Consider the following 72,089-nt stretch of genomic DNA (forward strand, 5'->3'; position numbering starts at 1 on the left):
CGGACCCATTCTGCAGCAGCTTCCTAAAGACCTTTACGAGCGTCGTCTGAAGAGAAAGGGTCCCACTGAAAGTCTGAGCACAGATGCCTAATCAGAGCAATGCGATATCTATGGTACAGGGGATTGGTAAATAATCTGGGCCCGTATTCCCAAAAAGCTCTAACGCTAGAGTTATTTGCAAGCGAAAATTTCAGCCAATCCTAATGTGGGATATATCATTCGTGAAGGCAGCTGGCCAATGCAAAGAGCGCTTGCAAACAAAAAGCTTTGTGAATTCAGCTCCTGGTGGTTAAAGGGAGGCGAGATAAAACACAGAAAGTGAGGTAGGGCACGGTGGAAATTCTACAAAAAAAATTTGAATCTGGCTACTTTTAGACTGAATATTTTAAAAGAAAATGTATGATAACACAAAAAAGACAGCCAACTTGAAAGTATTAAACTAACTTCAAGTACGATCCGCATTTGTACAGGATGCTATTATTAATTCACGAAACTAACATTGTACTATCTTTGCATTGCAGAGGTACTCACAAATGGCCATGCGGATGTTCCTGTGGCTAGAGTTTACTGCAGCAGCCCCGAAGGAAAGCATATTTAGAGAATTTTCAGGAATACCTAACTGCCTAATTGAAAATGCCTAATTAGTATACCTAGTCAAATGATAAATAAGATTAAATGCCTAATTGACAGTTTGTTTCTCTGGTTTGCAAATTAGTGGTAGGCTAAGCAAAAATGGTCAAGCTTAAGGTTCCTTGCAGATATATGGCATAGAAGAGATGACACAGATAAAAACTTAATGGCAGAATACAATTTTGTGAAAGATTTCCAATTTAAGCATGGGTGACTCCATGTCAAAAAGCAAGTGTCAAAGAGCGTTAATGAAATTTTGGGAACTGCCAGTGTTTCTTATCTTCAAAAAAAATTTTTTTCTAAACCTGGCCACGTTGACACAGGTCAAAGTCAGCAGAACAGACAAAACTGATCCATCAAAGACGAGTGCTGGCCATTTCATTTAAAATAAACAAGTCACGGTAGCCTGGCACCCGCTGCAATCGAACCAGACTTATGTTCGAAGGCAGTAACGATCAAAATGTATTAAAATGGCAGCTGATTCAATTGAATGCACCCAAGTCGCATTGGGAGTAATAAAATTTGCAGTATCCTTGAAATTTATAAATCCACTTTGTTTTGAAGTAAACTTGTATACTTTAAGACATTGAGTAGAATGGCACACTCTACACTGTCATATTGCTTTAGCTAAACAAAAGGTCATCAAAGCCGCATACTGCTGCCTGTGTCAAGCAAACTTAATGCGCCCCTCCAGACAGACGCGAACATACCATATTGTGTATTCGAATCTTAAAAGGGTTTCAAGTGCCGAAGCTTTTAAAGAAGCTGTGATGGCCTGGTCCGAATACTAAGCTATATAGTATACAGTATATACATATATATATAAATATATATTATTGTTTTTCGTGTCTAAACAACGATATGATTATGAGGCACGCCGTAGTGGGGGACTCCAGAATCATTTGGACCACCTGGTTTTTTTTTAATGTGCACGTAAATTAAAGTACACAGGTACTTTTCTTGCGGCCAATTGTTTTTCTATTAATTTATCATTTCTTTAATTTAATTAGTAAGTACATGTAATTTCCGCTACGCTGTCTTAGCGTCTTTGCTGGCTTTTCAACATACAACTATATATATATATATACATCTCTTTTTAAGGTCACTGCAGCAGATGCTATGAGGTATGCCTGCAGCATGTCGTAGGTCGATATATGCCAATAACTTTCACTAGGCTGTATTTAACACTAAAGCCATAACTTTTTCACAAGTTGGTGTTCTTACTGGGGCAGGTAGGTAAATTATCGAACCCCCTTCCTATGTGTCCTGAAGTTGCATAATTTTTTTAGCCTTTTTGAGCAGCTCAAAAGTATGTTCAAGTCTGTAAAAAAAGAAAAATGTGCCAGTTTTTGTGTAATTACTCTTAGGTCATGCAAATGAACATGAACCAGTTTAAGCCAGCTATTTCCTAAGCTCCAAAGTTTGAATGGAGGCCAAACATTTCTGTTGAACAGCAACGAAAAAAAGTAATTTCAACACTTTGGTATGCAGACTGCAACAGACACAATCAAACAAGTACTGCACCACAAAACACACAAAATAATGCTTCACGGGAAGTATACTTTTCAAACTCCAAAGCTCTGGCCAAGACAAGCAGGTGCATCTTGAACGATAATGAGCATATGACCTCAAAAGTACAGGCACGGCAATAACTGCTAACAATAAATAACAAATTTATTAAACACTCCCAGAAGTCCGAAAGCAATATGACAGTACACATGCTGGTACACAGACGATGTGGTTGGTTCACTCATGTGAAAGCCTTTTATCACAAGAGAAAGTGGGCCATCACTGGGCTCATGAAGTGAATGCCTTATATCACAGGAGAAAGCAGACTTCGTAACTTTTTCACAAGATTCATAATCCTGTATACCCCCACCCATAAAAATGGCCCCCTCCCATTATTTGAGAATTTGTAATTCTCAATAACTACCAAACAAGTGACTAGAATAACTGAAGTGACTAGAATCCTTGCCCTTAAATCAAGGTTTTTATCCCCAACATTCTCCGAATTATCCCCAAACCTGAGAGAAGCAGAATATACCTTCACAGCAACTCTACTGCCTACCACTCAAATGAACATGGAATGCATGGAGCAGCAAGTGTATGATCGTGAGCTCAAGCATCCTCCGCACAGAGGGGTGCACCAGCGGCCACCCCAGTGCCGTTCTCCACCGGAGCAGCACCTGCACCGCCCTCGTCGCGCGCTTCCTCTGTGGCAGCACAAGCCCTGGCGGCAGCTCTCTCGGCAGCCAGCCGCTTGCGTTGCTTCCACTTCTCCTTTACCCACGGCTTTTTCATTTTATGCCGCCCGCGGCGGCACTTGGCGGGTATCTTGGGAGGCTCTACCGGAAGCTCCACTGTGTTGGAAACATCCATGGCGTCGATCAGCGCAGGCCAGAAGAAGTACGAAAGGAAGCGTGCCTGCAGCACCTCATAGTTCCTTCGGGTGGCTCGCAGCCCCTCGCACCGACTGCATGACTGCTGCGAAGCTTCCCGGCTGACTGACGATGAGGGGCCATCTTCCAGAACGCTCCTGGAAGAGCACTCAGTGCAGCGGATGTCCTCAATGCTTTCTGCATCGAAAGCGGCTGATAACTCGGCAAATGAGCTGCCATCCTTCAGAGTAGCAAAGGGATTGGCAAGGTCGCCATTGGCGAAACGATCCAATAGTCGCCCAAAGGTAGCCACCGTCGTCTGAAACACAGAAAAGTGGGAAAGGAGTTTTCTCGCCACTTTCTTACACGTGCAAGGTGGGGCTTACATACTGACACTGCCTGATGAGCTCATGCAGAAATGAAGCTTCGCAGTGCTTGCCAGGCTAGAAAAAACAGAATGAGCCTTGCCAACTGGCTTTCTATAACAGAAGAGTGCCCAGTCAAACCTCGACATAACAAAAGTATCTATAATAGAAGGAAGTAAACATGTCTCTTTTACCATTATCAATGCGTAAAAAATATATTAGTGCTCTGTGGGCGTACAGACTGCACCATAGGCTCAAGCAGAGAAATCTCATAGGCAACTTTAATGACGTAGTGCAAAATATGTTGTTGTACTGCCAACGATGGCGACATCATCTGGCAACCAAAGAAATGTTTGTGCGCGAAGAGTGGTGAGAAGAGACGTCGACTCAGGCACAAATAAAAAAAAAAATTCCAGAGCAATCCTGGTGGGCAGTATCTGGTCAGTAAGCACTTATAAAACAAATTGCAAGAAATTTGGGACATAACAGCGTGCTTATGAGCGCCAGCATGTGTGGTGCAGATCGCACTGAGAGCGATGCATCAACATGACTCATGGAATCTGAAATTTGCGTGCGCTGCAGTGCGCGGAGCCGTAAATCAGATGGCACCCTTACTGTGCAATTTGTTTCAACAGTGAAAAAAGTAGTGCAGGACAGCCCCTGTTGAGTCTGCAGATTAGATATGAACATGATCATAAGGACTCTAAAGGAAAATACTATTAAGTCGGGCTAGGTTGAAAGATCAGGCTTACATGCTAATAAGAAGTTCATCACTTGCATAGAAAACAGGGCTTTTGTGAGCTAGAAAATGATAATAAACAAATCTGAGTGGTGCCACCTGTTGTGAACTATGGTATCTCATGCGAGGTCAGCACCGTCTTATTTGCACAGAGTGGCAGATAGGGACGTCGCATAGAAATTAAATCAACTTAGTCCATTCTGGCGTGAGCAATTCAAAATAAGGAGCTGCTGCAGGACCTTCGGCGGCAATTTTTAACAATTAAAGTCATATACTGGGACAGAGAAAATGCTGGTAGACTTTTAGGTGAATATTCTATCAATCTAACTCGGCTTAGTATTTTTCTTTAGTGTGTGTCTAAAAGATAAAGTCCATCGTAAGCAGTGCAGCAACAGCTCGACCGAAAGACAAAAGCAAAACACAGGCACTGACACTGTGAGAGGTGAACATGCGAAATTTGGATGACGTATACCATCAAAAAAAAAAAAAGAAAGAAAGAAACCGTCTGTGAGCATCAGCGCACCATTCGTTTTTTTATTTGACAAAGAATTCATATCTCGACAACTATTTTATTTAGGTTTTGCGAATCATGTCCCATACCATCTGCTTTCTACCATTGTCACCTTAACTTTTGTTCTTGTCTATTGGTTGTTAGCTGGTTACAATGGTCTGTATTCCTTGTTAGTTTTTTTTTCTTGTATTTTGCTTACAAATAGTATCCAGTTCATCTGTCCAATAAATTTTACTTTGTTTCACCACTCTCACCTTGTTTTATTCCTCATTTCTTTTTTTTATTGACATGCAGATGCAACACTGCTTTTCTTTATTACCTTTTCTGCCATGTATGTGCATAGGTCCTTCCTAGAGTTGTCGACCAGCTGCCTGCTTTATCAGGGGAAAATATTCACGTTTCTATAGGATATAGTCGGGTGTGGAGCCTGGTTGTCCTGACTGTAGTGAAACCTTTTGCTCTATGGCTCATATGCTCTGGCGATGTTCACCGTTGGCTAACGACCCTCTCCAGCGAAGCCAAATATAGCTAGGAGGCCATCAGAAGCACGGTACTCCGAAAGGAAGCCCAGACTATCCAGAGGGCCCAGGAAAGGGCGGAACGTCACGCCGTTCTGTCCTCTACATGGACACGGCTAGCGGTTACAATGGCTTCCCGATAGGGGTTCTGACAGTAGCTCCTCAGGATCAAATAAAGTTTGTTGTCCATCTGTCTGTCTATTGTGTAACTGATATAAAAGCCCAATTGAAACTGCCCACACCCAAAAAGCGAAGACTTATTGTGCTATTCTCCCACTTCCATACGCTTCATCACAGCTGTTTCACTGTTTTTAGAATCTCATATCAAACCAACCCATCTGATTTTTCCACGTTTGGACCATGCACTCAAATTACAGCTCATGCTCGCACGCACTAACTTGCTTTATAATTCAGCATTGTTTCTTGGATGTGCACAGCGCGACAGCAGACAAAGGACGGAAAGGTACGACGGAGACAAGTGCTTGTAACCATTGCACCTCTCCGTCCTTTGTTTGCTGTTGCCCTGGGCACATCATGGCTTACCAATTAGCCCAGTCTCACATCTTGTTTCTTAGAACTTACCATTGAAACCAATTGCCGAGAGTTGTAACTGTGCATGGTCACAATTAATTTGTTTTTATATTGAAGTGCCCGTCCAAAGCAGAGTTGTAAATATTTACCTTTGTCACACTTGTGCTCACTACTGTACTTTGTTTTTTATTGTACTTTATTCCATTTTATTTTATTTTTCATGCTCACGCCACAAGTAAAGATTTTTGTACTTTTCTTATTTCTCATAATTAGGTTGTGAATGTAACCCCTCTGTATGGTCGTTCCGCCCTATAAAATTGCCGTAAGTGCCCTTAGGGCATATAAATAAAGAAATAGTCAAAGACCTGTATTATTTCTTTCAGTGGTCCTGTTGCTGTGCTGTATTTCTAGACTGTTGCTAAACTAACTGGCCCAACTTTGCACTCTTGTAAAGAAGAGTACTAAATGTTTTTATTTCAAACTAAGAAATTCTTAGTGTAACATATGTTGGGTTTACTTGGTACAGGTATACTTAGAGTGATACCCGGATATTTATGTAGGCTGATGTAACTTTGTGAAATGAGACATCCAAACTAAAAGAAGCAGAGCGTTGGTAGCTTTTAGGGTGCAGTGCAGCTTAATCATAAAATAACTGATCTCTATCAACTATACAGGAAACTACAAAATGATGCAAAAGCCTGTAATGTGACAGGCACATTAATTCAAACGCACAAAACACATGTGGTAGCGTCCAAGCCTTTAACCTTAGAAACAACGAAACTTGCACAGGTGTGTCATTAGAATTCAGTTGCAGGCTATACAGCGGCAATACCTGTCGCACTGGCCTGTGTCATCGCCAACTCTTAATATATTACGTAGTCGTTCACTGTTCCTTCAACCACAATGAGCAAAGTGCACGCAGCTCTAGGGCGGCATATAGATGCAAGTGCAGTTTTACCGACTCAATATAATGAAGTCGGTGAAACCGGAAGTTTGCTTCATTACACTTAAATTTTGCTCTATGAAAGGCTACTTTCTATGCAAGTAAGTACAGTTGCCAAAGAATTCATCTTACATGGGAATGGGCTGCAAAGTTTTCCGAATTACTGGGCAATCGGAAAAAGCAAATTTGAAATAGAAAAAAAAAATCATTGTGTTGAATTTGAGAGTCGGTGGCAAAAGATACGGTTTCATGCCACATCAACGACATCTTCAAATTCGCGGTACAAAGCAAAGCCATCCACGCTATCACGTCTACTCCGACCTCACAGCTGATAGTGTTGCCTGCAGTGGGACGACGCTATCATGAAAAGCTCTGGGAGCAGGAATCGCATGCTTTATCTGCCTCTCGCTTCGACGTGCCTTCAAAAATTGGGATTGCGCAACCTCCAGTACTTGAAGCGCGGAAAGACAGCACAAGATGCTATGCCATCTCGGCGGAGCCCACATTTGCACATGCAGCAGATTGCCTCTAAACAGGGCACGAGGGCTGTGTGCTGACAGCCACGCAATGCCGCACTAGAAAAGGAGAGACGCACCAACCTGCTCCCCTTTTCCCCCTCTTGCATTACCGTGGGCTTGCTCCCTCTCCCCTTTCCCCTTGCTCGCAAAAGCGCGATTTGAGAGGTGCATCCGCAAGCAGTCACTAGCAATTTAACCATTTAACCATCTGCATCCACAGAAGTTTCCGTTAATTTTTCGGCATTCCTTCAAAGCGGCAGCAAAATTTTGTTATATTGAAATCAAGTATAAACACACACTGCTATATCGAGTTTCTAGGCAGGTCGTGCTCTAAAGACAAGAAGTTAAAAAAATTTAAATACAGTAAAAGCTCGTTAATTCGAACCACAAGGGGAAGCCGCTTCAGTTCGAATTAACGAAAGTTCGAACTAACGAAAGTGAAGGAGGGCAACAGTACACTGCGATTTAGAAGCAGTAGGGCATGTCAGAAATTTGGCGTGTCAGAAAGTGATGGCGTGTGCCGCGGGCACACGCCATCTTCAAGTCGAAGCTCTGGGTACGACTGTGCCACACCACCGATGTCCACCGAAACGAACGTTAGCCGAGGCTTAACACCATCACAATGAATCGCGACGGCCGATACCTCCTAAGCTGAAAACAGAGGTGCACAACCGATGAAGACTGCCGAGACGAAGACGCTGAACATGTGAAGGTGGCGAAGGTCCTGATTCGTTGGTTCTTGATTGCAAGCGCAGCTGCGACGTACTTGATTCGCCGTGTTTTGGAGCTTGCGTGCCATCTCCGCACAACATTAGCAGCTGTACAAGATTTGCAAAGCCTCCGAGATTCGCAACGGGCAAGAAGTCTTGGAGGTTACGTAGAACGGAGAGGCGGCAGCCCCGGCTGCCTTTTGGCTGACCCCGCGTCGGTTAACTTTTATTCCGATTTTGCCTTCTCTCGCCGTTCTCTCCGTTTCGGAGGCAATACAGCCTTGTGTGTAGGCAGTAGGCGCGTTTCTCTGGCCGTGTGCCAGGCGAGCGTAGTTCGAATTATCCGTGAGGGAACCTTCTCGAGTTCGAATTAACGGACTTTTTTATACATAGACTTCTGTGGAGCTTGGCCGGACCAAATCGTACAGTTCGAATTATCCATAAATTCGAATTATTGAAGTTCGAATTAACGAGCTTTCACTGTACTTCATTATAGCATGAATTTCATTATAACATACTTGCTCAAATCTAATGCACACTTTTTTTCCCAATAAAATGGGTCCAAGAATTGTGTGCATTAGAATAGAGTACGAGCTTAAATCTGCATTACCATATCGCCATTGGCATTTCAAAATGGCCACCTCGTATACGCTTCGAGCAGAGCAGCCATACCTTCCACCATGTGCTGTAGTACATGTGTCCACTGTCATTCTTCCCATTTTCTGCATTTGCTCTATCAATATGGAAATGCCAACTGCAAAGACACGCCGGGTTCATCATGATGCCGCGATTAAAAGAAAAGTGATCTCATGTGCGGAGATGGACAAAAATCGGGCCGCATCACGGACGTTCGCATTTCCTGAAACTTGCGTGCGGGCTGGTGCGAACAGGAGAAGTGTTCAACTCCGGTGGCAGCTGCTGTGTACCGCGCGGTCGCGCAGCCCTTATCTTGAAAGCGATCTGCGATGGAGACAGTCTACACATCTAGGTGCACCATGCTGTGTTGTCGTTGCTTAGGACGCGTTGAAGCGAGAGGCCGCACCAATGTCAATTCACTCGCTCCTGCTACCGCACTTCCTCACTCCAGTGTTTTGATAGAGAGTTTCCACGGTCATTGAGTGAAACGTGTTCATGTTTGCTTGTGCGCCAGTGACACCATGCTCATTCATTTAGTTAGTAAGCGAATGTTTAAAAGTTCATATGTTTGATAAAACTACTATCCTTACCTTTCGTATAGCTGTCTACTAATTTGCTATCGCAATCGATGCTTTGCCTTTGGGGCAAAAGTACTACGTCCTTTATTTATTGCAACTTCAGTGCATTGGGAGTAAATTTTTGTTTTTCCAAATGAAAGAAAGGTGTATTTCTGTATGAAAGGATGAGGTGCGCAATATTTTAAAGGACTTTTTTCATTTAGGTCATGGCAAAAGGGTGCGCGTTACAATCGAGGGTACGTTAGAATCGAGTAAATATGGTATTCAAGTTCGTTATATTGAGGGTTAAATGTATAGCAATATGTTTGCTATACAGTTACAGTTGAAGACCGCATATTGAACACAACCATCAAAATTTTGCTTTCAGGATGGCGCTTTCCATGCAGAGTGAGCTTGACTTTAGCGTTGCTAAGTTCTCCTTAACAAACGATATGGTGATGGGGTGAAAGTTTTAAGAATTAAATTATGGGTTTTACGTGCCAAAACCACGACCTGATTATTGAGGCACGTCCTAGTGGGGGACTCTGGAATAATTTGGACGACCTGTCAGGCAACCTAAGTACACGGTCGTTTTTGCATTTCGTCCCCGTTGAAATGCGGCCGCCGTCGGTGGGATTCAATCCCGCAACCTTGTGCTCAGCAGCCAGCAACATAGCCACCAAGCAACCACGGCGGGTTAGCAGATATAGGTTTGCCTAAGCGAATTCATGGCTGCTGCCATACCACGCAGCTGCCATACTACGTGCCGATTGTCAAAGACACACAGAGCATTGTGAGTTGGCGACGAAATAACATCAGTTGCTTTCCATCTCTTTGTCATGCATTTCCCATGATCATGCTCCATACTCGCCCTGACAAGAGAGAAAAAATAAACGAGAAGTGAAAAGCAAAGTGGTGTGGGGGCGCTCGTCCTTTCTAATCTCTCTGAGCAAGTATAGAAGCAGCCCTGAAGCAGCGGACAGCCCAGTATATAGAACATGGCAGAGAGAAAGTGTAAAGCTTTTTCGCTTTAGATGAAGCTGCAGATTTTGCAAGAATCTTGACGTGGTCTTAGGCGAGCACTCCCGTAAAAAAGTATGAGCTGGTGCAGTCAACGACATCGACGATTCTGAAAACTTGGAGTGCTGTGAGCATGAACGCTGAAACAAGTAGCCGTGTCAATCAATGGCAAAGGCGATCTTCATGCGCCCGGGTGAAATCCCCGATGATAGTGAAACCAACACAGTGGAAGCCGCTGACATTATCCAGCTCTGGGAACACTTTACTAGAGCAATGTAACAGGTGCTGCTTCAATGGAGGAGTTTCTGAGTGCAGATAGTGCTGCCTCATTTTGTGAAGAGATCTCTGAAGAGGCGATCAGCGAGAATGTGTTATCGTGACAGAGGAAGGCATTGTACGACAGTGGTGGTGACAGCAGCAGTGGCAGTTACGACAACGTTGACAATCGCCCATCCTTGACCTCAACCATAATGTCCATGCAAAATTCACTGTCGTAGATCGAGTTGCTTGCTGATTTTGTGCACGCTAAAGGATTGCCACCAGTGTTCGTGCAGCAGCTGAACGCAATGCATACCGCAGTTGTGAGTCTGAAATTGCCGTGCAAGCCGAGTGCAGATTTCTTAGTATATTAGCGCGCCTAACACTTGACATGCTGTTAAGAGGTATGAATAAATGTTTTATTTTTCACAGCACACTTTTTATAACACTTGTTCTTTAGCGCAAGTGCAAATTTAGATTTGGAGCTACAGCGATATGTTTGGCAGCTTTTTTCTACGGCAGTCAAGATATAATGATGATTGGCTATTAATGATAGAATTCCCCTTTATTTTTGATATTGTCATAAGTGGACTGCACTGTACATTGGTTTTACAAGTTGCACTGCTGGGTGGACGAGTCTGCATAATGTGATCGAAACGTAGGGAAAATTTGGCCATAAGAAATCACTCAGTGAATATATTTGTCTGACTAAGTGTAAACGTGACCGACTGTACTTGTTTTTTGTTTTTTTTAATTGGTTTTGCGCTAAACTATATGGAAATGAATTAACAGAAAACATGTGTCAATACGATAAAACACTAAAAATCGGCTATGTTGGCTCCACGTTCACTTTCATCCTTCACTATTCTTATTTGCTCAGTTACGAGAGACGACGCCAACACTCACTGCAGGAAAGGGCGCTTAAGAGCTGTGCTCTAAAAAATCTATGCCTAAAGCGTATACCTCGTTGGGTGGCAGCAGGGGCAGCACCAGGTTCCCTGCATTGGGCTGGTATCCATCTGGCACCCCGACCACCTCCTTGGAGAAAAACTCTTCGAATGTGGGCAGGGTGCCCACTTCCTCGATGTCGGGGTTTACAGGTGGCCTCGGCAAGCCATGCAGGTTGTGTAGCACTGAGAAAGAAGAAGTGCAGTAGTGCACAACTACTGTATTTATTCGATTATAAGGCAGTCACTATTATAAGGCAAGGGTGCAGTTATGAGACCCAAGAAAAAAAAAATATATGTGTATGCCGACTAGAATAAGCCAATGTAGAATAGACAACAGGTTATTCAGACTTGGCAGGGATTACCCAAGATAATGTATTACTAACCCTGCCATAACACAAAATGGTTACCACGAAATAGGGGGAAGGGAACGTCAATATGCGAAGTACGAGTTGTATGCAAATTTGTGCTTATAGTGCGGCTTCACAGCATTGCAGTGCATGCTGCTGTGAAGCCACTCTATAATGCTAAATTTGCACATAATGAACCTTTACTGTTCCTCGTAAATAAGGCAAATGAGAAGGGGGGGGTGACTTTTTGGCAGTAGATATTGGAGAAAAAGCAAAAACTTGCCTTGTATTCGAATAAATATGTTGTCGATAGTACAGTCGAACCTGACCATACCGAACCCATTTACATCAAATTATTCCTTATGTTGAAGAATTTCTAACACTGTTAAACTACAATGAGAATATAAAGCTAGGAATGTGGTTACATCAAACAAAAAAATCGATACATATACTGATCCCCAAACAGTGCGATATAGCCCCAGACGTTGGCTTTTCCTGCACAGCAGCGTGACTCTATCGTGTTGCAGGTGGGTACACATCCCTCTACAAGAAATAATCCTGGCCTGACTTGCAACGCTCGCTCACACAGCCATCGCCATTGTTCCGTTGTATTGTCCTAGCATGGATTGTTGTATTGTCCTTGCATTGCCAGTTTCCAAGAAGTGTGGCGCGAGTTGTTGGCATTTCCAGAAGCCTTTGATGGCTCAACAATCAACATGTGCCCGTGGACGAAGTTGCAGTGACCACAGGAGGGCTCGAAAACAAGGACTTCGTGGTCGACATCGTGAATTGTTACACGAGTGGAAAGAACAGCGAGGACAACTCGGATTCTGCACCCGCTGCTCCAACGTGATGTGCGTGCTTGCCCTGTGAACTTCTGCGTGAACGTGGAAGGCTGCGGCCTCAGCTGGGCCGAGTCCTTGGACAATGCATAAAGATACGTGCTCTTCCAGGTAACGAAGATATTTAAGCAGAAGATATGGGACTAAAATTAAACCCCATTACTACAAAAAGAACTTCAACAAGCTTTTCAGACGAACAAACTTTTCAAAAATCCGCTGCTGACTTCTTATGGCTTCAATGTAACATATTTCACTACTACGAACTTCGGAATAGCGAACTTTTCAGAATAACAATCGTTATTCAGTTTCGGTGTCATGTTAACTACACCTCAGTACTACAAACTTATATTCCAAAATCTGGGGATTTTAAGATTTCCATGTATCCTTCACGGCAGCCGAAATAGTAGGCTAGCAGACGACAAGGCGCAGAAAGCAAGACGCTGAGGCGAACGGGTTCAGAAAACCAGAGACAGCCCTCCATAAAAAAATGTGGGAGATAATTTTTTAAATTTACAGTGTAGGCGGCAATGCATCGGGTTTTGCAAATGCACGCTCCGCTCAGGCAAGAGTCACCTAGCAACAGAGGCACGCCTATTCTTTCTTTCACCCTTCTTTCTGCGCACGCCCCTTCTTTCGTGCTTCTGTGGCCATACTAACTAGACGCACGGAGAAACATAACATCTGTATTAGTGGGGATGCCACACACTCGCACTTTGCACTTTCCAGATGGGGTTGCTTACACATGCTTTGCTTTCAATAGTTCAGGCATCCGCCTTGAGTGAGACAGTGGCGGTGTCCAGGGCAAGGAATGTGACAGACAAACGAGCAACAAGAAACACTGCACTTTGGAGGCAACGTGGAGCTTCCTTTTTACCATTAGTCTTCTCAGCATTAGAGTCTGGTTTGTGCACATTACTCTTATATGGTGCTTCGGTGGTGGGTGGCAGCCGAATCTATGGAAAATAACAATAGCGCAGGCCAAGAGCCAACAACGACGTTTTCGTGGATACCTCAAATAGTGACACCTTACAAATTGATGGGTTGATGGGCGGAATGGTTAATTTTGGGGCTTTGACAATAACGAACAATTTTCAGCATGATTCGTTAATCAAGATTGGACTGTATTTTGTGCCACAGTATACTGAAAGAATACGTGCCACACGGCGCACTTTTGATCACGATCAAGCACAATCTGGATAGAATTTTTCATTGCAGTTGGTTCCTTTGCACAAACTGCGGGAGGGAGCGAATCGCACTTGAGAATTTCAATCCGTATCGGGCTCGATCGCAATTGATAGCGGCCATGTGACACCTGTATTACCCTATTTTTTCAATAAAGTGCCGTTACAAATGGTAGCTCTTATGTTGTCCAATTTTTCTATAATGTTTATATTGAAATATGCCCTATATCTAGTAGGTGTTCTTTAGCGAGTTCAATATAACCGGGTTCGACTGTACGCATAACTTAGTAATTACCAAACTATCAATGGTACAAAAATTGGCGGGACACCCATCCCTTTGAGAAGACTGGTGACATTAATGCGCTTAGCAATCCATTTTGATATGGATGTGTAATTGGTGATGATAGGTTTTACATGTTATGATGATCATTACGAAGAGTAGCATATGCCCAGTGACTCGGCGACCCAAGTTGGCACCGAAGAGGTTCATTATAAAGCAGCATATACCTGGTGACCCAACATGGCGTGAAATGTTTATCTATTTTATTGGTTTACATTTAATGCTGCAACTCTCACTTCAGAGCATAGCAGGTGGGCATTACAAAGGGATAACTGTGTTATAAAGAAGAAAGAATCGACATTTTGAGAACGTGCACACTGTACAAACACACGTACCCACACAGGAAAAACAAAGCACACCCGCAAGGGTAGGATTACAGCAATAAATACGCGCTAAGCAGTTTTTACCACAAAAGACATCAACATTGTAATAATGTTTAACAGTGTACAATCAAGTGTGTTGTGCATACAAGAAGTTAATGCTTATTGAAGAGCCTACATACACATCGGCGCATACCTGGTGACCCAAGTTTGCATGAAACAGGTTCGCTGATGAGCAAGCAGCACATAACCTGTGTCATACACCTACTGAACAAGTTCTCATGAAAGAGGTTCATCTAGAGCGGCCAATACTCAGTGGCACATTCTCAGTGAGTGGCCCAAGTTAGCCTGAGAGTTGATTTCGAACTTGGTTCCTAGAGCACAGCAGCCCAATGCTTTACCCATTCAACCGTGGACTACACAGTTAATGTTAATTGCATTAAAATCTATTGATAGTACTGTCAATAGCGTACTGTTCACATCAATGGTATGATCAAGTGCACCAATGATAGTGCAATATTGTTATCGATAGTGCTGTCAATACCACCCTATCATCGATAATACAGTATTGATAATGAAAAAAAAATCATGTGACATACCACACAAAAGCACTGCAACATAAACTTGGCAATGTTTCCCTCTCCCTAATTGCTTGAACTGAGCGTTACTGATAGTACATTTTCATAAAATTTGTGGCAATAGAGTCGAAGCCGCTACAGTATCATGCCTGATACAAATTTCGGTATGAAATGTATTTCAAAAGTCCCAATTCAAGTTAATTAGCTTACAAGGTGCTAAATTTTTAAGGTAGCGAACCGCTTTTTGTACTGCTGCGGATCATACGAACAATCAAACTGCCCCACAATCCTCGGTGGAGCCAATGAAGAGGTCCCGGCTAGTGTCCCTAGATAAAATAGTTTCCAAGGTAGTGCTATTCATTGTTCTTTGCATCATCCTCCTTATGCTTGCACTTAATCTTTCGTCCTTCATTCGCATCTTTGATTGGTGCAATGCTTGCAGGCGATGTTCTAAATGGCTAGCAGTGATATTATTTTGCGGAAGGCTCAAAACTAGCGTACATGTGCCAATGATTTGGACGGATTTTTGACAGATTAATTGAAGGAAGGCGTAGTCGTAGCCAATACATAAGGCAGTGCTCTGAAGTGTGCCACAGCAGCTGCATAAAAAGGCACACATTGCTGTACCATTCTGTATCAGAAGCTGTGTGCAGCTCTGTAGAAGCAACTAGTGCCTTGGCCAACGGAGAAGGCGAACACATCAAAATGAATCTGTTCTTGCTTTGTTGTTGAACGCAAGTGCTTGTTCACCTGTGTTCCCATGCCTCACAGCCTTGGCTCTGCTAAACATAGCGTATGATATAGAGCAAGTTCACTCAACGCAACTTTTCTTTAGAGAGAAATGCAGCCCGCATCAGAGCCCTAAAACAGCTGTATGACCAGGCTGCCGCTGCGAACATGCAGCTGCATGAAGGCATCGGCGATACATCACAGCAACAAATGTTTCGATGCTGTAACTATAAGATGTGTTTACACGAATACTACAGTGGGGCTTTGTTTGATTTGCAGTTTACTCTTTCTCAGCAGTTCCTTGCAGCCAACTTAGCCAACAACTGGAGCGGACGTCCTTTTGAATATGTTCACCTGCTCCGTGTCATCTGCTCGGCATCTCGTTGGCATTTGCTCAATACCGTCATCGCGTACCATACAAGAGTGGAGGAGTAAAACAACAATGCAGTGGAACAATTAGTGTTTCACATCGTCAGCGATCACCAGCACTAATGCTGTGGCAGCAACTGCTAACTTGGAATCAAACTATATTTGCACCTTGGAATCTTCTGTGTAGGCCTAACATTGTCAAAACAAAAAAAAACTGATCTCAATAACAGCAACAAATATGCCTAATGTCCTGCCCTCAGCATGAGGTGAGACTAATTCACCATTACTTAGACTAAGTAATTCACCAGGTGAGACTAAGTAATTTCGCCATTTATTTCTTGCCATCAGGGTGGACAGCATGTAACAAGCATAAATTTTGATCGAAGCGGGCCCATGCAGGGAGCATGCTAGGCACCATGGCTGCATACAACCTGCACAGTGTTGGCAGTTAGACTGCACAGATTACGCTTGTGAATATACGGTACCTTGTACTAGGAAGTAAACGAGTATTACTCTGTTTGTGAAGTAATGCTTTTATGCAAAAAGTAATTATAATTGATGTGAAAACTAATAACAAATATTTCTATTTTCCTGCATGCCCCAATTAGTTTTGAGCTTTTGGGACAGCTGGACACCTTAGAACATTATTCACCAAGCTTTGCTCTTGCTGAGACGTCGAAATGGCACCTAACAAAACCCTCTTTCACAAGTATAACTTAATTAACACAGTCTTTCTGGAACAAACAGAGAGAGAGAGACAAGAGGGGAAGGCAGGAAGATACATACAGGGTGGGCAAGGCATTTGAGGACAAAGCTTCAAATTGTTCTAGACAAACATTTTTAAATATATTCGGCAGAACCCATCTCACGATTATTGTCGACGGTAATGCATTTAGCACTGAATCAATATAGCGACACGAGGTATTGCCATCATCAAAAGGCGTTATTTACGAGGTGTGTACTGCAGCGGGACTCCTCTTTCATGCTTCTTTAGGAACACTTGGCACCACCTAGTGCCGCCACCATGAAGCCTGCACATGGGCTCTGAAATGCATGGCGCACTGGTGCATTCAAACACTGAGAAACACGCCATGTTATTTTATGCGGTTGTGTGCATGCTCACAGTGGGATTGACGTGCCCACAATAGACTTATACACAGCTGCTCTTGGGAACAAGATCTAGCACGCTTCCGGCATCAAGTGGCTTGAGCACGTGCATGAGCACAGCACAGGGAGTGAGTAATGATCCACTGGGAGAGACTGGCTTGACCCTCCATTGGCATCGTAGCGGGCCCTGTGGCATATGTCCCTAGGCCCGGTGCTCTCACTCTCGGGTTACAGCAACAATAGGTGCAGTGGGGTGACGAGCCTGTAACAGCAGAGTGACTCTAGCACTGAGGCCTAAAGCCTCTCCATACACTTTATTACTGAGCAGGTCAAGTACAATAAACCAGCTCTCCACCACCGTTCTTCTCTCTCCCTCATCAACTCGGCTTGTGGTGTTGAGTGAAACTTTTGTCATCTGGTCATCTGAGAATCTGGTTCCGAGTGGAAGCAACATCATCTGCCATCTATTACTGTAAAACTGCAGCGAAAGAAAAAATTCAGAAAGTGCAGCTAACAGAAGCAGAATTGCCGCGGGAGTGGAAATTACAGAACACAGACTGGTGTGAGTGATGGCAGGGGATGGTGGTGCCTATTAAAGGTTGGCACATGGATGGACAGGCTTTACATGGGCTGACCACACCAACGTGAAGGATTCGTGAGAGGCTCCCAACAAACCATGAACTGCAGCTTGGCCACACACATCCAAAACCTAATTCACAATAACAGTGAACCAGTTCCAAGTTAAGCCTACAAATACCCCTGGCAGTATCTTTGTCCTGCTGGATTGCCTTAAGTTGGTCTTTCGGTGCACAGCTGAGCAACGCGGTCTCCCACTGCTCTCTGGTCTTGTGTGTTTTATTCTGTGTGGGTGTCTGAGGACAAGACCAAACCATATGTTGTAGGCCCGCCCTTTCTTGACATAATCTACAACTATCCGTGTAAAGGTCCGGGTAGTAGTGGTGGTAGGCCTCTGGGTTCGGATATGTATCTGTTTGTAAGAGGCGCCATGCCGTCGCTTGCCATCTACTTAGCGAGGTGTGTGCCGGGGGGAAAAGAGCCCTTTCCAATTTATAGTGTTTGGCGGTCCCGTTAAAGCTGGTCATCCTGTCTCTCTTCGTTCCCAGTATTTGCTTGTCACATACTTTAAAATGAAGGTTGAGATACATTACAAGTGAACTAACAGCGCATACCGTTGGCCACAGCTTGCCACTCCTGATGCTCGTATGCAGCCAGGTTGGGCACAGTCGGTCGGTGCCCAGTCTGCGCGTATTGGGAGATCGCCTTGTTCAGCGCATGGGCCTGCCTCTGAGGGTGGCTTTGTGTGCAGCCAGTCTGGTACTGCCGCAGCATCTTCCGGTAAAACATCAGGCACGTCTCCCGATCCAGGTCTTTCTCCTGACCCTGCAGCCAAGAGCACGCTGCTGTCTGCGAACAAGCATTTCTCCACATGCACACACAATGTGATTACCTACTGTAGCGTACAGTGTAAACTTGCAGACACAACAAAGAGGCAACACGACAAATGGCTGACCAGTGCCTTCGTGTTCTTTCTAGCTTTGACCGAGTTCTCAAAACTGACAGGAGCAGACAGGATGAGAAAGAAGACTGCAGGTACCAAGGGCGTGCGCAGTAAGAGTAATAAAACAAACAAAAAAAAGGAATCTTGATTTCATTCACATCGAACACAGCTGTCTCGTCTCGTTTCTGCAACATGGTGCTGTGACCAGGATTGTGGCTACTCCTCTTCCCAGTGGCCATGGAATACAAAGACGATGGAGAAGATGGATGAAGAGGAGGCCCAGGAGCAAACAGATGGCAGTGAGATGGAGCACTTACAGCAAGGAGCGGCAAAGAGACAGAGAGCAAGTAAGACACGAATGATGTCTCGCCGCTAAAATCTGTAAGCGACCAGCAGTTTCCTCCGTCATTCAAGATGGACAGAGAAGTGATTTCTAAGAAACAAAAGGTGCCGACGATGCAAATAACAAACCTAGTGAGTGATGCTGAAAAGAAACTGGAGGAGAATCAAGATCCTAAAGCGATATTGCTGATAGCCAACCAGATCTTGAGATCCTCAATTTTTGCTGTCAATAAATCCCACAATTGAATTCAAGAAAAACTTAACCCAACCTTCGCAATGTCCATCCCTGATGCAAAGTAAACTTGTTGCATATTAATCCTTCTAAGACCACATTTATGATATTACATTCTCCCCAGTTACGCATAAGCTCTAGCTGAGATGTTTCGCTTGACAATCACGTCAAGCAAAAGACCTCTGTCTACTAGTACCAAGTTTCTTGGTGTAACCCTTGATAAGCACCTCATATTTAACCTTCGTGTCATATCACTGCTTCAAAAAGTTTCTTTCAGAATTCATGTAGTTATTAAAACATGTTTCTACTTTGACTCCCACATTACTTTGTCATTATATTATGCCTACATTCATAGTCATCTTTCTTATTGCGTATCATCCTGGGACAACACATAACACACATCTGAAACCTCTTCAGCCCTTACAAAATCAGGCTGTAAGACTTATGACATTTAGCCCATTTGTATGTTATTCTCCTCCCACATATAAAAATTTAAATGTCCTTCCTCTCTATGAGCTTTGTCATAAGCTATCAATCTTCATTTTTCATCTTCTACACAAAGAGGTAACTGCTGAAAATCTTATCAATACTAACAAAACCAGATTTGCAGAGCAACAAAGCCTACTACTCCCAAACGCTATAACTATGGGAAATAAATCTTTTTTTTTTTTTGTCGAGATATCAAACTGGAATAGCATTTCATGTGAATTCAAGTCATAATTTTCTTCATGGCATTCGTTTTCTTTTTTTACAACAAAGATTCTTGTTAGAAAATATACCTGGTTAATTGTTACAACACATCTTGTTGTTCTAGTTATCTTTATTGGTTTCTTTTTTGTCTCTTTCTCTCTTTCTTTTAGCCGAGTTATTATGCCAATGTCGTTTCTGAATTAGTCCGATGCTTCATTGTATAAAATGCTCTGTTTAAGTTATGTATAATATCTATAAGCAACTGACTGCTGCATGTTAAAATTTAACCCCCCCCACCTCCTCCCACCCGGCAGTTTAACTTTAGTACACCCTATCGTGCTATTTATTCTGTACCTGTTAAAAGGTACCACATTACTGTAATAAATCTGAAGACTAAGTACAGTGTAGAAAGGCACTGTCGACAGAAAGGAAAGAAAGCTATGGCAACAGAACTGAGCATAAGCAACAGAAAGAACGGTTAATTTTCAAAGCACAGCTGTAATGTTCTCCATATTTTGCGAGCATACTACTCATTATACTGATGGCTGTAAGAAAACGATACCTTGTGAAGACAAGAAAACGAAGCTCAGAAAGCAAATAGGTGTTTCTACTGTGCCAGGCCTTGCAATATTGCTAAAATACGTAAGGCAAACATTAGGTGCAAGATATGTCGAAAATATCATGTGGCGTCTGTGCTGAAGTAAAGAACTGACAGCACAGTGTAGAGCTGCTACTCCTGGTGAAAGTAAAATCCCGAAGAGAAAACTTCTACTTGCCAGTTTATGAACATCTCACAAAGCGTTTTTCTACAGACTGCAAGTGCATTAGCAGAAGGTAGAAAGCAATCACGTTATTGTCACATTCCGCTGGTGAAGGTGAAGGTGGTGAAAATAGGTGAAGCTGATGCATGTTCTCTGAAAATGGAGGGACCACTCATCTGACTCTATCCATAGACTTTCGACAGGGCTTGTTCTAATGCGCCAGTGGTAAGGCGGATACCCAGATGGTGGACGGGATCAACACTTTAGCACACTCGAGGCGGCGGAGTGATATACCGCGGCACCATAGTCCAATGGTGATCAAACTAGGCTCCTGTAAAGATTCAATAAACACTTCCTGTCACCATGTTGTGTGGGACAGGATTTTAAGTAAGTTCATTGTTTTTAGACATTTTGCTTTAAGACATTTTATGTGGGGAATGAAAGTAAGCCTGGAGTCAAGTATAACACCTAGAAACCTTTGCTCTTTGTTGACAGGTATTTAATGTCTGCACAGTTCCACAAAAGGGTCTGGAACCAGGTTTCTCTTTCTAGTAAAGTGAACACAAGAACTTTGGGGGGGTTGATTTTAAATACATTTTTGTCTGCCCACTTGGACACCTTGTTTAAGCCCTGCTGTACCTGTCTCTCACACACTGTAAGGTTGCAAGATTTGAAACCTATCTGTATGTCGTCTACATAGACTGAATAAAAGATAGATGGTAATGATGTACGAAGGGTGTTCATCTTAATGACAAAGAAGGTGCCACTGAGTAAGCCACCCTGGGGTACCCCAGTTTCTTGTATGAATGTACGCGACAGAGCATTACCTACATTCACCTGAAATTTACGGTTGTATAAGTAGCTTTCGATAATGTTTAACACGCTGCCGCGGATGCCCAGCGCCGACAGGTCGTGCAGAATTCCGTACCGCCTAGTTGTATCGGATGCCTTTTCCATATCAACAAACATGGATAAGAACGATTGTTTATGTACGAAGGCATTGCGAATGTTTGCGTCGATGCACACGAGATGGTCGTGTAGATCACCCTTCCCAAAAGCCACATCGAAATGGGTCAAGCATTTTGCTAGACTGTAGGAAATGTATGGGATGGCGATTGATCATTTTCTCAAGAAGCTTCCAAAGGCAGCTCGTAAGCGCTATTAGCCCTGACAACAAACTACAGGGGCCCTGCGAGTGCCGCTTGCGTGACGTCAGGGCACGGACTCGCACCTGTCGTCTGCTAAAGTTTGGGCAGTGTCCAGGCACCTTCTGCAGTGTTTTCGCTTCTTTCTGGACATGCCGCGCCATCTAGTGGCACTGCTGAGAAGTGTCCTCGCGTGGCCTTGAAAACGAGATGTTTGGCATGCCAGTGCCTGCGGACTCCTCGCTTGCCGCACACTCAGTGACCCAACTTAGCGAGGAGTTCATTGAAAAACAGCATATACCAAGTGCGTTAAAGTGTTGGTGTGAAAGGTGTTCGTTGAAAAGTGTAATATGTCCAGTGAATTTGTGGCGCAGCTCGCTGATACGTTGGGTTGCTGTCCTAGAGAAACCTTTGTGACGTGGCTTCGATTCCGCTCAGCATTGGAGGAATGTAAGGGATCTCTTTTGTCATTGTAAAGCAGCACATTCGCAGTGGCACCTATGCATTGCTCCAAGTTGGCATCTAGTGTACGGCTAACTCAGAGTGTGAGCTACTAGCACAAAAGCAAAGGCACGAGGAGAGACAAGACATAGCGCTGAAGCAGGAGTTAAGACACTGAAAAGAGCACCTTGCACTAGAAGTTAAATTGATCAGAAGTGAAAAATGGGTGAGCTGGTATGGACGGCATATGGTGGCACTGCTGAGAAGTTCGCACTGGGCCTCCAAGACGAGAAGCGTGGCACGTCAGTGCATGCAAATGCTGAGAATTATTCCCTTGCTTGCTGCACACTAAGTGACACATGCACAGTGACCCAAGTTGGCGAGAGGTTCATTCATTAAAGAACGGCACTTACAGAGTGCATTAATAGCACAGCTCATTAAAGAGTTGGCGTGAAAGCGCTCATTGAAAAGCGGCATATACCCAGCGCACTTGTGGCACAGCCTCCTAATGCATTTCGTTGCTGTCCGTGAGGAACCCTTATGATGTGGGTTCGTTTCTGCACAGCATCGAATAAATTTAAGGGATCTCTTTCGTCACTGTAGAGGCGGCAGATTCCCAAATGCACGTACCTAGTTACCCAAGTCTGCATCAAAGACATTCTTTGAAGACCAGTACAACATACCGTGTGGCACAAACCCAGTGCCCGGCATCAGCGTAAAAGGGTTTCTTTCAACAGCTGCACTTACCCCGTCTTGCCTCTACAGTGACCCATGTCAGCAGGAAAGAGGATCGTTGAAGAGCGACATGCACGTACACACTGCCGCATACTCAACGACCCAAGCTGGTCCGATGGTTGGTTTCGAACCCTGTTACCTCAGCAGAGCAGCTCGATGCAGTACCCGTTTGAACACGGACTACCCAGTGAACCAGGTAGGCGGGAAAACAGGTACAAACATACAGACAACCAGATAGATATCACATGAGAAGTGTATGAAGTACCTGAAGAATCCTAATGCATTAAAGATCTACTCTTGGCTAGCATGCCACACTGGGGCATTGGCCAGCCTACTTGCAGCAGTGTGGTTACCTTTGCTATCATCAGTGCAGCATGCCTCAGCCTTGGAGTGCAGAGCCGGTGGATGATGCGTCGGAACACCTCCTGGCGTCTTTGCAGGCCCATAAAGCGGGCGCGCTTTGCTGCACTCACAGGGACTGCAAGGTCTGGCTGGGTGCGCTGCAGGTCGGCCACGGTTGGGTGCTTGGTGCCCAGTGTCACGCTTAGCTGCCGGTAACGCGCCAGGGACGAATCGGCGGTCCGCCAGGGCATCCCCTCTGCCACCTGCACCAAGAGGGCCAGTCGTCCCAAGGAGAAGCATTGAAGCCAAGGACGGCAGTCGTAACCAAGGCTTTTTTCCGTGACATGGTTCCCTCTCTTGGCCACCACTGCTCTAGTTCGCTACATCCCATTTCTTAAGTAGCAGGCAAAGCGACAAAGGCTAGAGCGGCTTCTCTTACTGCTCGTATTTGCGATTGAAGAGTAGTGTGTCACAAATAAAAAGAAGACATAGGTGTGCATCACATAATTCAATGTAATGTTAGGTTTTGCACTTTTATGCCACAAAATAAATATTATTACGTAGAAAGAGTTACAAATATGAGCCTACTTACCACCAAATGAGCAGAGTTACACTTTTTTGTGACGAACTGCCAAACAGCATACCCCTTGTAATCAAAGCCTAGTGCATCGCATACTAGAAGCACGAAGGCGCCCAAATAAAACACGATTAGACATAACCTTCTGTCCACAAGTTCTAGTTATGTTGCAAAAAGCGTTGCAGATCAAAAACAAGTGCACTGCAAAGCACGCGGAGTGAGACCCTCTATGACTATGTCATTTGCCTGGCAACGTAGCGTTGCCTGCTAAGTATAAAACAAAGTACAGGCGGCAAGATTCCTGACCGCCGTGCCACCTGCATGCAGCGTGGCATATTGGAAATGGAATACACTGTCCAGCACTGTGCAGGCTGATGCGGGCTGATGTCGCATTTTATTCAAGAGTTTTCGCTGCGTGCTGCATATTGGAGTGCACGTGTTGAATCTGCAACTATCAGTGACATCCTGTATTTCTTTTGCATCCTATTGACGAGGGCGAGCACTTGTAGCCCACAGTAATGTTTGTTATACCTATGAAAACTAGTGCAGTACAACACTGAACCTTTTGCCTGATGCAGTCAAAGCTTCTTGTTGCCTTCTTGTTTAATACGTTGATGTTTCTTGTTTTGTTTACGTGTAGGATTCAAGTACACTGTCCTAAATAACCAATTCACGTGGCTGCTCTCATGAAATTCACGAATTGAGAGATCAGTGACAAGGCAGAAATGAAAACTGCATCCTGTGAGGTATACTGTATTTTCCAGTCTATAAGTCACACCTTTGCATAAGAAGCCAACAAACACTGACACCAAGGACAACATAGGGGAAATTACTTGTGCTTAATAAATGGAATAAAGAAACAATATATTAATGGAAATGAAAGCGGATGAAAAAACAACTTGTCGCAGGTGGGGAATGATCCCACAGCCTTTGCATTTCCTGTGTGATGCTCTACTAATTAAGCTACCGCGGCGCCGTTTTCCCATCCAATTTCTTGCGTATTTAAGTTTCCTAGTAAAACCCTGGGAATGTTAGCCAGCGCCACCACTCACACACCTTGGCAACGGATGTAGATCCCATTCTCGTGACACTTGCGGCAGAAAGGATGTCGCAGCAACATCAGAACATCAGAAACTTGTCATCTGTCATGTAGTGTCTTTCCTTTCCAGGCTCTGTCACCGCAGAAAAAATTTGATTTTATGTATGTGCCATTTCAAGTTGCTATGTTGAGTACTGTTATCAACAAATTTTTCTTACACAGAAGGGACTGCATGCGAGAGCTTTGCTACAAAGGCTGTCAGTCTAGCATTGAATGACTTGTCTTTTGTGTCAATCTCCTAGAACATAGTGCAAGGAGCTCTGGCTTATTATGTCTATGTATAAAAAGTCTATGTCTATTAGTCTATTAAGACTATAATAGATTAAGACTATAATAGACTATAAAAAGTCTATTAAGTCTATGTATAAAAAAGTCCGTTAATTCGAACGCGAGAAGGTTCCCTCACGGATAATTCGAACTACGCTCACCTGGCACACAGCCAGAGAAAAGCGCCTAATGCCTACACACAAGGCTGTATTGCCTCCGAAACGGAGAGAACGGCGAGAGAAGGCAAAATCGGAAAAAAATCTAACCGACGCGGGGTCAGCCAGAAGGCAGTGGCGGCTGCCGCCTATCCGTTCTACATAACTTCCAAGACTTCTTGCCCGTTGCGAATCTCGGAGGCTTTGCAAATCTTCTACAGCTGCTAATGTTGTGCGGAGATGGCACGGCAAGCGCCAAAACACAGCGAATCAAGTACGTCGCAGTTGCGCTTGCAATCAAGAACCAACGAATCAGGGCCTTCGCCACCTTCACATGTTCAGCGTCTTTGTCTCGGCAGTCTTCATCGGTTGTGCACCTCTGTTTTCAGCTTAGGAGGTATCGGCCGTCGCGAATCATTGTGATAGTGTTAAGCCTCGGCTAACGTTCGTTTCGGTGGACATCGGTGGTGTGGCACAGTCGGACCCAGAGCTTCGACTTGAAGATGGCATGTGCCCGCGGCACACGCCATCACTTTCTGACACGCCAAATTTCTGACATGCCCTACTGCTTCTAAATCGCAGTGTACTGTTGCTCTCCTTCACTTTCGTCAGTTCGAACTTTCGTTAATTCGAACTGAAGCGGCTTCCCCTTGCGGTTCGAATTAACGAGCTTTTACTGTAGTGCAGAGAGCAACCAAACTTGGTGATAAGCCACTTTATTAGATGTGGAACCAAAAACCTTACAAAATGAAAAATGCTTATTTTCGTGGAAAATCTTGATTTTAGCCCCTCCCCACCCCCCTTTATCGCTCAGTTCAAACTGAGACATTCAATGTCTAGAGGGGAGTGGAAGTTCCTGCCACGAAAATACCATTGCCTGCTCTTTGCGTTGCCTGAGCTGTTAGCAGCTCTCGAAGCACAGTGAAAAATAGGACAGCACAGAATATTTTACAAGCACTGCGCGCAAAGTTTGCACTAAATTGCACACCCACACAGTCATCTGCTTCCCCTCTCTTATGCAGTTTCCTGCACTCGCGCCAAGTTTGCCCGATTTTAGCTTTCGTGCCAGCTCATCCTTCACGACTTAATACTGGCGCTTGGTGCGGTGCTTGTTGAACAGAACCAGGTATATCCTCACAGCCTCTATTAACGTCTCCTCTGTTCCATGACTTGACTACATCCTTTTGAGATGACTGTGAGATCCTGAGCTTGAATGCGGTTGGCATCATTTGTAGACTGCCATGAGGGACGACTCAGTTGTTTACTCGCATTCTGATTGGCCCACAAGGGACTCCGGCAGCAGAAATCGGTCTGGAAACGATTGGCGCGGAGAGGGCCTTTCCAACGAAATTTGTCACTGCTGCCGAATGGGATTCTGCACTGCTCTGGACACTGTACGTCTCAATGCAGACGTGCCTTTTAAGAGGAGTCCGCTCTTGGAGCTCACCTTGGACCACTGGGCGACTCCATGTTTCTGCACCAACTGCAACAGGCAGTAGTCCTCATCAGGAGTGTACAGTCCCGACATAATCCTAGGGGCAAAGTGATCCTTGTAGTGGTCCCTGCACTGGCCAGCTGTACGGCAAGGAAGTAGGGTTGCCACCTGCAACCATCGTCACCATATTGGTCAGCTGCTACTGAAAGGATGGTAAAAACAATGGCAGCACGTTTGGCATAGCAAGCTTTGCAACTCCAGTTTTTCCATTCAAATGCATGCAAAATGTGTAATGCTTTCGTAATGCTTTCAATAGCAGGCATTTATCAAGTATCCATCGTACTTAAGAGAGAAAGCCAGATTCTAAGGCGATCATTTGTGCAGTGCAAAATTTTTATTTATGGCCAGAAATGGTAAAATGAGGCAAAAAATTTTAAGTGCAACATTTACTATGTCTCAACTCTGCACCAAAAACATATCTCAAGAGTCTGTAGACTACGCCTGTTGGTTGTCCAGCTTGTGCGAAATTGCTACATTGTTAATACGAGCTTTGCAAAAGTCCAATTGCCAAATTATTGGAATATAATTCAGAGCAATGTATAATGCAGCAATTTGGTTGATTTACACAACCAAACAGATGTAGTAAACAGTATTATATTGGTTTTTATTGCCAAGCTAGAGTGTTAAACTTAATATTTTATTCCTTTCTCACAAAACCCTAAACCATTTTTCAAAAATTCTCCCAACAGATCGGAGATTGGAACTACTTTCTAAGAATGTAACAAAGAGAGAGAGAGAGTGAGATTCAAATGAGAGAAAGGCACGGAGGTTAACCAGAGTTAAAGCCTCCGGTTTGCTATCCTTCACTAGGGGAGGGGAAAAGGGAAGTAAAGATGGGAAGAAGAGTGAGGACAAAAAGAAAGGCGTGAATGTAAGAACCTCCCTAAAAGTTGTTTAGAGGACCCCAAACAAAACAACTTCTCTGCTCCTGCATCTTGAGACAGGTACTAGAGTTAAAAAGTTCTCAAGGCAAAACAATGTACAGCTCCTATGATTTAAAACAGAGTAGAGAGCTGGGCTTAGTTGGTACAGATTCAATTGCTACTATTATACTGCTTCATAACTAAACTCTCTAAACACTGCCGTTGACTTTCACTTTGACTCACTCATGCCAACACAAAATTTGTAAAATGTGAAATGAGAAGATGACAGGTAGATTATAAAATAATTTATTTATAAGCCCCAAGTACCATTTCTGCGTTGTGCAGTGAACAAGCCGCAAAGATTTTCATTGAATAACAGCCCTGAAAGCCAACATCAAATGCTTGGGCTTTCCTGTTTTGCTTTCTAGGCACACATACACTAACTGGCCAATGGTTGCTGGCCACAGATTGAAATTCCACCTTCCTTGAAAACTAGGTGATCTCTATAACTCAAGACTTCTTTAGGGTTATAGCGCAGCTCAGAAAGAGCAAAAGGGAACGTGGAAGAGGTAATGAAAGGACACGGAGAACAGAGTGGGCGCCAACTTCCAACTGATGGTTTATTTTGCGACTCAGAAGGCTACTTATACACTTGGCAAACCATGTGACATCAAGAGATTACACAAAACCAAGCAACAAAACCGATAGTAACTATGTGAAAGCATATTCAGACAGCCTGTGGCTGCAGTCAGAGATATGCCAATTCGTTGCTTGATAATGATAATGAAGGTGAGCTTACACATGCATGGCCCAGACCTACGATAGCCTTTGCTTCGCTGATTTCTCTTGAGAGCTGATTACGACTACGACCTAGAATAATGCATTCCTCCGAGATAGGTTCGCAACCACACGTTTTTCAGTGCTGCGCAAGAAACCCCCCAGCTGTTAATACAATTCTTAGCATTGTAACCATGTTCATGCAGCCTGTCATTCAGACATCGGCCAGTTTGACCAACGTAACGTCTTCCACACTTGAGTGGAAAACAATAAACAACACAAAACTTCATTACCCCTTCCACCTTCCTTTTTGCTCTTTCTGAGCTGCACTACAAGCCTAAAAAAGTCATGACTTACCAACTCGCCCAAACTGCCACACCTTTGACCTTCTATAATTCAACCTCTCTTGATTATTGGCCAAAAAATGATCCTTTTGACTAGTTCAAGCTTCAAATCTAACTTGCTGTATTGCACTTCTATATTTACCTACTTGTTGTGTATGTTATATTTATATTGCATTCCCCCCACCATGCAAAAAGTATTTTTTGGCGAGTTTGTTGGTCCAAAAGACCTGTGTCTCAGCCTAGACGGGGTCTTTAACCTTTTAATTGGCAAGAAAGACTTGATCTGAAATGCCTTTATTGCTTTATTTCTTCTCGATGTTGTTCAAATACGTACCAAATAAAATATGAAAGGGTTTCTCTGAAAACGAAAAGAGATAAAGTGTCAAAAATATTGTTGACCAGATGGTTAGAGGCGAATGTATGGTCCAAAACTTGTGTTTGGTGCTTGCTTTGACAAGGTAAATGCATGTTTTCGGGATGCACCTCTATGAAGAACAAAAAAACATAATAGCTTTCTGCAACAAAGGAAAAAAATTTCACACTAGCGATTATATGACCACCACGTCCGCTAAGACAATACAGACGAGGTCTTCAAGTCTTGTCACTAAAACATCTGCTGCTGCTCACGATCGACATTTTTGTGACTACTACTGTTGAGCACGTACATAAATTAAGGTAAATTGAAAGGCACAGACCAATATTACGTTTTGTCTAGTGTTTGCAGATATTTTTGTAAGGTCAACAATATTGTTGAGCTGCCAGTTAAAAGGCTAAGGAAATAAAGTGATATGGTGCCATATGATGCTCGCCAACTTCCACCTGATATAGCTAGAAGATGCTGGTCTTTAAGTTTCAGAAACTTTACTACTCCAGGTATGTCTGTCGTTTAAGCCTACTGAGGTGTTTTGGTACCGGCCCCACGCCCAGCAGCTATATATACTTTTCGTTGGCAGGCAGAGAGCAACTCCTTTCCAGCCTGTTACACGCGAATACAAAAGCATGTGCTGCAGTTTCTGCAGTGCTTTTTAGAGAGCATCATGTGTGTTCCCAACAATTTAAGAGGCCACTATGGCGACTTGCGGGGAGTTCTCGTTGGAAAAAAATCACTGACAATTACGATACTTCGTGATGCAAAATTTGAGTGCAGCTCCATACGTGTTTTCATTTCACTACATATTGGCTGGCACGGACAATCTGCCTCGTGTGGCACATTGCAAACAGAGCAAAGCCTGGCGCAATTGGCTCGCTAATTGGGTGGTCACGAGAAGCAGATGCGGGTGATGTGTGGGCTTGATTCACAGGCAAGCCACCACAGGCAGACCTCCCAGATGACGCACCCTGCTCTGGCGGCATCTCGTAGCCATCGTCGCCGCAGTGCACCTCTTGCAAGGCACTGCACTTTTCTTCTGATGTTTTCGCCCTACCCTCCTCCACTTCTCACCTCACGCTTCCACTGCACTCTCCTCCTCCACTTTCCTCCTTTCTCTCACTGCATTTTTCATCCCCCGCTGTGCTCTGCATTCGCTCTTCCATCCGCTGCATGTCTCTGCTCGGTTGCCACAGGAATAGGCGCTCTAATATAGTGTCACGTGGTGGTGACGTTGAAGCACTTTGAAAGTCCAGAAATCATCCTGACACGAGAGATGTGACTACTTCCCTTGACACCAGCCTTGGTAGCTTTAGTGGCTATGGCATTGCACTGCCGAGTTCAACGAGACGGGTTCAACCCTGGTTGCGGCAGCCGCATTTTGATGGGAGCAAAGCGCAAGTTAAAGAACTCCGGGTGGTAAAAATTAATTCGAAGTCTCCCACTATGGAGCGTGTCATAATCAGATTGTGATTTTGCCACATAAAACCTCACAATTCAATTATTATTTTTTACTTCCATTGAGCACAACTTCAACATTTGGGGCAAAACGCATGCTTATTTTGTCCAAAACGCAATGGTCCTATAGAGTATGCGGGGATGCCACAACAAGTGCACTTTCATCTGTGAAATTAGAGTAAGACAAGCATCTGGCAACTAACTAAACATGGAGCCATCCAGAGAAAGTCGCCCAGCAAGCGTGTGACGTGCTCTTGGCTAAGCAACCAAAAAACAGTGCACACCAAGCTGCCGGCATGGCTCTTACCATAGAGTTTTTCATAATTACCTGGGGGGAGATCTGGCACTGCTATGCTTTTGCACGCGTGCAAATGCTAGGAAGTGGTGACTTCAGACTGGCATATTTGTTGGGGAGGCAAACACTACACATTGAAGGCACATTTTGCTAGCAGCATTTTATCTGTCACAATGGTTTGTTCTTTAGTAAACAGCATGTAAAATTGAGATTCTTTAGTGTAATAATGTAAAACGATTTCTTGATTAAACCACAACAGTTAGCGGTGGGTTGAGCAACAACAATGGGCATTCGCCAAGTTTGTACTATCGGTACCGTAAATTTGGGAGCACGTGCACACAATAGGGATCAAACTTAATGCATGTCTCTCCTCACACAGATGGTGGTGCTTGAATTCCCTCTAGATAGCATTGCCAGAAACTAGGCCCCTGGCAATCGTGCAAAGTATCCAGCACTGCCCCCTGCACAAAGAGAGACCTGCCTTTGGCCAGCCACCCTCTCCGTAGATTTGCATGGCCATGAGGAGCATGATATCTTCCTCGATGGCCCAGGGACCATGGAGCATCTCGGGGTGCATGGACCGTTTGTAGTGGTTCATCACCTGCCTCATGGACCGGCTGCCCATGAAGTGCGCCACCTGTGAGAACCAGAAAGTGTGGCAAAGGCATAGCCAGAAACCACGATAAAGGTCTCCCCAACAAAGGAAATTGGCCGACGAATGCACCACTGATCAAGCTGGGCCAGGAGCAGTGCACAACATCAAACAAGCCTGATGGTGAGTAACCCATTGACAAGTGAATAAGAAAAAAAATTGGCGATGCGTCCACCCTTCAGAGATGATTGGCAACTTTAATGTTACAGTCAAATTTTGTTGATTCGAACTTAAAGGGGCCAGAAAATTTGTTTGAATTAAAGGAAGCTTGAGGAAGGGAGGACTTACGTGCAGCCCTGCATTAGGAAGCTCATGTGCACCTAGCCAAAACACAAATGACGAGTTCTGAAGTGTGGCTTCTCGGCAATAAAACACGTGCTGCCGTGAAGCCACAGTTCTGAGCAAAATTTTCACTGCTGTGAAGTCGACACCCTAAGAAAAAATTTGCATATAATGTGCAACCCGACTTCACTGTTGACTTTTTCTGAATTTTTGGCACAGGTTATATTCACCATGATACAGTAACTGCAACAAGAGACGGGTGCAGCAGCTGGTGCATGGCCGCACTACCGGGTCGCAAGCACCACCTGCCGAGTTGGTACACTACTGAGAGCACAGTTGGCGTCGCGGTTGTTCAAATTATTCATCACAAATGCTTACACATTCTATTTACAAGGCATTTTAACACATTGAAATACACATAATTCTGTCAGGACTAAAGCGTCAGTTTGAACTAAGCCAGTTTATATTAATGAGATTCCACTGTATTAGCAATTTATCTTACCATTGGTGGGTAATTTTTGATGTCATGTTTTATACAGTTAAACCTCAATATAACGAACTTCGATATAATAAAATTCATGATATAACAAGGTATTTAACTTCTTGGTATATTTTTTCGATAGAACACCATGCATTGTGAGCCTCAATATAACGAAGTGTGTTTATAAATGATTTCAATATAAAAAAATTTCACTCCTGCGACAAAAGTAGGCCGAGGCGATAAATGGAAACTGCCACAGACACAGATGATCAAATGGTTGAATTACATGCCGGTGCTTGCTTCTTGAATCGCACGTGGCACGGCAGAGAGCAGGCGCTGAAGCAGAGCAGAGTAGCAGCAGGATGCTCGTGCCATCATATTTCACATAAAGTTCAAGTGCAATCCGATCTTGCCTCACCCCATAAGTTGTGGGTGCAAGGGAAGGCATGCGAGGGTAAGTAAAGGAGGACAACGGCTTGATGCGTGCCATAATAAGCAAGGGGAGGGAGCAAGTGCGTAGTAATAAGATAACACACACTGGGAGGAGCGGGTGGAAGCGGAGGGAAGGTGAGCACGCGTCTCTTCCTCAAGTACTGCTTCGGCTAGACATAGCTGTCATACACGGCTCGTGCACAACTCCCTTGGAGGAAATCTGCGACTGGAGCAAAGACTGGGCTAGCCGAGATAGCCGTGGCTCCATATGCGCTGTCTTGTCTTTCTATGCGTAGAGTGCTGGAGGTCACGTGACCTAGAGTTTCAGAGACGCACCGAAGTGAGAGGTAGACAAAGTGTTTGTTCCCCTCCACCTGCGCTCTTTGTGATGGCCTCGTCCCACTGCGGGCAACACTGATCAGCCACGGCTGGAGGAGTTGCCGCAAAAGCTTTGCAAGCTTTGCTTCGTACCGCCGATGTGAAAATATCGTTGACTCGGCATGAAACCGTATCCTTGGTCAATGACTCTCAAATCTGACCAAATGATTATTTTTTGTCACTGAAGTTAATATTTTTTTTAGATTGCCCAATAATTCAGAAAATTTTACATCTCATTCGATGTAAGAAAAATGTCAGTGACTGTACTTATTGCATAAAAGGTTGAATTTCAATATAATGAAATTTCCATATAACGAAGTAAAGTTGACTTAGTTATATGGAGGTTTAAATGTAAATGAAAATTTGTGAGGGCGAACATGGTCACATGGTCGAATTACATGCGACTGCTTGTGAACGCACCTCTGTAAATCATGCGCCACACAACAGAGAGCAGCTGCCAAAGCATAGCAGCAGGACCCTCTTCCCATCAGGATAAGATCTTATCGTGCCCAAGTGCCATTTGCTGTGCAGGCGAGGAAAGGCGTGCAAGTTTGAGCCGAGAGGACGGCAGATTGATGCGTGCCCCCTCCTTTCCATTAATGGCCAACTACAACGAAACTTCACTTGGGCTAAATTGACGATAAATGCCTAGTGTATACTCTCGGTGTAATATTGGCAAAGTCACAGGGCTGGTAAATACCTAATTTTGTTATTAGCAGCTATTAAATCGCACCTATGCAGACGAAGCGTGCACTTGGCGGCAAAGGGGTAGCGATGCGGATATGGCAAATATTGAAGAACTGTACACAACTGTTGATCTCCCAGTTGCACCAAGGCAGCCAGATGCATTACTCGCTCATTATTTGCGAGTTGACAGGCATCTCTCTCAGCATACATTCTCCCTGTTGCACTCGTTATTTGAGCTGTTGCAATAATGCTGATGCGTTACATGGCTGTCGGGTGCTTGAACATGTACCCGAACACGAGTGATGGCTGAGCAGTACACAATGGTGACTCGGGGAAATTTGAACAGATCATTCCTGCCCCAGCTTTCAGAGTGCAAGGGCACACTGAAAGAGCACTCTGAAAGAGCACTCTGGCATTGCAGGCAAGTGCGACGCGGACCAGCCAACGTGCAGAAAGCATGTAACCTACAGTTGATAAAGCTGCAGAAGCTACATGTCAACAGCACAGTCACTTACCCATCAAGATCTACTTGGCAAACACTCTCTCGGGATGACTATAAGTACTGTATAACCCGCAATAGTACCTGAAAACCAAGGTAAGTTGTATTCGTGGGCAATCACTTCCTGTTGTGCATCACCTTCGAGACATTTTGCGTGTCTCTACATCCGATGTGTTGGTGTAGATGTGGCGGCAAGCCATGCAGGAATGCAATGCCCCTAGAGCGAAATGGGCAAAGCTTTATCACGGCCGCAGTCTGGCCCGACTGGCTGCGAGTTTATGCACATTAACACCAAGCCCCTCTAGTCTGGCCATAGCAAGCTTCAGCTATATATATATGTACTTACTCTTTGCTACAGACGGCGGTAGTTGTCTGATCAGTCAACGAATCTGGCATTTCCAGCGTGCCAGGTGGCGGCCGGTGAAGTTGGATACATCATGCCAGAGATGATAAGATCGCTAAAATTTTACCCTGCGCTTTATATGTGACCTGCAGCAGTGGGGTGATCAGTTGTTGCCACGGCACAAGTGCACAAGTGTGCGGCAAGCAAGCGCTTCTTTGTTTGTCAAAGGCGCAAACGTAACACACTCGCTCCAGTGAACCAGCTTGCTGCTGGTCAGCCAAGCTAGCGCGCGATGCATCCTGATCCAGCAGCTCCGGCGTGCGATAGGACATGCTCTATTCCCACGCCAGCCACACTTCATAGTAGTGGATCCAATTTTCGCCGATGTTTAGCTGATGTACTGTGACTGCACCATGCGTGGATCACGTCTGTGTTAAGCCGGACCATACCTGCACCTTTCGCTTAGCCAACCCAATGCGTTCTTTTTCGAGCGAAGGTAGAACGAAAAGAGGCTCTGCTGTTGAACGTAGACAACCAGATAGAGAAAAATGGCATAACTCAGAGAATACTTCGTAGTATAAGAACATAGAGGGCACGCAATGGTGTTGGCACAGCACACAAAGCAGCAAGCAAAGCAAGGGAAGCAGACAACCCAAGTGCTGGCTCTCTAGTCCCCAAAGTACGTCACTTCCGGTGACTGGTAATGGCGTTTTTTTTTTTCAGTTTTGGTATAAAAAACTGACTTTTGCAAGCGTTTTGTGAAGCGCCCTCGCGAATTTCAAGCATGAAACTTTCCACAGCAGCTACTGTATGTCTAAATTATCTGAAATGGGGCTTTCTACAGGGTCCATAATTTTTTTGCAGTCAGTCTTTAATAATGCACACTTTGCATCTGCTTTTGAGCTTCCATCGACATGGTACTTCAGCTACAATGTGTGAAATTCAGCACACAACATACAAAACTACATTTATGGAGGGTGCACCTTGTTTCTTTGTTGTGACCTAAGAGTATGTCTTAAGGCACACCTGCACATTCTACGAGACAAACCTGTGCCCAGGAGATGTCGTCGCCCTCAGTGCAGACGTGGATAAGCTGCTGCAGTCGGTGGTTCTCCTCCTTTGAAAACAGGCCCATGTTGTGGCGTGTCACGAGCCGGGATGAGTAATGCGCTGCACACTGGTACGCACTGCGGCCAGTGTTGAGCTCCTCTGCCACCTGCACACACACACAGACACACACACAGGATCGGCCATGACACTCACGAACCATGGCAGCATGCAACCTAGTTGATTTGACATTCTGGAAGTACAATAAAACCTCGTTAATTCAACTCACATTAATTCGGAAAATGGATAATTCAGACCCGTCCTCTGGTCTTCACAGGTGTATGCATATTGAAAAAGGCTGTGAGCTGATTTTTTACCAAAGTGGAGAAATGCATTTAATGTTATAATAAGCTATTTCAAAAATATTTTGCTCGAAAAAAGTACTTCAATGCGTTCAGCAGAAGTGGAGCTGTTGGCAATCAAACACTCCCTTTGTGGTCCTTCCACTCCTTTGTCAATGCCTTGAACAGCGAAGGCTATGGTGGAGCGGGGTGTGCCCACAACGTTCTGCCCACAACCGAATTGCACCATGGCGCGCAGGTCAAATTTGATCTGCGATGTTCACATAGATGCCACTACTTCCGATTTTGGTGCCTACGATGCGCCAAATGAAGTTGTCCTCGGTGAGCCACAGTGTGCTCAGTCAGCAGGCCTGTCACGGCACCCAGCAGCAGCCATGGTATCTAAGCTACATAGCAGACCGCAGCTACATGCACCTGTAGTGCTTATGTACAGTGTTTGCTTTGTGCACGATAGAGCTTGAGTGTGTACTCACTCTCATATGCTCCAGACTTGCCATGCTACGTGGTGTGGACTGGTTTTGTCTCGCACCAGCTTGGCTAATGGATAGTATCTACATCCAACTTGCCCATTTTGAAGCACTATCAATAGCTCAATCATTTCGAAGCAGAGTCTGCCAAGACGTCTAACCAGGAGCAGCCAGGAGTGAGCATATGCTGGCAAGTGTGCATGTGCTGTGAGCTTAAGTTTCACGTGGTTCGAGGCTAGTTCAGTGTTCAAAACTAGTCGGAATTAGCGAGACCAGATGGCTACGACACAGATAAGCAGGGTGGCTAAAGTGCAATTCCTATGCAGGCGGCCACGGCCGAGCGTGAGTAGACGATAGTCGGCTTCTTCCAGAAGAAGGTAATTATTATTTAAATTCTAGAGCAGATGCTTGTTTACTTCAGCCTGTTTGTTAAATTGTGTCATTAAATACACACAGCAACAGTAGGAAGAAGTGCACTGATCCAAATGCCTTTCTTGATCGATGTCAGCTATTGGCCAGCAGCAGCTGCATATAGGAATCTGCTGTATTACAATATAAAGCGCCTAGAAAAGAGTGAAGAGCAGGCTTCTGTTCAAAAGAGAGCATTTGAGAGAACGGTGACTTCGCACTTCGCTTGTGAGATTCATGCGCTCTGCACAACTGTAAAATTTAGCTGAGATGTTCACAGCAGCACATGCTATCCAAGAACTGTTTTTTCACCAAGCCCAAGGAGTGGTTCAGGAGCCCTTTAATGCAATCACACTCTCATAAATCCGGACACATTTGGCCACACCTCAGCAGAAATCATGTGAATGATAGCAACACCGGAATGCTTCATACCTATTTGTGCATTTAAAGTAACGGTGTGCAAAGACTAACACAGCAGAACATCATGGATACTATCCCTTTACATACGATTTCCCGGCGCCAGTGCTCGCGATCAAGAACAAGCAAATTACCCAACACAGTAATGCTTTTTAGCGGTTCATATGTTCCCAGAGAACACAATCTTTCAGCACCAGCATTCGGTACATTGACAAACTGCAATCATGTTATATGTTTTCCTCTGCTAGATCCCATGTAAAGAAGAAAAGGCAAGAGGTGCGCGTGATCATGAAGAGTCGTGGCTTGCCACTGCTGCTTCCCTGCAATACTCGCCTGCCCCTCTTATGTGAGAATGCTGGCGTGCGCACTCAGTTTCCTTCACAGCTGTCACCACCAACCCTATTGTGATAAGCATCTGTTCAACAGTGCATGTAATGCAGTGCTATTGAAACTGTACTGCACACTTGTATCAGGTGATTACCCAAATGCGTTGCCATACCCTGCTGCAGGCACCCCTAAGTGAGCGTTGTGTTTCACTCAGACAGCATTCTAGGCATCGTTTCATGGTTTCGCCTAGCAGCTCGGTTTAATTTTGGTTTTGCAAAAGAAAACGACGTGCGATTGAACAACGGTCGCTAGGGCAGCACCAAGTCCATGCATATCACTGTCTCGTATTGCAACAATTGACACTGAATGGGCATGTCAAAACTTCTCGCCAAAATGCCCAAAAGCAAACGTAAGCTTGCTGATGCCGCGAAAACCATCATGTGCTTCTTGGGCCGCTCAGCCCCTACCAGCTAAGCGGGTGTTAGTGTCTTGTGCTGCAACGATTTGTGCAACGCTTCACCTTACGTAAACAACTTAAGTCTGCAATTTTCTTAATGACTTCAGATCGTACGTTTGACTTCAGGACGTAAGTGCAAAGCATGTGCGAAGATCAGGCTAATTAGCTGCCAATAGGCCCATAGATCGACTAAGTTTATCCTTATTGAACAATTGCCTAATTATGTGGAAAAAAAAAGAGAGAACCAAAGCTATGTTTTTCTTTTTTTCTTTTCAAGGATTTTGCATTCCATTACCTTTCGGCACAGACACCCAGTAGCCAGACTTCATCTTTTTATGCGCAAAACAAACAGGGACAATGAAAAAGAGCAACACAAGGATGAGCACTTTTTCTAAAAAAGATAAGCGCTCGTCCTTGTGTCGCTCTTTTCTTTGTCCCTGTTTGTTTTGTGCACAAGAAGTTTTTCTAAAAATGAATCTGTTCCAAATGGGCTGACTCGCAGTTATGCTTCAGACTTCATCGTTTTAACTGATAATGCAGCATGGAGGCATTGTAGTGAGCAGGTTATTTTAGTGTAGAAAACATACAGAAGTTGACGGCGCAGCAGCTTCTCATTGTTATAACTGATATGTTGTTAAAATTGGCATTGTTATAAGTGGGTTCGACTGTATAATGCTTTTGTATTCCAAGCAGTCTAAAGTGCCCCTGGCGATATTTTTTTTTCTACACACAGCAAAGACACAGCAAATTGTCACTACCAAAGCATTTTTTCTTTAAATACGATCAATTTGCATAATTGTAAATCTGTTTGAAGCCAGGAGGACGAAGTATAGGCAAATCCCCGTTTGAATCACCATATTCACATGCTGGTTGAACAGCCATACTTGTAGCTCCCGTAGACACCAGCGCCAGAGTTGGTTCCAGCAATTTATTTAGGAGACGCTATACGACAGAGCTCAGAACGACAGAAAGCTGAGCTAGTTGGTAAGGATTCATTATGCAAACTAGAAGTGAGGCGTGCAGACAGGACACAAGAGTAGAGAAGTACCGGCGTTCGTGTTGTCCACTTCTCTACCCTTGTGTCCTGTCTGCACGCCTCACTTCTAGTTTGCATAACGACAGAGCTCACCTTGTCCCAGTCGCGCTCGTCCCACTTAGCAGCCAGGGCTCGCAAGCGCTCATCCTCTGCGGGTGTCCAGGCATCCCGGTTCAGGCGCACGTCCAGCAGGTGGCACCACTGCATCTCGCAGCCAAACGCCGTCCGGTGTGAGCGCATGTCCACAGCTGCAATGCGCAGCCAGTCGATGGGACGGGAAGACCGCTCCAGCAGCTCCTCCAGGCTCAGGTTGCGTGCCTCTGCCATCTGCACCAGTAGGGCCTGGTTAAATCAACTCTCTGCTGTCCATTGCTTTTCTGTGTGCTAGGGAAAACTTGTTATTCTCATCTTCATATCTCAGCAGATTCCCTCTGACTTGAACTCCACAGTAAGATGTCCTTAATTTGACAGTCATCAATTAGGGAATTCAGACTTGTCTTGTGGTGCCAGCGAGTATTTAATTACCCAACAGCATCAGGTTCTCCATGATGGCAGGTTTCGCTTGCAAACTAGGAAACAATAGAATGAGAAGACATAGACACACGAGCCTCAGCCAGTATCCTACTCAATCAAATTCTCAATAATGTGGAAGTATTTGGTTGGAGACTCGTTAATTCGAACGATCCCAAGAGAACATTGAGCACGTAATGCCGCAGATGTGTAATGCACAGGGACAAAGCAGCTCTAGCATCCAACCGAAAGCCGAGGCTGTGTTGACATAGGCATATATGGAAACTATATACGGGAACAACAGAAACGTACTGTGAGTTTTTAGTATTCCTATGTTCAGCATTATGCACGAGATCACAACATGAGACAGGAGACAACTCCAAAGCCACCGTTCATATCAGCAGAGTCCTTTGATAACGTTTTTTACCGTCACGTAACTTCAGGCCAAGTTTGCTATAGAGACAGAAGCTGCTGCTAGGGGCGTCACTGCAGAAAAAAGGGCACTACCAGAGCAAATACTTACGAAAATATGAGGCATTCGTGTGCTGCAGCAAAAATCCGAAGACTACTCAGCACATCCTAATGGAATGCAAAGGGATTCACCCAGTGAGAGCCATTGGCAACGTACACCTTCCAGAAGCGCTTGGATTTAATGTGGATGGAAGCATCAAACAGCCAGCATTCAAGATAAGCAAGAGACAGAGTATTGGTGGAAAAACTAAGGAGATGTTTACAAAATTGCTAGAGTGAAAAGCATACATAGCATACTTGATAAACTCAAGCAGCGTAGGTTACTATTTGTCACTGCCCCATTTCTAAGGAAATGACAATAAATCCTTGTCATCATCAGGCTGTGATTGCTGCAGTAGGGTGGCTAGCCGCAGGTTCTTTCAGCATGCTTTGATGGTTTAGGATGGTTTAGATGGGTTTAGTCCCAGTCACACTAGGCCGTCACAATGGCGATTTTGGTGTATTGACTTCCCGCAACAACTGTGTAGCATCGATGGTCATGTAGGCGGAAGCATAGTCGTTGACAGACAATTTCGCTACCGCACTGCAACACCACAACGGCCCCATCCTTGTGCCAGCCCGACTACCGTATAACTTTTTCTGCTTATTTCTATATGTGCTGCTCACTTTTTTAATGTTTTACCGATTCTCAAAAATACATTTTGCCTATCTGCAGTAACAAACATGAGAGCACAACTTTCTGCATTTATTTACACTTCAAGAATAGTTTAAACTGCACAGTGCTGACATGAAATAGTAATGGCGAAATATTGCAAAATGTGCACATTTACGCACACGAGCAGCATCATATCACACTAGCCAAGACGAGCTGATATGAGTGACCGGGGCCCCTAGAGGTTCCTTTGAACATGGCGACTGGGTTACAGTAGTTGCTGATTTTGATAGCTGGTTCTCACTTTTCGTGCTCCAATCATGCATACAGTGTGCTTGGTGAAGTACTAAAGAAAACTCTGCATGCATATGTGCTCATTTAGCAACTGTACACCTTTCTTGTGAAAACGTGGATGACTGCTGTACAGTGCAGTCCACTTAACGATACTAGACATAACAATAGTATATCGGTTATAACTATGAGTCAACCTAAGAGCACCAACTTATGCACAGGGACTATGAGAAAGAAAAAAAAAACATATACAGAGATATTTTATTCAACACATATTGGTTTTTAGGCCAGCAACAATGCTGTGATACACCATTGATACACACAATGATACATCATTGCTACTTTATATATACTGCCACCCCTGCATGTGTGCATCACTCCGACGAAGGCTGGTCCCGCAGCCAAAACGTCAGTAAAGTTGCATTACTTTTTCCTACGTGTTTCTATTCTTTTAACCATATACAGACACACTCTCTCTCTCTTTCTCAGCGAACGCAGAACTGCACCGCAGAAGCAGGCTCGAAGCAGCGCACGGCCCAGTTAGTAGAAAGGAGCACCGTCTTAGTGCAAACCTGTGTCACACGAGACAGAGCAGGACATTTTGCAAGACTCAACAGAAGTACAAGCTTGTGCAGTCGATAATATTGACGATTCTAAAGGTTGGGAGTGCCGCAATTACAAGGTAGGAGCACCAGGATAGCAACTAGCTAGTGACTCTTACTTTGTAAACATTTACGGACCGCTGGCCCCACCTAACACAAGGAGTAGGGCGCAGCAACAAAGAAGGCCCCAAATGCAATGGTTGACTACTGCCTCATGTATTCTTTCTGTTACTTCTTTTTAAATACCGGTAAATCTGTAACACTATATGCACACAGTACGACGCCATGTCACAATGTCGGGTGGATAGATCCCACCTGCTCATCAAGCTGCTTGATGCGTTCAGTGAGCTCAGCACTCTTCTTGGCACCCTTGGTTTGCGCGAGCTTCTGGGCCAGGGCATCCTTGCGGTTCATCAGGGAGTCGAGGGTCTGATGCAGAAGGTTGGCCTGCACCGCATCCACCTGGGAGGGAGTTTGGACACCTCGGTGCTGACAACACTGGAGAGATGCCAGTTGAGGCACAACTATAGAGTCGGTATAACCAACTCCAGGGAAAAGCAGGGCAGAAAAGTGACAACACAAGGGCCATGAAGTAATTCTTATTGTGGCCAGCACAGTTAACCTCAGAATGGCTAAAATTTCTTGCTAAAAATACTCAAATTATAATGCAAAAACAACCATCTCCATGTGGTACATATTTATGAACTGCACGTGAAGTTCATTCCTTGTAATTTAGGGAAAGATCCAATGGTCATTTAAAATGTGTTATGCATGAGAGAGTGTTGTTTCAGGGCCCTTATTCTAGATGGCACCACTGATTTGCACAAGGCTCTGGATCATGTCTTGTCTGAACAGAAATTTGTCATTTGTGATTACCAGTGAATCGTACTGGAACTCATCTTTACCCTTGTAGAAAGTAACAATCAAGCTTCCTCATACAGTTAAACCTCGGTATAATGAAGTAGGTAAAATGGGCAATTTGCTTCGTTATATAGCAGTTTCGTTGTATTGAAATTCAATTTTTTACGCAAATAAGTACAATCGGCAATCAATATTTTTTTTTTTTTGCATGGAAAGGGGCCGCAGAATTTCCAGAATTATTGGGCAATCGAAAAAAGCAAGCTTGAAGAAAAACAATTCATTTCCATGAATTTGAGAGTCGGAGACGAAGGATACGGTTTCATGCCAGGGTTTCATGCCACGTCGACTATATCTTCACGTCGGCGGTACGAATTAAGCGAAGCCAACCACGCTTTTGCCCGCACTCCGTCCCCATGGCTGATAGCGTCATCTGCACTGGGACGACGCTATAAAGTAGCGCCGGCACTACAACAACTACAACGTGACGAGGAGGACAAGAGGACAGTGAGACAACGACTGTATGAAGATGATGGTGTGATGACAGCATAATGACAACTGGCTGAAAAGGCGGGAATGATGATGATGGCACGATCAAGATGGCATGACGACGAAGGCATGAAAGCCAGCACATGGTAGCACCTGTCCGACGACGACGCAATGACGATGATGACATGACAACGGCGGCATAATCACAATAGGTCAATGAAGGCGGCATGACCATAGAGTTTCTCACCATAACACCTAGAGGGAAATCTGACGCCACCGTCTATGGGAGTTTCCTAAGGGGTGCTGTGCCATCATGGGAATGACAGCGTATGTGTCTGCTAGGCTTGTGTTGGCTGGTGTTGTAAGAGGCTTCGTCTAAAAAAAACGTGGATATGGCTACACAAATAATGCGTTCTTATATTAAAATCTTCATAAAATGTTTCCATTCATGCATATTGCATCTTCCAGTGAAGTTTACTCACCTACAATGCATAACCAAGCGAAGACAAGCAAGAACAGACGACAAACTGTTCCAAAGCGAGCACGAATCTTGTCGTCTGTCCTCCAAGTTTAGCGGCCCGTCGATACTTTCTATGTTTATATAATTTTACATGCAATAACAAGTTCTCATAGTTAAACAGAACATGTTTTTGTGTAATAATAAAGTTAAAACAGCTTTTTACATGCTGTTTCAGTAGAAAATTAATCACTCTGACAGACGGAACGGTGCTTGCCTGGCTCTCCGAGAACTATGCCAATCCGAAGTCACAATATAGCGGCATTCCCATGCACACCACAGTGCAGCAGCGCCAGATTTCCTTCTAGGTAATATAGTGAGAAACTCTATGGGTATGACAATGGCATGACAACAGGATAACGATACTAAAGTGATGAAACTGGTGAAATGACATGACGAAGATGGCATGGCAACAACAGTATGACGGCACGATGAGTCGAATATCGAAATTACAATGATGACAATGAAATGACTGCAATTGACTCCCGATGACAGTATGACAACAAATGCATGACGACAATGGTATGACAATGGCATGAGGACAATTGAAGGACAAGAAGTGCGTGATGACAGTGACAATGACTGTATCGTGAAACCTATACGACGACGATGGTGTGACGAGTCGGATGACGAAGCTGGAGTGACGATGATGGCACCACCACGATGGTTGACCAAGAGGCATGACAAAGGCAGCATAATCATGATTGAATGACAACAGTATGATTACAATACAATGGCAAAGAAAGATTAACAATGATGGAACAAGGAAGGCAGCATGACGATGACTGCATGAGGACCATGAGATGATGTTATTGAAGCAATGACAATGATGAAATGACAGCGTGACGACGATGGCGAGATGATGATGGCATGACATGTAGGCGCTGCCTACGCGAGGGGGGCTCCAGGTCTGAGCCACCTCCAAAGTTTTCCGCGAAGGGTGCATATCCCCCACCCCCCCCTCCCGGCAATGCCGTAGCTTACACCTTCCCACCTGCCTAACGTGTCATTAGTAGAGTTCTGTTGCCCACATCATAAGAGGTTTCTTTTGAGTTGCCTCTACCTTTTCACTTAGACTTTTACTGTGGCTAAAAGCTTACTGCATCATTATTGATGCAGACGTTCACAGCTTTTAATTCATACTTTCACTTCTGCAAATCCAGACAAGAAGAGGACAGGTGTATTAGAAGCATCTGCAGTGGCTACCTCATCCATATTCTTTTAATTTCAAGATCTTTTAAAATTTCCATGTTGAACATCGTGCACAAACACAATATATTAATAACTTATATAATAATAATATGTAATAACTTATTAACTTATTATAATAATAATAATAAGTTGGAAGTGAAATTTTGATTTAATGTCTGTAGTTTCTAAAAGCAATTGTCAAAAATTAGTAAGCATGAAAAAAAAATACAAGCACTAAGTTTACAAATTCGTAGCTCTGCACCAAAAGCAGGTATCGCAGTTCTGTAAACTGCATCCGTTAGAGCATTGAAAGCGGACAAACTTTATATATCAATTTATACCTTCCGTAAATTTATTAACTTGTTTACAAGAGTTTTGCAAAAGTCCTACTCACTTATTCGTAGTCTAATTGAGAGGCCTATTTAATACATCAATTTTGTCCGCTTAAGATGTCTTATTAGATGTAGTTTATAGAGTGATATCATTTTAATTGCTGTGTTGCAGAGTTCTAAACTTGATATTTTCGTTACCTAAAAATTTGCAATTTTCAAATTTTATTTAAACATTGATGGCCTAAATAAAAATGTCGCTACCAGCAGTCACTAGATTTTAACATTTTATTGGAATACCAATAAGGGCCCCCTGTTGCAGAAACTCTGGTGTCAGCGGCCCACATCCGGAGTCGAATGTCGTTTTGGCAAAAAGAATTTCAAACCACACATCCGCAACCACGCAGGCCCTCCATGTGGTGCAAGGAAGTTAGTGAAGTAATTAAACTTTTCAAGGTAAAATATATACAAAAATCTTAAAGTACGACTTACATACAGCCTACAGACATGATAGCGTCGGATTGTGATTTGAATATACGAGAAAGCGTATTTCTGTTGGGCGAAAACTAAAAAAAACACAAACCTCTTTTCCAGCGTTTCTATGATTCACAAGCAGCCACGGCCTCCCAGATTTGCGTGCGCAAATCTCGAAGGCCATAAAGTGGCGCACCCAGGTCCTTGCAACACCTCCAGATGGCGCTTGCCTCCGCCACACCACAGCCTATGCAAGAGGCCACATTTCTATCTACCAGAAAGCTCGCCTTTATGCATAGCGTTCGCCGCCAGCATTTCCCGGTGAACATTATGGTTACATATGCTGCAGTTGCCGGGAAGCGTGAGAAACAGTCGGGGATCTTTTAATGCTATTGCGTTCCACTCTTAAAGGCAAAGCTTAAGCATCCTCCAAATATTTCATTTATGTGCAGCAAACCTCATTACACTGGTTGCAGAGAAAACCAACTTCTCATTTCCTATGTATTTATATAGGAGCTCCCAAGCAAAAGCTTTCTCTTTAAAGGCCAACTGCAACAAAACTGCACTCTGGCTAAATCGGCGATAAATGAGCAGCATGTACTATTGAAGCAACCTTGGCAAAGCTGCAGGGCTCGTAACTGTCTCGTTTTCTTATAAACATCCTAAAAATAGCAATTAAACAGGCAGTGCATGCATCTTGTGGTCAATGGATACAATGCAGTTTCAAGTGTGTCACCTCCAAGATTTTCAGTGCATTAGGAGCTTCATTTAACCTCAGAGGTCATGTTGAAGAGCCTTGCTGGTTCTCAACATTCTTAATTGTGTCATTCCCGGCAAGCGGTAATGTCAGTATGTTCTTCTTTTTCTGCCCGTTTCAGTATCGAAATAGTATTTTTTTGCAAGCGTTCTGCATCCACTCGTACTTCAAGCGAAAGATTTTGCATGGAAGCTGCTCTATATCTATGCTATTCGAAACTAGGCTTCTAATGCGATTCAAAATTTTGTAGCAGCTTCTGACTTGACTGCCAAGTTTTCTTTTCCTGACTGCCACACAGCCCCTGCTGGGTATTTTTCGTGTGTTGGTTCAGCAGACATTTCATGCTAAATGGAAGCTGCATTTTTGTCGTCGTTTTATCCCATTGCAGTATTTGTAATCAGTTCACAATTTTTGTCATCTCTTATAGTCCAGATGGATGGACATGCCATGTTGGTCATGGCGATGACTATCCGTTTTAAACTGATCAATCCTGGTAATTTTTTTCTTTTTGTTTTCCTCCTGCTGGCTCAACAGAGGTTTCATGCTAAGTACATAAAAAGTGGTTCTTCGCCAGTGGTTTCTTTTCACTCCTAATAATTCAAATGTATTCATAAATCTCCCTCTACCTTCTGTAGTGTGAACGGATCTGGCACACTGGAGCCCTGCCATGACAGAGGGACAGCATTGATACTATTACTCCATTTGTCAGAAAATAGACTTGTGAGGCTTTCATGTGTTTAGATTGCCTCTCTATGGATTGCACAACAGGTAGGCAAGTTGTGTTTTGCACGAGTTGCTTCTGGAGAGGCATGGCGCATGCTGAAAATGCAGAACGAGTATACTCGGGAGTGGCGGGGGCTGCACGAGGGTTGTTGGTCTATGGAGTGGCAGTCAAAGGGCTAATAAAAAAGCATGCGAGTTTATGTTCACCTGCAATGGCCAAGCGCAGATTCCTGGCCAGAGTAGAGCACCTACCAGCATGTGACACTCCTTAGTGGTCCAAGGCAATGAAGGTGACAGATACGGGTCCATCTCCTTGTTGGCTCGCTTGGCGCGTTCGTCCTCATTCATAGGTGCCCGCATGCCATTGACATCTCTGAAGTATGGGTGGTGGAACACCAGCGAGTTGTACCAGTTCTTGCGCACCCGTGGCCTTCGGCGCTTTTGCACACGCTCCGTCAGTTGCTTGGGAAGCTCCCTCTGAAGGAGCCTGCATTTCACGCAAGAGATCTCTGCTGGGCACCCAACAGTCCTGTACTACATAACAGCCCATATTTCAGTGATGCCAAATTCAAAGGCACTAAAAACCAGTCACAACTACTGCCAGGATTCCATTTGCAGTGTGGTGCCAAACCGGGTGCCAGTGACCTTTGCCTCGTACTAGCACACGTGCAACCATGCAGCTTAACGAAGATCGAAAATACCAGTAAAAGGTCCCCATACCACTTTTTGACTAATACAAACAAATCTGCTTAGTCATTATACCACAATTGCATTTTCATAAACTATGTTTGATAATGCACCATGTAATGAGAGAAAAGTGCCAAGCTGATGAATATCATACTAGGATGCGAATAACGTTTTACATCAATTGTCAAAATAGCTGCTCATTATTCGATTCGTATTTGACTCGGCCTTAGAAATTACTATTCGCACGCCTCTATTTCTTTTCTTTTACAGTTATTAAACTTCAAGGCCTTTGAAACAGCAACTACATCCTTATTTACATTTCTATATATACTTTACCATGAGAAAAAGACATGCCAAGAATATTTTGCATTATTTTCAGAGTAAACTCATGAACAATCGTCATCAAGAGATTTTCGTCACCACTGCATGCAGACCCTTAAATAGGTTTGAAGAGTATACTGTTCACTGAGCAGTGTGTTGTTAGCTTTTGAATCATCATAAAGCTTCTCTCCTTTGATTTCAGACTTTGGAGTTTAATGTAGTTCCATGACTAGCTTCCCCTCCTTCACGGCTACCCGGTATGCTGTTTCTCTGTATCTGAATTGTGTTTAACGCATATCCTTTCCTCTGCCGCTGCCAACACACGTGAACGTAATACTTACAGGTTAGCTTTGTGGTGCATTTGCCAGCTTTCTCCACAGACAGCAAACCAGACTAGCGATTTGGACAATTTCATTGCGGTTCATGACATAAAAGGTGCACAAGGCAATGTTGTGCAAAGCTCGTTTTTTTCTTCATTTATTTCTTTATTTAGAATATATTGCAGGCCTTGTAGGGGCCCTTGCCGGAGGGGCAGAAGTACAGAAAAAACAAACAAGAAAATGCATATGCATGCATGTGACAAGCAAAACAATAATAACAAGGAGAAAATACAATGGAATGAATGTAGGAAAATAAATCATTTCAAGAAAGCTGCACCGAAAAAAGATAAAAAAAAGAAAATTTTTCAACTGCCGGATGTTCAGCTGTCGAAACTTTCAATGCTTTCAGTGTCAACAAGAATCAATATGGGCAAGTTATTCCATTCAGTTATTGTGTGAGGAAACAAGGGATATTTAAAGGTGTTGGTCCTAGCACAATACGGAGTTAACGATTAGGCGTGCCAGTGCCTTGTCAATCACCCTGTTAGCAGTTGCACGTATTGGTGCAGATTAAAAGATAGCCGAATATTCTGAAGCAGATAGAGGAACTTAATTCTTTGAATTTTCCTTCGTAATATTAAGTGTTTGTAGGTTATTCCTATTCATTAATTCAGTGGGAGAGTCAGTTGGACGGTATTTAGAAAATATAAAGTGTACAGCTTTTTGCTGAATTTTTTCCAATGCGTCGATGTCGCATATTGTGTACGGGTCCCAAACAATTGCCGCATATTCTAGTGTAGGCCTTACAACACCGTTGTAAGCCAACAGATTGGTTTCCGGAGGTGCCATTTTTAATTTATGCCTGAGCAGACCAAGTTTTCTTAAGGCTCAAGCACATGTAGTAGAGACCTGCCTGTTCTAGGAAAGATCATGCGGTATGATAACCCCCAGATACCAATATTCCTCGACTTTAGATAAGTGTTGAGATGCTAGATCATAAGTAAAGGGCAAAGCGTGCTTTTTTAAAATTATCTTCATAGAAACTGTTCTATTAGTGTTAAGCTCCATGTTCCACTGCTGGCACCACGAATGAATGCTCTGAAGTGTAGAATTTAAGAGGACTTGATTTTCATGGCAATTAATTTCATTATATAAAACACAATCATCAGCAAACAACCTTATATGAAAGGGGTGAGTGATTACTTCTACGATATCAATAATATATATTAAAAATAACAAGGGGCCAAGCCCGCTGCCTTGAGGTACACCGGAAGTAACTGACACTTCATGTGAAGGGCAATTGCTTATGCTGGCGAACTGTGTACGCTTAGTTAAGTATGCAGAGATTAAGCTAGTTAAGCATGGCAGAAGATTTATGGTTTTGAGCTTCTCAATTATTTCGGACTGACAAACAAGATAAAATGCTTTTCTGTAATCCAGGAATGTAACATCAATCTGACCAGGTTTATCAAGAATGCTAGCAAAGCAGAGGATGACTGAAGCCAACTGAGGGATGGTGGAAAAACCCTTCCTAAAGCCATGCTGTACCAGTGTCAGGATGCTGTTGTCACTTAAAAATTCTTATCTGGTTAACTACAAAAAAATCTATGGGCACTTTGCCAAGCTAAACTGCGATAGGCGAAAGCCTATCTATGACTGCCTCTGTTTGCTGTTGTCTGAACTGTTCTGCAAACGGACGCCGCCGTGGCAGTGAGCATGGGATGCAATCACAGCCATATGGCTGCAAGGTTTGTCGCCGATGTGCGTGCACCCCCACGCGCATGTCCGCGTTCTCCCACACGCCCATTTGCACAGCACTACTGGCATGGAGCATTCTCTCCTTGCTCCCCTCACCGGTGATCACCACTTTCCCACGTCCACCGCGGGCTGCGCCCAGACACTCATGAACCACTAGAGGCTTGCGCCTTAATATGTTCCAATAGTTTGCAGTAAGATGAAATAAGAGAGATCAGTGGATAGTTTGTTATTATTGTCACTTTGCCATTCTTAAGCACCAGTGCCACCCAAGCCGCTCACCAATCTTTGGAAAGAGTGGCAGAACATGCACTAAAAAATGTGCAATCATCTCTGCATAGCTGCACAAAAAGGCATTTGGGAAGTTATCTGGCCCTGATTATGATTACGTTTTTAAATTTAGCAGCATAGAAACCACACCAGGCATCAATACAACGGCAGGGTCGACATAACAAAGGGTACCGCTGAAAGGAAGATTGTTGGCGACATTTGAAAATATACTGTGAAAATGCTGATTAAAATGTTCCGCGATACAATGCTTCTCATTGACAGTGAAGCCGTTGTTCACAATGCAATTAATGGGTCTCTTTGTGCTGGCAAGATAGCCCAAGAATTTTTCGGCTGTACTGCGTATAAAGCCAGGCAGGGTATATTGAAAGCACCGTTGCTCAGCCTTGCGTACAGCCCGATTCACGGGCCCTTGATTTTCTGGATTGCAGTGCAAAGAGCATGACGTCGCTTTAACCTCTTTAGTTTTTGTTTAAGTTGCAGTACTTCTCGTGTAATCCAAGGAATATGTTTGGACTTCTTTTTAACTTCGTTTGGAATAAATTATTGAGACAGAAATGGCACATTTCTTTGAACTTATTCCAGAGCACCGTGATGTCATTCCCATCAATATCGCTCAGAAAATGGTCTAAGTAGTTCACAACTCTTTTGTTTCTGGCACAAGAAAGTCCTTCACAATCACTGTATTACGTAGGGCCTTATCGCAACGTTCCATGGGACATGATAAGTAGACAAGTTCATGATCCGAAATACCCTTTTCTACAGAGGTGGCAAAATTTTAAATAGAGCAACTAATAGGAAGACCAAGCATGGTTTCACTACCTCCTTGTAAGCATGTAGGTTGTGTCACAATTTGTTGCAAGTTATTAGCATAGAATCAATGAAGTAAGCGATATTCTGATCATAAATGTAAGCAGCATAATCCCAGTTAACACCAGGCAGATTGAAGTCACCAACGAGAAGTATTCTATCCTGAGAAAAAGCTGACACATGCTCATATAGATCACTTAGGAAGTGGGTAGGTGACTCGGGTGTCCGATAAACAGCGAATAATAAGATAGATCACCCCCAATAGCGAGGCCAATACTTTCGCGATTTTCAATCTGCCGAAGTAGAACAGCAGGTACGCTATGTTTGACAAGTACAGTGGTAGTTTTTTTGCTTTCTGGTTCTGGTGCCCTGATCGTGTATGACATTTGAACTCACTTAAAAACAAACATCCAACTTTGTCACTTTTCAATGGTTTAAAGCAAAAAAATAAGCATAAAGCTGGTTTCACTAAAATTACCCATTAGGAACAGAGGGTTGAAAGGAAGACACTCACATTGACACTGTACTCATCTTATGACGCAAACTGGATGATTCCATACTTGTTGACGCTGCCCTCCCCAGTTCCTAGCACAAGTTGTCATGACACGCTGTAAAAGCCCATGCGATGCTCACAGACATGATTTAAACTTGTCTGTTCCAAAAAACACCAAGACTTATCCTGAATTACACCACATAAAACAGCCTTCCAACAGCAACTAGTTCAGTTACACTTGCAGGCATCCTGTAAGACCTGTGTCCAAGATCAGAAGTTATAGCACAACCTACCTTATGTCACTAGGAACACCAACTAACCCCACTACAGGCTTCACTAAGAAACTGCATCACGCTTGTAGCACGTGATACACTGGTTATTAAAATCTCATGTACTCTGGAAAATGCTGTGGCTAACATTTACACCTGTGATCAAAAGTAAGTGGGCTAGGAAAAACTGAAAGTGAAGAAACTAAATTTCATCGATGCCTTGGCATGCCGTGCGACACTGAAAACCACAGCTCACACTTGGCGTTACAAGCATTGAACTCCATTTATCCGTTTCAGGTTGTCACTCTCAATTTCAAATACATTTGTCTTTGTGGTGTGTGTGTGTGTGTGTGAGTGTGTGCATGCATGCATGTGAGTGAGTAGTGAGCGAGTAGTGAGTGAGTAGTGAGTGAGTGGGTGAGTAGTGAGTGAGTAGCGAGTGAGTCAGTAGTGAGTGAGTAGCGGGTGAGTGAGTAGTGAGTGAATGAGTAGTGAGTGAGTGAGTGAGTAGTGAGTGAGTGAGTTGTGAGTGAGTAGTGAGTGAGTAGTGAGTGAGTGAGTAGTGAGTGAGTAGTGAGTGAGTGAGTAGTGAGTGAGTAGTGAGTGAGGGAGTGAGTGAGTAGTGAGTGAGTAGTGAGTGAGTGAGTAGTGAGTGAGTGAGTAGTGAGTGAGTGACTGAGTAGTGAGTGACTGAGTAGTGAGTGAGTGAGTAGTGAGTGAGTAGTGAGTGAGTGTACTTTTCATCATAGGTGCACAATAATAACCATGCAGCTCTCAACCATGCCAAGCACCTACGACATACCTGTTCTGCTCAAGCCTTTCTGCCAACTCGCCAATGGCGCTCTCCAGCAATGCCCGGTAGGCACGGTTAAGGGCCAAGCACTTTTCAAGGTCAGCTGGCATCTCAAGTGGCATTTCAGCTGGCATCTCAGCATGGCTCAACCCTAGACAAAGTGGGAAGTTTTACGCTACTGGTGACGAATAGTGTAAAGCACACCTAAACAAGTGGTGCCTCCGCACACATTAATGGCATTGTCTGAGAAGCACACATAACCAAGGCATCGGCTGTGCTGCCCATCCATGCACTGAAGTCCCATTCAAAAACAAAACAAAAGACATTGAGTCCAATTGAGTTTATCAATTGGGTCCAATTAAGTTTACCAAAAAGCTTCTTATTTCCAAACTGGTATTAAAACAGCTCCAATTGGACATCACGGTACATCCACTTGGTATAAGATTGGTTGTGATGGAGCTAAATATGCCAATTGGTCTCGTCTTTTCCCAACTGATACCAAGTGGAACCCAGTGGTTGAGTAATTCCGTGAATCAACCAAATAGTTGATACTAGCATAATTACAAGGCGAAGTCTAATATAAAATATCTTTTTAGTGTGGTGTAATCAACGAAAAAAAGTACTTAGCTTTTTAACAAAAAATCTACCATAAAGCTTTACCAACTGTCAGCACTCCAGCACCCAAACATTTTCTTGCATATGTAGGTTAGGGTCCCAGCTTTCATGCACCAAGTGCTAAAGAAAGACCGATTAGCCTATGTGAATAAGACCAAGTGCATGTAGTGAAGAGGTTGTTGAGAAACTGACAGTAATGTTTTGGTCCCCAACATCAAATCAGTTAAAGGTAATGAGCCACCTAGAAAAACTGGCATAGGACAAGCCAAGATGTATGCAATCAAAGATAAGCAGGGTAATATCATCAGCAATCTCGAAGATATAGTAAAAGCAGCGGAAGAATTCTATACTGACCTGTACAGTACCCAAAGTAGCCACGATACCTCCATTCAAAGTAGCAATGAACAGGTTACAGAAGCTCCTTCTATAACTAGCAATGAAGTTAGAAGGGCCTTACAAGACAAGAACTGGGAAAAAGTGGCAAGAGAACATGGAATAACAGTCGATTTAATCAAAGATGGAGGAGATATCCTGCTTGAAAAGCATGTGGCCCTTTACACGAAATGGTTCCAGAAATCGAGGAATGCCAGCATTATACTAATCCACAAAAAGGGAGTTGCTAAAGAATTGAAAAATTATAGGTCCAATAGCTTACTTTCAATATTGTATAAAGTATTCCCGAAGATAATTTCCAATAAAATAAGGGTAACACTTCAGTCAACCAAGAGAACAGGCTGGCTTCAGGAAGGGATACTCTACAATGGATCACATCCATGTCATAAATCAGGTAATCGAGAAATCTGTAGAGTACAATCAACCTGTCTATACAACTTTCATAGATTATGAAAAGGAATTTGATTCAGTACAGATATGAGCAGTCATAGTGGCATTACATAATGAAGGAATACAGGAGGCATACATACCTTCATACCTTCAGAAATATCTACAAAGATTCCACAGCTACCTTGATTCTCCACAAGAAAAATAGAAGGTTACCTATCGCGAAAAGAGTGAGGCAAGGAGACAAGTTCTCCAATGGTATTCACTGCATGTTTGGAAGACGTATTCAAGCTATTAAACTGGGAAGGCTTAGGAGTAAGGATCAACCGCGAATATCTCGGCAACCTTCAATTTGCAGGTGACACTGTTCTGGTCAGCAACACTGGGGAGGAATTACTAGAAATTATTGAGGACCTTAACAGAGAAAGTGTAATAGTGGGGTTGAAGATCAATATGCAGAAGACAAATATAATGTTTAATAGCCTGGCAAGGGAACAAGAGTTCAGGATCACCAGTCAGCTTCTAGAGTCTGTGAATTAGTACATTTATCTTGGACAATGACTCACAGGGTACCCTGATCATAAGAAGGAAACTTACAGAAGAATAAAAATGGGTTGGAGTACCTATGGCACGCACTGTCAGATCCTGACTGGGAGCTTGCCACTATCACTGAAAAGAAAGCTGTACAATCAATGCATTCTACCGGCGCTAACATATGCGGCACAGGTAGCTAACATATTGCTGCCCCATATGCTAACATATGGCGCAACATATAGATTGACAAAGAAGCTGGAGAACAAGTTAAAGACTGTGCAAAGAGCAATGAAACAAAAAATGCTAAGTGTAATGTTATGATAGAGGGAGAGAGTGGTGTGGATCAGAGAGCAAACGGGAATGCCCAATATTCTAATTGACATTAAGAGGGAAAACCGAGCTGGGCAGGCCATGTAATGCATAGGATTGATAACCGGTGGATCCTTTGATGAAGGAATTGGATGAAATTTGCCGATCGGGAGGATCAACACTAAAAATTCCAAACAAAAATAAAGATGGGAGGAGCTGATGCATAAAACTCCAAGGCATTGTTGCTCCCCACCTTGCGTTCGTGTTGCCAAAGGGCTTCTCATTTCTGCTACTTGACCGAATCGTCGACCACGCTGCGTGGCCGAAAGGAATTCTGAAAATGGTGCGACTTGCTTGTCTAAGAAATGCATAATAAGCACCCCCACTCCCTTTCTTTTTCTTTTCCTTTTCGCGTATGAAAGGCTTCAAGAAGTTGGCAGAATGCATAATTATGGACATAGGGAGGGCATCTCCTCACTGCCCGATCACATAACACTAAAAGCCATGGCCAGTCACCCAGCTAAGGCTCGCCTACCCTGTCGTAATGCATGCTGCTCGCTGCGGAGAGCCCATCCTAGCTGAATGTCTCGGCAATTTCCAGAACAGATGGGTGTCAAGAGACACAACACTTTCAAATATCTGAGAAACTGGCCCTTATTTTACTACCCTGTCTAGTTTTTTTATTTTACTGCGAACTACAGATGTTGTAATTATGCATTGCGTGATGGCTGCAATACCATGACCACTTCCAAACATCTCCTCAAACAAGTCCGACAGCAGGTCACCGAAAGTGAGTGAAACTTGCGTCATATGATTCTATCAAAGCTCTGTTCCTGTATATTTAAATCTACAATAATATTGCATGCCCACAATGCCGAAAGTATGATTCAATGATAGGCAACTTGCAAAATAGTGCCCGCCCTCTTCCGTACGTAGCTGTGGCCGTACCAATCATTAGAAGACCTGACTGGAAAGCAACGGTTATCTCCTCTGTTACCTGGGCTGCAACAAAACTGGCCATCTGGCCTGCAAACAAGGCACACGACAGTGCGCTGTCTTGTTTTTCTTTGGCCCCATTTTTAGAGCTGTTCTTTTTCAAAGTCATGTTTGAGCTAGGTCATCGACATGCATTATATAAATGCATCAATTCATCAACGAAATTTTAGTGTGCATGACTGTGTGCATATATATATATACCCCAAAGTAAATGAAATGGCGAGCACACTAGGTTTTCACCATTTCACTATGGTAAACTGCCGTAGTGTGTCCTGCCCTAGTAAGTTTCTCTAACAGTTTCAAGTACATCTGCATTGTATGTACGACCTAGTGTTATTATACGCATCCAGGATTTCTTCTTTTGTTCTAACTGGTCCTGATGGATCCAACTGAGGGGGTCCCGAGTCTCCTGACTATGTTTTGTTAATAGCAGAAACGTTATATGAGGTGGGAAAATGCCTCTGCAGAAAGAAATCAGCTTTTTCTTTTTTTGCAAGATGCAGTGTGGATTTCGTGAAAAAAAGAAAAAAAATAATGTAATTCACTCAAGGTAGAGAGGAGCATTTTCGTTTACTTGGAGATTTTATAAGTACGAAGACCTATCACTATAAAACTAAAGCATTGTACACAGCCAATCCCCCCCCCCCTTTTTTTTTAAATTTCAGCTATTAGAAGTACTGGCCCAAGGAAACAGACTGATGTCGGCCACAGTACAATTTTGAAAAATTGCGAAACTTGGCTTTTTGACCAACAACGCCGATATCACAAACCCCTAAATCAGTGCCAGTTGTCGGCACCGTAAGTTGCTTTAAAAGTGATACGAACATTGTCGAACTGGCCAGATATTATCTAACTTCGCCTAAATCCAAACAACGAATTCGTGCATGGGCTGCCTAGAAAAAACAAATTGAACGTGACCCTTCAGGGAGCAGAACAGTCCTCACTAGCATTTGTCTATCTCCCTCGAGACTGTCTAGGAGTTATCCCTTGTATTCGGACCAAAACGATTGTTTCACAAATTCGAATAGCGAGTTCTCGAATCGAATACAAATCAAATTCGATTCGTATGCGAAATTTCTAATATTCGCACACCTCTAAATAACCACAGATATTAAGCAACCGGCAACGGTAAAGGATGCGCAGCCCGAGCCGCGATGGCTCTACCGCGGCCGAAATTGCGATGAGAGCGTAATGCAAAAACGAGTACGTGAGCCGCGATTTGGGCGCACGTTCAGAACCTCAGGCTGTCAACACTAATCTGGAGCATTTAACTACAGCGTCCCTCACTGTACAGTCCCGGGACGACGTTCGAGGTCACAATTCGTAATTTAACATTAGGGGCTCCACTTTTACGCACCAAGTGAAACCTCTTCGGGGGTGCCGCATTGGTCCGGCGAAGAGGCATCCGAGACGTAGTCTTCCGAATCGTCTTCATCCTCGTCGTACTCGTCCTCCGAGTCCTCATCGCCAGAGGCAAAGTCGTCGGCCACGACCAGGGGACGAAGCCTCTCCGGCACAACACCGGCATGAGAACGTTCGCTACTGCCTTCCATGGCACTTTCGCAAGGGCCGTACACAGTCGGTAAGTCACCGTGTCAACCCTCACGAACGACGCTGTCGTCCGTCATGAGACGCTCATAGGCCTATCGGCCTACAGAATGGAATAAGGAACCACAATACGTCGTAGTTGGTTTTGCTGGTGTGTGCTGCAAAACCACAACACGCGCCACGCGCCCACGCGCCGTCGGATTTGTCACGTACATGGTCACGTGACTCAGTTCGTTGCAGTGAAAAGTGGACAAATACTATGAATACTTTCTTTGAAACAGAGTGGTAGCAATTGCTGTGAATCCTTTCGCTTTCATTTTTTTTCTTTAACAAAAAGAATGAAAAAAGACTTTCTCCGTGTTATAGAGTTATTCTTTATTCTATGGTTATAGGCTAAGAGCTCATTCCTACTGGCGGTCTAGTAGCGAGCGTCTGTCCCAACATAGTCGCTTTTCGAACATTTGTGGCCAAATACACAACCGGTTGATTTTGCGACTATGTATATATACACTCTACACTCTAAGAACAGTTTACACCCTTTGGCTTGCCCCTTCTGCCACACAAAAATAATCGTCATCTGCCTTGATGCGTTTCCTTTCTTTATCGCTGCAAGCCCGGAACTTTCCAGTGACGAACACTCTAAGAACAGTTTACACCCTTTGGCTTGCCCCTTCTGCCACACAAATATAATCGTCATCTGCCTTGATGCGTTTCCTTTCTTTATCGCTGCAAGCCCGGAACTTTCCAGTGACGAACGGCACGCGCGTTATCAGAAGAGGCACTCCAAAGGGTGTAAACTGTTATATGCTGATAACGCGCGTGCCGTTCGTCACTGGAAAGTGCCGGGCTTGCAGCGATAAAGAAAGGAAACGCATCAAGGCAGATGACGATTATTCTTGTGTGGCAGAAGGGGCAAGCCAAAGGGTGTAAACTGTTCTTAGAGTGAACGGCACGGGCGTTATCAGAAGAGGCACTCCAAATGGTGTAAACTGTTCTATGCTGATAACGCGCGTGCCGTTCGTTACTGGAAAGTTCCGGGCTCGCAGCGATAAAGAAAGGAAACGCATCAAAGCAGATGACGATTATTTTTGTGTGGCAGAAGGGGCAAGCCAAAGGGTGTAAACTGTTCTTAGAGTGAAGAAAGGAAACGCATCAAGGCAGATGACGATTATCGTTGTGTGGCAGAAGGGGCACTCCAAAGGGTGTAAACTTTTCTTAGAGTGTACACCCTTTGGAGTGCCCCTTCTGCCACACAACGATAATCGTCATCTGCCTTGAGGCGTTTCCTTTCTTTAACGCTGCGAGCCCGGTACTTTCCAGTAACGAACGGCATGCGCGTTACACTTTGCATTTCATTCTTAAAAAAAAAAAACAGCCCGTTAACTGTGCCCATTGATAAATTTAACGGCGTATATACTTCAATATGTGCTACTTTCGCGTTATTTGTGGAAGAGCAGTGCAGCGGTGTAAGCTAAATATGTAAGTGTATATATTATATGTTGTTCTCATGGTAAATAAAAATAAGGGCCCAAAGAAGCGCTTTTCCTGCCCCAGCTGCAATATGTCTTGAAGCAGATGTGCATATGTTTGTAACCCTGTACGTTGGCTTTATTCACCGTAACCTATCGTGTCACCACACGTGCATTTGGATAAGTTGTTGCGCTACGAAGCTGCCACGACGATGTAGGTGGCAAATAAGTGTCCAGATGGCTTCCGCCTTTAAAAGATCAGCTCAAGACCTTTTCAGCAAAACTAACCTGTGCGTCACTTGTGAAAGTACTTGGTTTACCAATTGTTCGCTACGTTCGCCCGGTGTGGTAGGTAATACGAAAAAAAATATCAGAAATAGTATGAAAGTAGCAAAAGATAGCATGTAAATTTTGAGCGTATCTTTTCGACTTCTTGGCGATGATGTCATTACATTTAGACTCCTATACCGCCCTGTTGTACGTGCGTTCCAAATAACGCTTTGGTGGCTTTAAATGCGAATAAAAACAACAAAGAAAATAAAAGTGAGCTTCGATCATTAACGACATTTTGACTATGGCTACAGTGACTCTACACAAATACGTGGCGGACTCCACGCGCGTCGTTCGTGTCAATAATACTGAGTTTATTAGATTATTGCAATGGGGAATCACGAGATACCCTGCTATTCAGCATACTGCTCTAGAAATGGTATCAGTTCCAAACATTCTTGTCGAGTAGAAGTAGGCATATACAGTGTCTTATATATATACCTGCCTGGGCTATCTTACTGATATCGTTGTCTTTTCTTCAACGTTCTCGCAACATCTTCAGCGCCTTTACAAAGTGCTCTCCTGTCTTGCCAAGGCTGGAATGCTACTGAATAGAAAAAAAAATTAAAAAATGTTGCTTCGTGAGCAAGACCATGGAGGTTCTGGGGCATTTCGTTAGTAAAGAAAAAATTCGGTCGGACGCCGATAAGATTGCCGCAGTTCTCAACTTTCCCCCTCCTCTACATCAACATTCGCGTTGTTTCCTAAGCCTGGCCACATATTTCCGGCGCTTCACAGCGAACTTCGTGGTGCTTGCATGCGTCCCCGCTCCCTGAACTTCTCGGAAGTGTGGCACCTCTCATCCTGGTCATAAAACTGCGAAAATGCTTGCCAGGCTTTGAAACACGTCTTCGCGTCCATCCCAAGTCTCTGCCATTTTGATCCGTCCGCACCTGCCATTCTTTCACGCTGATGCTAGCGGTCATGGTATCGGTGCCCTTCTCTTGCAATGCGACCATGCTATCCGTGAATGAGCCATTGCCTACGCTATAGTCGTTGCCTAACACCAACAGACAAGAATTACATGATAACTGAGGAGGAGTTCCTTGCTGTTGTTTAGTCTGTATTTAAAGGCTCCGCCCATTTTCGTCGCTGAAGAACTTATCGGTGTCGCCTTGGTCAGCAGGTGTTTCGCCTGCAGGAGTACCACTTCAACGTAACCTACATGCGTGGAAACACATTTCTGTTGCTCAATACGTGCTACATAAAAGTGTTTTTCCGAGCGTGAAAGAAGCCCGCGAATTCGCGCAAAGTTTCCGCGCGACTGGCCGCTCGAGGCAATTGACGCGTATTCGTGGGCTTCTTTCACGTTGGGAAAAACACTTTTATGCAGCACGTATTGAGCAACAGAAAGCTGTATCGGCAGTTTTTCATGCCGCTCTGCAAGTTTCTCGATGACACTTTTCATCTAATTATAATATAAGAGAAATTGGTTAATTAATTCGGACTAATAATGTAATTAGAAGGAACACAAAGCTAATCTGAGTATCTCCAAGCGACGGTAAACAACATTACCTTGGTTCTATCCAGCTACATGGCATTCGCATATTTTTTAAACTCTGGCTAAAGTTAGCTGAGACGCCCTGTACATATAGTTGGGACACCCTATATATGTATGTACAGGGTGTCCCAACTATCATGCACTAAGATTTAAAATATGCAAATGCCACGTAGCTGGACAAAACCAACCGAGGTAATGTTGTTTACCGTGGCTTGGAGATACCCACATATTTTCTTTTTTTGCATACTGTGTAATTACATGAGTCTTAATTAATTCATTAGCTTCTCAAATATTACAATTAGATGAATATTGTCAACGAGAAACTTGTAGAGCGACATGAAAAGCTCCCGATACAGCTTTCTGGTGCTCAATACGTGCTGCATAAAATTGTTTTTCCGAGCATGAAAGAAGCCCGCGAATACACGCTAGGTACCTCGAGCGGCCAGTCGCACGGCATATTGCAGAAGTTGATTAATTAAGTAAGACTAATTATGCAATTAGGTGCAATTCAAGAAAGTAACGTGAGTATCTCCAAGCAACGGCAAACAGCATTTGTAGGGGTTGAGGGACGGACGTCGGGATGAAAACAAAACTTGGGAGGGTTTATTTTACATTATATACAGAGAAGTGAGAGTCAAGTAACAGTCGTACAGTCATTACGGGCCGGCAGCAACTCGGACGCTGCGGCCCGCGGCAAGAAGTTCGAGAGAGGTGAATCAGGGAAATAGGGAATGCTCTGGTCTCTCTGGAATGCTTCTTATAAACCCTTCGAGCACTGGAAGTCACGTCATGTTTGACCAATGGGAGAGTCCGCTCAGATGACGCCACTTTCAGCCAATGGTAGGCGCCCGTGCGATGGTGTCATACCCGGCGAAGAGAGTCGGCGCTTGGTCCTCCTCTCTTGATCACTTGATCCCCCTGCGATCTTGCCTCGCAGACTGGCAATGCGCTTCTTCCAAGGAGGAGAAGGGGAGGGGGGTGCTCCTGCTCCATTGTCCTAGGACGCACCTGCTCCCGGTGCTACGGCCGCGCAGCGGTAGCAAATGTCTTCTTCAAAGGCGAAGGGGACGATTGGGCTCTATTGTCCGAGGACCCCTTCTAATCCCGGCGGCGTACGACCTTGTTGGCACGTGAACTTGTTGGCTCGTGCGCTCCTCTGGAATGTGCTTTCCTGCTTCTGCATTCCTCAATTAGCTGTGCTGCGATTCGAAGTGGTTTGGGGAACTTGAAGTAGCCTCAGGAAACGGCGCCATATCTAACAGCTCGTCCTCGCCCCGGTTGTTCTGAATGGCCGGTGAACTCAATTCGCTGGCCATGAGGAACGCTGATAGAAGCTGTAGGGTACTGGGGTCGAGCCTCGTTTGACAACCTTCGGGATCCTGGGCCCTGGAGAACATACGTCAAACAAACCAAACAACACAGCGCTGCACCACGTGCAAGCGCAGGCTCTTCACCCCTGACTCGCCAGGCTATTACTGAGTCAAAATGAACCCTGATCTTTTCTTTCCCCAATTTTGACAAAACAGTTCCAACCACCCTTCCAAACAGCTATCCATTTCTCCTCGATTGTCGACAAGACCAGAGTACTATTGTTGTTGCAAAACAAAAGGGTCGTTGACGATGCAAACAACAAATGAAAACAGCCGAACTTAACTTAAGTGGCCTAACTACACGAACAGCATGGGCGCTATAACGTAAAACTATTCCAAACTTTTCTATTCCAATTCTGCTATCAGCCCTCCGCGATTGGTCAAAAACTTTTTTCGACCACTCTCCACTTCACCTGTCTGTCACGCGACGTTACAAAAACCGCAATACCTCCCCATCTGATATGATGTGTGCACACTGATTATGCATGATTTGACAGAAAAAAGAAAAACAGTTATTTCTGATTCGACCCCTTTTCGCCATTAGCCCTCGGCTATTGGTGAAAAGTTTTCGGGCTGCAACCACTTCACCTGCCTGTCACGCGACGTCACAAAACCGCACGAACTCACCGCGTCAAAGTGACGTGTACGCGATAAAGATGCATTAATATGCCGAACAAAACTGAATTTTTTTCGGAATAGCCGCAGGCTGCCCCGTTCCGAAAGGAATAAAAGATAGCTGCCGCCGATCGCGGAGACGCTGGCTACTCGCACCTGCCGGAGAGCATGGGTGTATTTGCGTATAATAAAACTTCTTGCGTGACCGTGTAACGTTTTCAAGCACTTTCGGCACGTTTACTACCTCATTCTGCCAACTCTTCTTTGCTGAGGGTAAATTTTAGCGTCATTCTTAAGCTTCCGTTGCATGCCGCCGCGATTTTCGACCAGCCACCTCAAGCTAAGTAAGGGAAAGCCGACCAATCGCAGACGCCAGCACCACCCTCTTCATCCGGTTATCGGTTTTCAGTGCAGTGGCTCGGCCCCATCGAATCCCTCTCCACTTGAGCGTTCTCCTCGCTTCTTGTGAGCCAATTAGATACAACAAGCCGCTCAGTGTAGGCAATGTTATTCGTTTTTCAAGCAAACAAAAGGGACGTCCTATGAACGAGGAGAGCGTTTGATTGGTCTGTTCAGACAACCCTATGGGTGACCGCCCGGTGCTTGCGTCGGTGGTTACGCAAATTTGACGTCAGGAAATTGGAATAGAAACATATTGGAATAGTTTTACGTTATAGGGCCCCATGTTTCCAATCTATCGCAGTGGCGTACTTATCGCACGTGCCGGTGCCACTGAACAATCTGGTCAACCTCACAAGTACGTAATCACAAGCGCACTAGCCTTGTGGTCACTAAACAGAACGCGTACTTGCGTTGTAGGCAAACTTTTCATTTACGCTTGCACACGTTTCTTCCCTGAAAGTCCTACAGGACACGTGACATAAACGAACAAATAAACTTGCTGGACTTACACACTCCGCAGAACCCTTAAAATAATGCGTCTTTTGATAACTCGTTCCACGCATACTTATCAGAGAAGTCAGAATACGGCTGCCCTCAACACACACGAGCAACCCAGTCATAAATCTGCTTCCTTCCGTCCACACAGGACATGCGCTAATGGAACTAAGAACGCTCCTCAGTGCAAATCATGCACTCACTGAAAATCTACGCGCTTAACCTTAGAAAATTCAAAAACACTTAAAATGAAAGAAGGTTAAATAACACACGCGCTTTACCATAGGCCTTTCGACTATAACCTTGACCTTCAGGTTACTCACACACACACACACACACACACACACACACACAAAAGAAGCCTATCTAGTTATTAATGAGCATCTCGCGAGACTACATGTTTACACAAACGCGTCTTTCAAATCTCGGAGCTTTCTCAAACCAAAACATAAACAAAGCTCATACCTTACACCTTGAAAGAAATCCTAGTCTCAAATCGCGAAAACTTTCCGATGCTCAAAAATAAAAAACAACACTTCCTTTCTACGGAAGCTCCCTTGGTCTCCCGTTTCAAACGTTTTTGACTTACTCATACTTTGAGCCGTACTCGGGGGGGTCGCGTACCGAAAGCTACTCTGGGTACGGAGGAACAACAAAAGGGCTGACTCACTATCAGCTCGTTCAAGACGTTACAGTCCCCTGCCAATTTGCCTCCTCGCGCCCCGCTTTCAACACGAACTCGATTTACCGCGTCGCTACTCCCCACCTGGTCTCGTCCTGCCACCTTGCGTTTCTTTCAACTGCACGCTGAGCTATGAAAAGAACTACGGAACGACGAGGCGTTTAACAGCCTCGTGCCCTTTGTCAGCGTCCGTGCAGAACATGCTTCGCGGTCCCCCTTGGACCAGTGGCTCGAACGTTTTCGATGCGTCAACATCGTCCGTGACGACCGCACCTTCTTCCTCGCGCCCTGCCCTTTTGGGTTTCTCGCCATCTTTGGCGGCGCTACATTAGTTACCGACTTTCGGTCTTTACCGCGCTTCTTTTTACGGCGCTTTCTCTTTGCACTCGCTTTCATGTCGCCTCGTGCCTTGTGCTGGCCGGTACACATATCGTCGGCCCGGATCGGTCTCTTACCCGCACAGTCTGAGTGATTTACATTTAAATGTACTCTCACTTTGCCTCGACTGGCGGACTGCCCAACCGACTCTGGAACAATGCAGCAACCTTTACTCGAGTAAGACAACTCGCACTCTTGCGAACTGCCCTCTACTACATTGCCCAGCTCACGCTGTGCATCGGCACACAGCCCGTCGGTATCGATCGCTGTCTCACGCGCACAGTCCGAATGATTAACAACTGAATCATCCCTGTCTAGGCCATCTAGACTGGCGGAGAGCCGCACCGATCCCTGAACAATGCAGTTGTTCTCTCGTGAACTACGGAGCTTGCCATCCCGAGAACTACTCTCAACTGCATCGTCCAGTTCGCACTTCACTTCTGCACGCAGATCTGGCTCTACATGGGTGCTCGCTTCTGTCGGGTCAGAAGTACCCTTTTCTTCGCTAGCGACCTCGCTAACATTACAAGCGACGCTCACGCGCGGTAACTGTGCCAATTTGTTCGCAGCTGGCCTAGCTGTCTCTACAGTCATCTGTTGGCACAGCACCTCGTCGCTCTCACTACGGCCTCTGTTGCCACTAAGGCATCGTTAGCAGCTAGCCTTTTCCCCTCACTTATGAATCGGAAGCCAATCTCACAGGCACTACTCCTTTCGTCGGCTTTTGGTGAAAATCTGCTAGATGCTTCCTCATTCTTTCGCTCTGTGCTACCTGCAGAATTCTCAGACAGCCGTTGTCTCTGTGCCAATAACTGATCTGATCACAATACTGTATCTCTTTGATCAGTGCTGCCTTCTCTCTCTCATACTTTTGCTCACGCTCAAGCTTACGTTCCTGATACTCACGTTCGCGTTCATTCTCACGTTCGTGACGCTCACACCTAAGAGTAAGTTCTTGAAGCTCATGCTTCCGTTCATTCTCGCGTTCTTCACGCTTACGCTCACTCCTAAGTTCACGACGCTCTCGCAAACGTTCACGACGTTCACGCTCCCGTGGCTCCTGTATCACCTCCCAAGCAAGCTCAATGCTTTTGCCATCATTGCCACTATCGTTAATCGCCTTTATGATAGCTGGCGTTTTCATCCGTTCGTCCGCCTCAACTCCCAAATCGTCGCACACCAACAAGTCTAACCTCGTCAACCTTCTAAGATCCATGGCAGCTGCCCCGACAGCTGGTTAAAACTGTTTTCCTTAATTAATTTGTGCAAACACACAATGCATCAAACTCCCGATTCCCAGAACTATCAAAATGAACACACAACATTTGAGTCTGGCGAATCATAAGGAAAAAAACCACGCGCTCACTTACGGTTGCAGAACCCTGCCATCCGGTTCATTCGTCCGCTGTTCCCGGTTCCTCCGGACTCCCTGGGTCGAAGGCTCGCTCCTTCTTCGCTACTCCCAGTTTCTTCGGACCTCTTTCGACGAAGGCTCTCTCTTCTTCGCTCTTCCCGGTTCCTTAGGATCTCTCTCGACAAAGGTTTATCCGTAGCGCTGCCACCAGCTGATGCATTCGGAGGCGATCTCACCGCTGCCAACCAGATGTAGGGGTTGAAGGCTCGGACGTCGGGATGAAGACCAAACTTGGGAGGATTTATTTTACATTATTTACAACGAGGTGAGACGTCAGGTAACAGTCGTACAGTCATTACGGGCCGGCAGCAACTCGGACGCTGCGGCCCGCGGCAAGAAGTTCGAGAGAGGTGAATCAGGGAAATAGGGAATGCTCTGGTCTCTCTGGAATGCTTCTTATAAACCCTTCGAGCACTGGAAGTCACGTCATGTTTGACCAATGGGAGAGTCCGCTCAGATGACGCCACTTTCAGCCAATGGTAGGCGCTCGTGCGATGGTGTCATACCCGGCGAAGAGAGTCGGCGCTTGGTCCTCCTCTCTTGATCACTTGATCCCCCTGCGATCTTGCCTCGCAGACTGGCAATGCGCTTCTTCCAAGGAGGAGAAGGGGAGGGGGGTGCTCCTGCTCCATTGTCCTAGGACGCACCTGCTCCCGGTGCTACGGCCGCGCAGCGGTAGCAAATGTCTTCTTCAAAGGCGAAGGGGACGATTGGGCTCTATTGTCCGAGGACCCCTTCTAATCCCGGCGGCGTACGACCTTGTTGGCACGTGAACTTGTTGGCTCGTGCGCTCCTCTGGAATGTGCTTTCCTGCTTCTGCATTCCTCAATTAGCTGTGCTGCGATTCGAAGTGGTTTGGGGAACTTGAAGTAGCCTCAGGAAACGGCGCCATATCTAACACATTACCTTGGTTCTGTCCAGCTGAGTGACATTTCCATATGTTTAAACCTTGGTGCATGATAGTTGGGACACTCTGTTTGCATATATAAAAATATTTTATGCATTATACGTATCTCTCCTTCATCTTCTTCATCTGTCTATATTCATCGTCCTGGCCAGGGTCATGTGCTCGAGCACCTGGCCCTGTTGAATCAAGCGTCGAGGTTTGCCAGCTGCCTCGCAAGTGGTGGAGGTACCTCGCAATATGTATACACATATGTTGTCACGTTGTAGTGACGGTGAAGAACACAGTACTTAGCCAAAAGTGTGACGGACGAACACCCACACAAAAAATACGTCGTCGTCGTCGTCGTCATCATCATCATCATCATCACCACCACCACTACCATTGTCATCATCATAATCAGCATCATCATCAGCAGCAGCAGCAGCTACAGCAGCAGCAGCCTGGTTATGCCCGCTGCAGGGCAAAGGCCTCTCCCATACTTCTCCAACTACCCCGGTCATCTACTAATTGACCACTTGCAGAAGTACGACTGCGCATGCGCCAAAACCGGCCGCGGGGCGGCGCTTCGTGAGCGCCGTCTCCGTGGTTGGAAAGCAAACTGCGCTGCTCGGGCGTGACATGCCGGCCAACTGAGTCGCTTTCGGCTGCACGAGCTGTTATTATGAAAATGGACATAGTAATTTCTTCAAATTTCCGCCCGCGAAGGTTAATGTGGAGAAGTTTGTGGACGGCAGCGGTGAAGCGGTCGAACCCGGACGGCACGCCGTGGCAGCTAACAGTGCATTCTAGGATCTGTGGCTTATGCAGGCGACTTCTATTCCCTTGTCATCTCCTGCCAGTTCTGCAACGCTGAACAGAAGGCCAGCGACGTGCTGGCAGGGCTTGCTGAGGCTGTAAAATATAAAGAATGTAGTTTTCCTTCGCGCTCGTCACTGAGTGACCCTGAGTATATGCGAGTACGATTAGGCGATTTGTGAAGAACGGCGCAAACAGATGCGGCCAGTCTATGTACGTCATGTCATTTGTGAGTCTGCGCTCGTCTTCTTTTTTTCCGTACATGTCAGTTGTGTTGCGCTCTCTTCCAACATGACTTTGAACCAATTCGTCAAACTATCTGCCTTGATGAGTATTCGCGAGTGAGCGGGTGCGTATTGGCCTGCGGATGCACGCGCTGCCCATATTTAAGCTAATATAACGTATAATAAAATAGGTTGGCGTAAGCTTTGAGGCCTTAGCGCTCGCAAAAACAGACTGAATAACCTACCGCGTACATATAGCGCATGCGAAATCTGGGATACGGCTTCGTAAACCACAAGCATGCAACACAGCAGTTTGGCGAAACAGCACGAGATGAATATCAAATTTGCAAGCTAGAACGCGTACATCTGTTGTTCCATGCAACAACTAAGAGTTCGGGGAATGCGACAGGCTTAAAGCACTCATCCGGCCACACATTCACAGTGCTCTCCGGCAATGTCGCCAATGGCTTTTGTGAACCACGCTGTAACCACGTAGATGCCCGACTTCATGGATGGCGTGTACGTAGCTCCTATGAGGCCAAGTGGAAGGTCCACGGTGTTTACGTTAAGTTTTATGTGCTTAACTTAACCCTCTTTCTTTAAAGCCCATCGGTGGTGTGCCTGACAAACGGACGAAGTGTTGGCATGAAGATAACCGCACGCATTGTCGATCATTATCCAGCGCTCTGAGAAGTCAGCTGTCCGTCCCATTTGCAAAAATGGCAAGAGAATGAAGTCCTCTTCAATCATATTTAAGGCAGGTCATATATGGCAACTACCAAAGAACGTCGACGCTTTCACAAAACGTGAAAGAAGCTCTGCAAACACAACGTCGCCATTCGATGCCGCCGTACCAAAGCAAGGCTGGAGCCGGGATGTTTTCCAACCAAGCGGCGAGGCGCAAGCTTCCCGTTTTTCGCGCTAGGTGGCGCTCCGACTTCTGCAAGTGGTCAATTGTGGCCATGTCGTCCCTGCAAACTTCTTAATCTTATCCGCCCACCTAACTTTCTGCCGCCCCCTGCTACGCTTCCCTTCCCTTGGAATCCAAACCGCAACCCATAATGACCATCGGTTGTCTTCCCTCCTCATTACATGTCCTGCCCATGCCCATTTCTTTTTCTTGATTTTAACTAAGATGTCATTAACTCGCGTTTGTTCCCTCACCTAATCTGCTCTTTTCTTATCCCTTAACGTTACACCAATCATTTTTCTTTCCATAGCTCGTTGCGTCGTCCTCAATTTAAGTAGAACCCTTTTCATAAGCATCCAGGTTTCGGCCCCGTAGGTGAGTACTGGTAAGACACAGCTATTATAGTATGCACTTTTCTCTTCAGGGATAATGGCAACCTGCTGTTCGTGATCTGAGAATTCCTGCCAAATGCGCCCCAGCCCATTCTTATTCTTCTGATTATTTCAGTCTCATGATCCGGATGTGCGGTCACTACCTGTCCTAAGTAGATGTATTCCCTTACCTCTTCCAGTGCCTCGCTACATATCGTAAACTTCTGTTCTCTTCCGAGAATGTTAAACATTAGTTTTCTGCAGATTAATTTTGAGACCCAGTCTTCTGCTTTGCCTCTCCAGGTCAGTGAGCATGCATTGCAATTGGTCCCCTGAGTAACTAAGCAAGGCAATATCGTCAGCGAATCACAAGTTACTAAGGTATTCTCCATTAACCCTTATCCCCCAATTCTTCCCAATCCAGGTCTCTGAATACCTCCTGTAAACAAGCTGTGAATAGCATTGGAGAGATCGTATCTCCCTGCCTGACGCCTTTCTTTATTGGGATTTTGTTGCTTTCTTTATGGAGGACTACGGTGGCTGTGGAGCCGCTATGGATACCTTTAAGTATTTTTACATACGGCTCGTCCACACCCTGATTCCGCAATGCCTCCATGACTGGTGAGGTTTCGACTGAATCAAATGATTTCTCGTAATCAATGAAAGCTATTATAAGGGTTGGTTATATTCAGCACATTTCTCTATCACCTGATTGATAGTGTGAATATGGTCTATTGTTGAGTAGTCTTTACGGAATCCTGCCTGGTCCTTTGCTTGACAGAAGTCTAAGGTGTTCCTGATTCTATTTGCGATTACCTTGTAAATACTTTGTAGGCAATGCACAGTAAGCTGATCGGTCTATAATTTTTCAAGTCTTCAGCGTCCCCTTTCTTATGGATTAGGATTATGTTAGCGTTCTTCCACGATTCCGGTACGCTCGAGATAATGAGGCATTGTGTACACAGGGTGGCCAATTTTTCTAGAACAATGCGCCCACCATCCTTCAACAAATCTTCTGTTACCTGATCCTCCCCGGCTGCCTTCCCCCTTTGCATAGCTCCGAAGGCGTTCTTTACTTCTTCCGGCGTTACTTGTGGGATTTCAAATTCCTCTAGACTATTCTCTCTCACATCATCGTCGTGGGTGCCACTGGTACTGTATAAATCTCTATAGAACTCCTCAGCCACTTGCACTATTTCATCCATATTAGTAATGATATTGCCGGCTTTGTCTCTTAACGCATACATCCGATTCTTGCCTATTCCTAGTATCTTCTTCACTGCTTTTAGGCTTCCTCCGTTCCTGAGAGCATGTTCAATTCTATCCATAATATAGTTCCTTTGTCAGCTGTCTTACGCTTGTTGATCAACTTTGAAAGTTCTGCCAGTCCTATTCTAGCTGTAGGGTTAGAGGCTTTCATACATTGGTGTTTCTTGATCAGATATTTCGTCTCCTGCGATAGCTTACTGGTGTCCTGTCTAACGGAGTTACCACCGACTTCTATTGCGCACTCCTTAATGATGCCCATGAGATTGTCGTTCATTGCCTCAACACTAAGGCCCTCTTCCTGAGTTTATGCCGAATACCTGTTCTGTAGCTTGATCCAGAATTCCTCTATTTTCCCTCTTACCACTGACTCATTGATCGACTCATTATGTACCAGTTTCTTCCGTTCCCTCCTCAGGTCTAGGCTAATTCGAGTTCGTACCATCCTATGGTCACTGCAGCGCATCTTGCCGAGCACGTCCACATCTTGTAGGATGCGAGGGTTAGCGCAGAGTATAAAGTCTATTTCATTTTTAGTCTCGCCATTCGGGCTCCTCCACCTCCACTTTCGGCTATCCCGCTTGCGGAAGAAGATATTAATTATCCGCATATTATTCTGTTATGCAAAGTGTACTAATAGCTCTCCCCTGCTATTCCTAGTGCCTATGCCATATGCCCCCACTGACTTGTCTCCAGCCTGTTTCTTGCCTACCTTGGCATTGAAGTGTAGTGTACGTTGTTTTGACTTTACCCATCGCCAATTCCACGTTTTCATAGAAGCTTTCGACTTCCTAGTCATCATCACTGGATGTAGGGGCGTAGAGCTGTACGACCTACAATTTGTACCCCTTATTACGTTTCACAACGAGGCTTGCCACTCTCTCATTAATGCTATAGAATTCCTGTATGTTACCAGCTATATTCGTATTAATCCGGAATTCGACTTCTAGTTCTCGTCTCTCCGCTAAGTCATGGTAGCAGAGGACGTACTCGCTTTTCAGCACTGCATATGCTTCTTTTGGCCTCCTAATTTCACTGAGCCCTATTATATCCCATTTACTGTCCTCTAATTCCTCCAATAGCACTGCTAGACTTGCCTCACTAGATAGCGTTCTTGCGTTAAACATTGCCAGGTTCAGATTCCAATGGCGGCCTGTACGGATCCAGGGATTCTTAGCACCCTCTGCTGCGTCACAGGTCTGACCGACGCCGTGGTCAGTTGCTTCGCAGCTGCTGGGTTCTGAGGGCCGAGGTTTGATTGTCGTATTCATATAGGAGGTTGTGGCGAAGTACTGCACCAGGGTGGCCAATCTTGCTCTGGT

The 72,089-nt window shown here is 44.6% G+C and overlaps 1 protein-coding gene across 2 annotated transcripts; it reads right to left on the minus strand.

The window, feature by feature from the left end:
- Positions 1-2,283: 2,283 nt before the first annotated feature.
- On the minus strand, positions 2,284-57,844 carry LOC139057565 (snRNA-activating protein complex subunit 4-like). Of its 2 annotated transcripts, none has more exons than XM_070536007.1 (12): positions 57,448-57,844; positions 52,866-53,007; positions 47,373-47,607; positions 42,098-42,244; positions 39,350-39,583; positions 35,784-35,951; positions 31,463-31,618; positions 26,830-26,985; positions 23,296-23,547; positions 18,268-18,478; positions 11,278-11,447; positions 2,284-3,327 (listed from the first exon to the last, which is right to left on the minus strand). In XM_070536007.1, the coding sequence occupies exons 1-12, from the start codon at positions 57,641-57,643 to the stop codon at positions 2,749-2,751; spliced, it is 2,646 nt and encodes an 881-aa protein (XP_070392108.1). In that variant the 5' UTR covers positions 57,644-57,844; the 3' UTR covers positions 2,284-2,748. The 2 variants fall into 2 exon arrangements, with proteins under 2 accessions (XP_070392108.1, XP_070392107.1); XM_070536006.1 differs by having other exon boundaries at positions 42,098-42,280.
- Between the last annotated feature and the right edge of the window lie 14,245 nt (positions 57,845-72,089).

The sequence above is a fragment of the Dermacentor albipictus genome, chromosome 3 (genome assembly GCF_038994185.2).
Source record: "Dermacentor albipictus isolate Rhodes 1998 colony chromosome 3, USDA_Dalb.pri_finalv2, whole genome shotgun sequence".
Taxonomy (NCBI): domain Eukaryota; kingdom Metazoa; phylum Arthropoda; class Arachnida; order Ixodida; family Ixodidae; genus Dermacentor; species Dermacentor albipictus.

What these genes read in the sequence shown, in the direction of transcription:
- LOC139057565 (XM_070536006.1), bottom strand. Translation starts at nt 57,643, where the DNA reads ATGGAAGGCAGTAGCGAACGTTCTCATGCCGGTGTTGTGCCGGAGAGG. An exon ending in CTAAGGAGTGTCACATGCTG is followed by an intron (nt 42,281 to 47,372) that starts GTAGGTGCTCTA and finishes GCATCTCTCCAG; the next exon opens with TGTTGTCAGCACCGAGGTGT. An exon ending in GAGAGGGTGGCTGGCCAAAG is followed by an intron (nt 26,986 to 31,462) that starts GCAGGTCTCTCT and finishes CGATGGTTGCAG; the next exon opens with GTGGCAACCCTACTTCCTTG.